The 72,089-nt window shown below is 42.1% G+C and overlaps 1 long non-coding RNA gene across 1 annotated transcript; it reads left to right on the forward strand.

Annotated features, from left to right (window-relative positions):
- The first annotated feature begins 26,461 nt into the window (after nucleotides 1-26,461).
- Nucleotides 26,462-42,919, forward strand: LOC149466046 (uncharacterized). Its single transcript, XR_016312174.1, has 2 exons — nucleotides 26,462-26,597; nucleotides 42,584-42,919. It is a non-coding gene; the product is annotated as an uncharacterized LOC149466046 (long non-coding RNA).
- Nucleotides 42,920-72,089: the final 29,170 nt, after the last annotated feature.

The raw sequence follows: 72,089 nt of genomic DNA on the forward strand, positions 1-72,089 counted from the left end.
GCACCATGCGTAGCTCTCACTTTTGATTGGATCATGATGAATAATGACAAGATCAATGACTGTCTATGAACTAAATTATTTAATAAAAGGGAGGAGAAGAGATCTGAGATACATTGTTAATATATCTTTTATACGTATGCTATGGCGTTCAATACTATCTTCCCCTCTAACAGCAAGAGGCCAATTTTTTTTGTTTTAATATCTCACTGTACATTTAATAGGATCTTTGAGCTGTTCATTTTTAGAATGTAGTCTTCAAATAAGTATTGTTAAAGGAATATGGAAAAAAAAATTAACAATAAATACAATATGAGGCCAAGTAACCCAAGTATAATTTTTTAACTGTTTTACAGCGATAAGGACTGTCGAGCAGCTCATCAATTTATATCCCGCTAAAGGTGATTGCAGCCAGAATAATTTACTATTAACTACTGCAACAAGAAAACCAAATACAACTAGAGGGTTTGACATCTCAAAGATCATGATTCTCTGGTCTTGCACTGCCAATGTACATGAGCATTAGATTCAAAAGCAAGCCAGATGCAGTATACTTTCAGGTGATTCTGAGTTGCTTTGATATTCTTTTGAGTTGCTTCAGTTGGCATTTGCATTGTTTTAGGTGTTTCTTTAAATTGTTAAAAGTTGCTTTTGTAATCAAACTGACTTGTAGAAAATAAAAAGGCAGTTCATACATGATATAATGTCTGTGTACATGCACCCTAAAGTCTAAGTAACACATACACATACTGCCATTGCATTGTTCTCTGTGATCTCTCCATTCTACAAGCCTCAAAGGTTTGAAAAAGGGTGTAGCAAAGAACACCTGTGCGCACTTCAAATATTCAATCATGGGCAGGATTATTTTCCATGTAATTGGTTGTTTCAAGGGAACACAGCTTCACTTTATGTCAGATCTATACATTCTATGGGTAAAGATGGAGCAGGATACCTCAGCCAAAGCTGTGCTAAGGTCAGGTCTTGGAAGATGCAGAAGATGGGAAGACCAGAGTAAGAGATGTGAGGGTTAATAAAGCACTCACATACAGTTAGGTCCATATATATTTGGACACACACACAATTTTCATACTTTTACAGATGACATTGTGTGCTTTGGATCATGATCTGTTCCAAGCCTTCTCCACACTTTTTTCTTCCCGTCATTCTTTTACAGATTAATCTTGGTTATATCTGTCTAAAGAATGCTTTTTCAGAACTGGTCTGGCTTTTTTAGATTTTTTTTGGCAAAGTCTAATCTGGCTTTTCTATTCTTCAGACTTATGAATGGTTTGCACTTTGTGGTGAACCCTCTGTTTTTGCTCTTGTGAAGTCTTCTCTTGATTGCAGACTTTGACAATGATTCACCCACCTCTTGGAGAGTGTCCTTCACTTGTCTGGATGTTGTGAATGGGTTTTTCTTTAACATAGAGAGGATCCTGCGATCATCCACCACTGTTGTTTCCCGTGAACATCCATGCCTTTTTATGTTGCTGAGCTCACCAGTGTGTTCTTCTTTCCTCAGAATGTACCAAACTGTTGATTTGGCCAATCCCAATGTTGCTGCTATCTCTCTGATGGATTTGTTTAATTTTTGAAGCCTTCAAACTTCACTTGCATGGACAGCTCCTTTGAACTCATGATGTAGGTTCACATCAATAGATTCCAAATGCAAATACCACACTTAGAATCAACTCCAGACCTTTTACCTGCTTAACCATGAAGAAATAATGAAGGAGTAGCCCACACCTGGCCATGAAACAGCTTTTGATTCAATCGTCCAGTTACATTTGGTCCCTTGAAAAAGGGGCGTTGGCTAATCTTAAGAACTGTAATTCCTAAACCCTTCCTCCAATTAGGATGTACATACCTTCAAATTAAACCTGAGAGTGTGCACTTTCAGTCATTATCCATTATATAACTATAGCTTGAGTATTTTTGGTACATACCTAAAAAAACTAAAATTGTGCCTGTGTCCAAATATATATGGACCTAACTGTATGTCCAGTATATACCTTGTATTTTTTTCCCTTAAAATTAAACAATATGTAAATCCAACTTTTCATATTCCTGATATGTACCTGCTGTACCATGTACTTGTATGAAAAAGCATCCTATTTTCTTTGTATTGCTTCCTTTGTGTGAACTCCCTGGTGATCCTGCCAGTCCCTCTGCTTTCCTATTAAAACTGACCACACTAGGCATGAGAGCACAGCATGCTCAGTTTTCTGGTTGTGCTGGAATTCAGCCTGCTCTCCTCCAATGATCAGACTTTTGCTGACACACTGCCCGCACAGCCATTCACAGGGAAGACCAGTGTAATAGGATCCATTTCTGTCTGTCTGCAGCCTGACCTATCTTTGCCTATCTCTACCACCGGATCTGGGAGAAATAAAGCTTTAGACACTGGAGTGTAAAAGCAGTAATTCTAAAAGTTTAATACAAAGCAAGAAATGATATACAGAACTCAACAGGCGTTGCTTAATTCAGGATAACCAATGAAACATTACACTCTTATCAGGATAGTTACGTGAGAAGCAGAAACTGCAATAGCAGAGGGGTATCATATAAGATGCATCCGTTTACAGAGACATTAAAGCAATTCCTGAGAAATGAAACTTAAGCTGTTATATCTCCTAATGGAGGCATTATACAAAATGGATGCCAGTTTAAAGATATATCTCCTTACACAGTGTGCTGCTGTTTCTCCTCCCCCAGCTCTCTGAGCTCCTTATGCAGCTGAGAACAGAGAATATGTGATCACTTATAAAAAAAGGGAAAAGGGTATTTAAAATGTGTTTTTTTTATATGTATACATAATTGTTTTGCCTTTCATTTCTATTGTGAACTGAATGGGGTTTTTTTTTTACAAGGTGAGGGTTTACAAATTCTTTAACACAACCCATATCTGATATATCATATTTTATTTTAAGGAGTATTAGGTGGAGTTTTAAAAAGATGCCCAAAAGTTAATTAATAATCTATTTTCGGGAACTCTGTTTTCTTGCATCCTTAATAAAGGCTTTAGCACGATGAAGCAGTAAAATAGTACCATGTACAGTATGTAGTCAGTACTTAATAACACATTTCTGCAGTTACCATGCATAGTAATTGATTCTGTCCTATTAGTGATTCTGGAAACTGTATGCATGTACTGTATGTATGTGTAGTGGACCTACCAGATTAGTCCTGCTATATTTGATCACAGGTTCTGATCCCTTAAAGTGTTGCTAAACCCAGGACCCTGCATTCACTATATCTGATCTCCCACAGTACATGGAAGTGCAATTATTTTAGCTAATATAAACTGCTAAATACCTTTTCTCATCAGCAGTTAAAGCAGTCTTGTGACTTCTATCGGTGTCCAACAGAGTACATATTAAAGCTTATAGGAGGAGCTTTCATTTTGCTCTAGGAGGATGCAGAACCCCTGACCTCTGTCTGGATAGTGCTGATGGGCCCTGTGCTGATCACATGCACTCTCCCAAGAAAAAAAAAACTCTTTAGCAATACACAGCAAACTGAGCACGTGCAGAGTGTCTCCACACAATATGTCTTATCAGGATGTAAGAAGGGGACACTGGAAGGAGGGAAGAATCAGAGAAGTCAGGATCAAACAACATTTTTACACAATGCATAGGATTAACCCCTTAGGTTCCACAGTGAGTATAACAAGCATGCTTTATTGCATATACAGACTGATTTTACTGTTGTGGGTTTAGTAACACTCTAAGTGTAACAAGTAGCCAGACACAAGGTATTTCCGTCTAGGGGTATCAAATCTCACTCAGCCTTCAGACAGTAACCAGGCAGGGGTTGTTCTTTTTGCTGTTTTATTTGTTTTAGTAGAACTGGGATAGGGGGAAAAGCTTTGGGATTTTTGGAACTAGGGAACTTGCTGAGGACACTATCTTGAAATTAATGAACAATAGAAGGCAAAGTTTTCCTCCACAAAAGGGTAGCAACAGCCTTTAGCATAGGGGGGCTTTCTCTATGGTGCAGCCCTGGCAGCTAGGTCTGGAATGGTCCTTCTATCCAGAAGGGGTGCACAAGCAACAGTCACTCTCAGGATTCTCTGCAGCCTGCTGTGATCTGTGTCCCAAGGTATCCCAGAAAGATCCACTCTGGACTGTCTCTGCAACGTCCAAAGGATGACTCTTCTGCTCCTTGATGAGCTAGAGACATCTGGGGTTTTCTTTAGGCCTCCCCTAAGCCTAGGAAGATTTGACAGCATTTCCAGGCTGGGTCAGGTAGGACTTTATTAATATGAACACATCATGCAACAGCATACAGCAAAACGTATAAAAGCTGAAAAATGTGATCATTAACATTTCCTTATAATAATCAAAGAATAATTGGTGAGTACAAGATAAAAAAGGAAAAAGTAAAGCAGCTAGCACAACGTGGCAAACCCTCTGTCTCCACCAAAACAAAACATTATAATATCAATGTGCAGCCCTAATAAAAATGTGTGTTATAATCAATGATAACCATGTGATCGTAAAAGAGAAAGGAAACATCATAAAAAAGAAATAGAGAATAGAAGAAGCAATGAAGAAACAAAATGGACGGTATAACAAATAAAATTAAATAAGTCCTCTAAATATCATAATAGTCCCAGAGTAGCCAAGTCTCCATCTCCAGCCCATGGTGAACCAAGGAAAGGGATTCCTGCTAGAGGGCAAGCTTATAAACCGAGCCCAGAGACAGTATCATATAGTGTAGTATGTTTTATTAAAAAGATAGCAACCACGTGGAGCATAAAATCATCAATGGATAAAAAGCACTTACAAAGATGGCCACCAGACCATCACGTGGACACGGCAGTGTGACATCAGTACGTAGGCTCCTCACTGACGCGTTTCGTGCGCATGCACGTTCTCAAATGGATCCACCTAGAACTTGCCCTCTAGGAGTAATCCCTTTCCTTGGTTCACTGGAGATGGAGACTTGGCTACTCTATTTTTGATTGTTCATTTGGTGTATCACTGACTTCTGGAGAGATCCCACCTTCAACTGGGTCACCGGCAGGAGGAACAAGCAGGAACACCCCTTAGTGTCATTCCGCTCTGGGCTTGCTTGCTACTTACTTCTGGTGAGTGCATTATGGTGGAGGTGCATTGCGGAAGTCATAGAAGTCACTACATTTTGTTGATTTGATCACATCACTATTTTTGGGACTATTATGATATTTAGAGGACTTATTTATTTTCATTTGTTATACCATCCATTTTGTTTCTTCATTGGAATATTCACTATTCTCTATTTCTTTTTTATGATGTTTCCTTTCTCTTTTACGATCACACTGGTCATCATTGATTATAACACACATTTTTATTAGCGCTGCACATTGATATTATAGTATTTCCTCATAATGATTTAACCAAAGGTAACTCTTACTCCTGCATTTTTTATCATTTGATCAGTTTGATTTGGCCATGTGTGTCAGGTTTACTTTAAATGAATTTCCATTTTGTAGATGAATGTTATCTACTAGCTTAAATAAGCCATCATGGGAAGATTAATACATATATCCCCTTCCTTTTAGATATACATTCATATTCAAGCAAGATCCCTTTATTTCTATTACTCCATGATACAGTGCAGTACTAAACATTCTCTGTGTGCAAGTCTGTTCTATCCATAGACCAGCTCTGCATTGTATCTCAGGGAAAAATAAATAAGCCTCTCGACGTGAGTGTAAAAACACGTTCAGACCAAAATTCACAGAAGGAGGGAAGAAAGAAAAAGAATCTTATTTATTAACAGTTGTATAAGCCAAGAACTGCAAGTCATTGTGAAGATGGAAACTCCTTAGCTGCACGCTCCGTGTTCCTGGGTTAGCTGTAATAGCTTCAGGCAGTAATCTTTGTATTCTTCCAAGCGTCTGTTCCAGCATGCTGAGCAGAGTTGTTCCTTTCTCTCTCCTTCTCACATCCTTAGCAACAGACTTGCCCCCATACTGTTTTGCACTTTCACTGACCATGGGGGATATTTACACTAATGCTAACAGAGAGAACGTAAAACTATACTGTTCAGAATGCCCCACAATGAAAGAAAATGCCATTTTAGTTAGTTAATAGAAAAAGACATTGCTGGTTCCAAATTACTTAGACATAGGAGCATTTCGTAGCTCATATCCTATTGTAATGTCAACACCTACTGCCATGCTATATGAGTTATGGCAGTAGGTGTCGTATGCTCACTCCGCTGTATGCTCACTCCTGAGCTCTGCTTTGTGAGTCCATAAGACACACAGATTGGGACTTGGCCCCGACCCTCACTCCCTCCTCACTGGCTCTGACTGACAGCAGCAGGAGCCAGTGGCTTCTACTGCTGTATCTGAGCCAATGGGGAGCAAGAGAGTGGAGAGAGCATTGGCTCTCATGCACATCACTGGATCAAGATAAGGTTCAGGTATGTATTTAGGGGGAATAGCCTGCAGTAAGGGAAAAAAACTTCTGGCTTTACAACCACTTTAGGCAACAGACTGCTTTTTGGATCGCTTAATCCTCAATATACTGCCAGTAAGAATCACAATGTTTACTGCAGTAAAGGCAACCTCTTTCTGGGGACTGTAGCCTTAAGTCCAGGAGCAGAGGAGGTAGTAGCTGCAGGATTCTGTGTATGTTTCTGGATTAAAGTCAAATATTACAAACTATATGACAGCTAATAAATCTTTCCTTTCTTATATATAAACATAAATGCTCAAATCCTCTTCATGTTCATCTTGATATCCATGGTAGGAAACCTCGTCCCCTCTGCTTTTACTTTGATGAGACAGTAGGCTGTTGGCTGAAGTGTTTGAAGCTGACCAATGCCCGTTACCTCTACTGAAACTTTCCTTAGGTAGTCCTGTTAGAAGCCAACTTTAATCATGTTTATGGTGGCCATATCCACCATAAACAGCACCAGTGGGGGACCCATAAAAAGGAGGCTCAAGGTTGCTCTGTGCAAAACCATTGCACAGAGCAGGTACTGTAAGTATAGACATGTTTGTTATTTAAATTAAAAAAAACCCAAAGCTTTACAACCACTTTAAATCAATGATGCAATGACAGACAATAGCAGTAGTACACACACGTTGGAAACCAAATCTGACCCTTTACCAAAAGTGGTCTCCAAGGATGTAGCTCTACCGCTAGAAACAGCATATTTTACGGCAGAATGACAGTGTCTGTGAATCACCCTCCCCCCTTCCTCCCAAACCACTGATAGACAGCAATCCACTTCCACCCTTTCACTGATCACAGCCGGTACCAAAATGCCAAGCTCCATGGTACTGTAGCCTAGATCAGTGATGTCATGTGGCTAGCAATTGGCCACTATGGGAGCAGGTCACATGCATGCCTGCATACCAGGAAGCACCGAGCATTCTGCACTGGCTAGGGCAAAGGAAGAAGTGGCAAGGGACTGCTGGAGAGGTAAGACACTGACACTTTGCCTTGAATGGTGACAGTCTCTATTTAAAGACTAAGTTCACCATTTTTATTCTAAATTCCAGCTGCCCTATGTACTGATATACTATTAATGTACCTTGGTTGCAGTAAAATAAAAAGTCTCTTTGTTTTTGAGAACAAGGACTTACCTTAGCTATTGCTGAATTTCTTAGAAAGCTTCATTATGGCTAGTATGTAGATTTAGGACAGAAAAACCAGTAAGACACAGGAAGGATTTCATCAGCTGACCTCAGAAGCACACACCTGTGGCTGCCTTCCCACCTTCCAGCAGATCCCTGCCACCCATTTCCACAGGTGCACAGTTTTACAATGCAATTAATCAGTGATCACCGTTCTGACTAAATACACAGGAATCATAACAGGAATCTTAATTTCATCTTGCATAGAGCGTTCATTTGGCAGAGTGTGCTGAGTGATCAGCTAACCGCCCTTGTGGATAGAGCTGTAGTACTGAAAACAGGAGAAGTGTGTCCTGGGTTCTGTAAAGCTTACCATACACTGTACAATCTGATTGTACAATCTCCTTTAGCTCTACCATCAACTATGTAGTGCAAGGACCCAACCGATTGGATACTGAGTGATTGAATAGATGCTGTGTTCTCCTATGATATAGTTTTGTTAAATCTAAAGGAGATCATACAGAGATTGTACAATCAGATTGTATAGTGTATGGCCACCTTTATACACCTAAAATTAACTGGTTGCTCTTACGGTGCCATTAATTGTTAACGGCACACCAAACACAGAAACAAGCACACATTTTGCAACATGAAAAAACGAGTGACAAATGCTGCAAAACACACAGTAAAAACATGAAATCCACATCATGCCAAAATGTCCCATGAACTACTTTGCCATGTGTAGCGCAGCCCATTGAAATCAATGGGCTGTCCTATGTGTGTCGCTATGAAAAAGATCCAAAAATGTGCGCTTACTACTCTCTGTGTGAATGGGGCCTTAAAGTGAAATTGGTGCGTTTACACAGAACAATGAGGCTCCATTCAAATCTGTGTTTTTCTGAATGCATGGCAATCTGCACAGAAAATGCACGCTTTGCCATGTGTTTCAGAAACACACTGCAATTGTGCATTGTGTTGTGTTGTCATTACATATAAAAGTTACCCCTAGTGAACCAAAAACTGTGGTAATGCACTGTGCTCCGCTACAAAAAAAAAACAGCTCCTGGAGTTTCTCTGGGGTGATTGATGCGTGTAGGGCAGCCCATTCAAGCAAAAGGGCTGCCCTATGCGTGACAAGTGAAAAAGCTCTGAAACACCCAAAAAAAACCCACATACAGGAATGTGCATTTTTACTACGCAAAGATGTGAACGGGGCCTGTCTCCGTCCACTCCCTCCTATGTACTTGTATAAAGATGGCCATACACTATGTAATCTGATTGTACAATCTCTGTACAATTTCGTTTAGATTCACCAGAACTATGGAATAGGAGGACACACCTGAAAAATCCATTCATTCTGTATCAAATCAGACAGGCCCTTGTACTACATGGTGATGATAGGAGATCTAAAGGAGCTTGTGCAATCAGATTGTATAGAAAGTGGATGAATAGTATTGTAATGGGGGAGGTGTGGTCCAGAGTGGTGAACTATTCCAGAACTATGGAATAGGAGGACACACCTGAAAAATTCATTTAATCTGTATCAAATCAGACAGGCCCTTATACTACATGGTGATGATGGGAGATCTAAAGGAGCTTGTGCAATCAGATTGTATAGAAAGTGGATGGATAGTATTGTAATGGGGGAGATGTGGTCCACAGTGGTGAACTATTCCAGAACTATGGAATAGGAGAACACACCTGAAAAATCCATTCAATCTGTATCAAATCAGACAGGCCCTTATACTACATGGTGATGATGGGAGATCTAAATGAGCTTGTGCAATCAGATTGTATAGAAAGTGGGTGGAGGATAATATTGTAATGGGGCAGGTGTGGTCCAGAGTGGTGAACACACCCTCTTCTGTGATGCAACAAGGAAGTGAAGGCTTCTGGGAGATGGACTGCTGGACGTGAATGGTGAGAGACGGGCGGACTGACCATTTGGAAACTCGGGCACTGCCAGAGGGCCTGGGGTCAGTAGGGGGCCCCATGAGATGCCCCTGGTACCTTTTTCATAGGTTTTTTGAGTTTGGGCAAGAACACAGGGGCACCATGATCCCCTATTGCCCGGGGGCCCCATGAGTTGTCAGTCCGCCCCTGGTGAGAGATGATCTACAGGAGGAGATGGAATCTGAAAATCATTTAAAAATTTCAGTTAAACTGGCAAGATTTTAAATCTCCTGTGGATGAGGTAAGTGAGAAAAAAGCACATTGGGATGGCTGGACCTGAATTGGCATTGGAAAATGCTTCTATTTATTATGAAAAGTGAAATTCTGCCTGGAAGAGTGAACATATCCTTTAAGAAACCCCTCCTGTTGTACCCCCTTGAGGCAGGTTGATAAGCCAGTGCCTGCCACAAAGCCTACAGCACATTGTCTCTGATAAAAGATCTGAGACCTAAATGTCACCACCACTCCAGTTCACACTTCTCAGCCCTTGAGAAGCAACACAGTGAGCCTTTAACTGTTTCCAGAGCAACCCCTACTATTCCAACAGAGCAAGCAACTGTCCTCACTTCTCTACCCCAAACAATAACTTCTCCACTCCTCTCCTAATTCTTCCTTATTCCCAGGGCCAGTGCTAGATTATTCTTCGCCCTAGGCAAGACAAGCTATTTGCACCCCCCTGGGTGGGGGGCAGTGGAACGGGGGGGGGGGGCAGAGGGACAAGCTATTTGCACCCCCCTGGGTGGGGGGCAGTGGAACAGGAGGGGGGCAGAGGGACAGGTGGGGGGGTCATTAGGACAGGAGGGGGGCAGTGGGACAGGAGAGGGGAAGTAGGACAATATGTGATAGGTGGTGGGCAGTAGGACAGGTGGGGGGCAATAAGACAGGAGGGGGTAATGGGACAGATGGGGGCAGTGGAACAGGTGAGGGGCAGTGGGACAGGAGACAGGAGGGGGGCAGAGAGACAGGTGGGGGACAGTAGGACAAGAGGGGGGCAGTGGGACAGAAGCAGGGAAGTAGGACAAGAGGGGGCAGTGTGATAGGTGATGGGCAGTAGGACAGGAGGGGGCCATGTGACAGGAGGGGGACAGTAGGACAGGAGGGGGCAGTGGGACAGATGGGGGGCAGTGGAAAAGGTGAGGGGCAGTGGGACAGGAGAGGGGAAGTAGGACAATGTGTGATAGGTGGTGGGCAGTAGGACAGGTGGGGGTAATAAGACAGGAGGGGGTAATGGGACAGATGGGGGCAGTGGAACAGGTGAGGGGCAGTGGGACAGGAGACAGGAGGGGGGCAGAGAGACAGGTGGGGGACAGTAGGACAAGAGGGGGGCAGTGGGGCAGAAGCGGGGAAGTAGGACAAGAGGGGGCAGTGTGATAGGTGGTGGGCAGTAGGACAGGAGGGGGCCATGTGACAGGAGGGGGAGAGTAGGACAGGAGGGGGCAGTGGGACAGATGGGGGGCAGTGGAACAGGTGACGGGCAGTGAAACAGGTGGGGGGCAGCCATACGGGCCATAAAGCAGAATAGCAGTGATGCAGAACTCAGTGAGTAAAGCATGAGCTATGGTAAAGATATCTTCCTATTCATACAAAAGAAAATAAAAAAAGGACTTAATATTGATATTTTTCCCAACCCAGCTGGCTTGCAGACCATAAAGGACAGCCAGATCTGAGAGCAGTGAGAGAGAGGAACACTGGAAGGGAGCAAGTGGCAGCTCAGCTGCTACACACTGGCCCCCAGACACCCGGACCCGGCGGTATCTTCCTCTGTCCTTCCCTTCTTCCTCTCCCTCTGCTGCCCCTCCTCTAAGCTCACATATTAGGGTGCCTGCCCTAGATGACTGCCACGTTTGCCTAGTGGAAGCACCGGCCCTGCTTATTTCTCTGACTCCCCCCCAAAGTAAGCCCCAAACTACAAGCACACCAATTTCAATCCTACAAATAGCACACAACCCAGAGGGAACATAACAAGCAGCCCTATACTTGCTACATGCCTAAACAGCCTGGAACACAAAAGATGGAAGCACTGTATAATACAGAGGTATTGTTAGGAATGGACTGGCCAGCAATGGTGGGACTCACCTGCCTTTTGATCTGCAGTACCAGGGCTGGCCAGCGGGTGCTCCCAGCAATCAGAGACTCAACCTTTCAGCCAGCTAACACCTGGAACTGATGATACTGGTGTATTTAAGGGATGGCCAGACTTGCAGACTCTGCCTTGGTGTTGTGTTTGTCCTGGGCCCTGTATCTGTCCTGCATCCTGTTTCTGTTCCTTTGCTACCTGTTCTGATCCCTGGCTTGTGACCCTGACCATCCCTCTGCCTGACCCTCTGTACTACGCTGCTTGCTACCTGCTGAACCTGGCCTGTGACCCCGACCATTCTCCGCTTGCTCCCCCTGTACCTACCTGCCCAATTGATATTGACTCGGCCTGCCTGACGACGCTTGCTTGTATATACTGTTATCTGTGGGTGGTTTGGTTGGGTTTGTTTGCACTGTATTATGTTTAGTATTGCACTGCGTTTATGTTTGTACTGTTAGTGTTAATAAATTATATTGTTTATAACATATCTGAGGTCTGCGTTTCCCTGCTTCAGTCACACACCTCTGGTCATACCTGGGAGCCCTGACATGGGTGGTTTGGTTGGGTTTGTTTGCACTGTATTATGTTTAGTATTGCACTGCGTTTATGTTTGTACTGTTAGTGTTAATAAATTATATTGTTTATAACATATCTGAGGTCTGCGTTTCCCTGCGTCAGTCACACATCTCTGGTCATACCTGGGAGCCCTGACAGGTATGGAGGAACCCATATGTGATATACAAGTATAAAGCATTGTAGAAACAGGAGGAGGACATTGATGGCACATTCAGAGCTTCTTTGTATACAATAGTAGGACCATGTTGTAAAATCTCTGAGCATTCAAACAGGAGAAAATGCAATATTCAGTGAATAATGCTTCACAGATCCAAGAAACAATTTACAAAAGCTTTGATTGCTCAGGAGTCCATATAATGACAGGCAGATGGTATAATGCAAAGGAGAGCTGTCTCTATGGCAGGTTTGCTCTCATGCACTGTAAAATGTTTCTAACCATTACAGACAGGTATCCCAACTGTCAATGTTCTGTGTTTTCCAGCTTTCAGCCATCGTAATGAAGGAGAAGGCTGGTGCATTGAAGTATGAAATCTTCCCATGGGCACTGTGATAAAAACTGGCCAAGGTTGTGCCAACATTTTCTAAAATCAAAGGACCAGCTGTGTGCCAAAATCTATTTTATTGCAGGAGTAAGCAGACATTTTTGTGAAGTATTTTGTTTTCCTTTGCAAAAGAAAAATGGAAAAATTGTACATTTGGCATTTATTGCTGTCTGTTGCCTTACCATTGCTGCCATGAGCTCATGTCCACAATTGGTCTTTAGCAAACCCATCTCTGGATGACTCAAAGACTGAAAGGAACAAAGGGCTTTCCAAGTAGAGCCAAAGTGCTATGGCCAGCTTTTACAGAGATAAATTAGCCTTCATTGAAACCTTTCATAAAAGAAAAATGGACACAGCCATTACTTGCTATATACTCAGCAAATGCTAGTACCCTGGCTGTCATGCTGACCCTCTGGATTCAATATTTTGAGTCAAAACAAGTATGCAATTAAGGACTTCTGACTTTGCCCTGACTGATCTGCATACTAGTTCCGGATCAATGATTTAAAGTGTTCAATGAATCAATATAAGAGACAGGCAACTAGCATTTTCAGAAGAAGTTCACCAAAGGTAGACCCCATATTCATTCTGGAAAAGGTTTCCTTTAATTTTAAAGCCTAAGTTTAGCCTAAATGGAAAACAGAAAAATGGCACAAGGGATATAACACACATTTAGAACAATGTATCCCTTGTGCTGATTCTTTGAGTTTTAAGCAAAATCTTCATCTTTCCTACCCCAGATGCCTTCTTCTGGTACGGCAGGGGTTAATACAGCTAGGGCTGTCAGGAGGTCTCATCAGGAGAGCTCAACTATGCTAGCACTTTCCTGTCTGATCCGGCATTCATAGAAGCCGTACTATAGCTTCTGTGAGTGACACAGGATCCCTAAATAGGGTTGAAGGATTATTATTATAATCTCCTCCATTCATAGATTCTGTGTCATTCCTTGAATCTATAATATGGCTTCTATGAATGGCAGATATGGCAGGAAAGGGCAAACATAGTTGTCCCCCTGAAGACCATTTATCTGTATTAACCCTGGCCGCACCAGAAGATTACAGTGGCAGGGGTAGGAAAGGTGAATATTTCTCCTAAAACTCAAAGAATCAGCACAAGGAACATTTACACTAACTGTGTGTTATGTCCCTTGTGTTGTTTTTTTCAGTTTTTAAGTTAGGCTAAACTTAGGTTTTAAATGAATAAGATAAAGATAAACAATATTAGGGGTATACAGTGTATGATTTTGTTGGGAAAATGTGTCTGTGAATCTATTATAACAATTTGCCCTTCTGACTACTGACTAGTGCCACATTCACTGGTAATTACTTGTTCAATCATATTTATTGACCATTTCAGAGAATTCAATAGAAGAAAAGTGAGGAAACAACCCCATGGCAAAATGTTACAGAATAAAGTTGGGTATAGAGGATCCACAGTGACCATATTTTCCGGAATCTCTCGTAGGTGTTCGAAAAAATGGCTGATAATTATTTATTAATCATGCACTGGTAATTTCAAGGTCACCTTCACCCTATTTATAATAATGTGAACCAGGTAAATGTGGCCAGCAGGTGATTTTGTTGTTAAAACTCTCCATAGTTCTGAAAATATTTTTACACAGTTTCAGCGCTATTAAAGTTAAATGTATTTTTAATTTTTTTTTTTAAATAAATGAAAGTTAAAACAAAATCAGAAACAGTGTGCCCCATTCTTTCATTTTTTTTAATGGTTGAACTGGATGGACTTTTGTCTTTTTTCAGCTAGATTAACTATGTAACTATATCTAACTATAACCAGCCTAGCACACCTGGTATGCCAGCTGCTTTGCTCATTGGAAAAGGGTAGTGATCTTGAATCCCCCTGCGATACTGATACCAGACTGCATTCCCTTTAACAGTAAGTGTGCATTGAGTAGGACTGTGCAAATATTAGGTTACTCTCCCAAAGCCCTGGTGCCCACCAGCATTGGATGCACAATGTTCAGAAGGGGATATTGGCAAGGGTGAGCTTGTGTGCTGCTTACCATACCATAGTGGCGAGAAGGCGATTGTCCCCTTACTGGTGAACTGGTTTTAGATGTCATTTGGATCTTAACCAGTTCCCTGTGTAAGCAAGTATGAAAGTCAAATATAAGTAATTACAAAAAAAAATTGTTGTTCATTTTTACTAATTAACTTCAATGTTTAAGTAATATCTGAAACAGCCCTTTGTGAGGTCTCCTCTAGCACTCTTTGAGAGGTTTCGGGGGTCCTGGAGCTTGGATGGGTTAAATTCTTCTGGAAACTCTGGGGAGGTGTCTCTCTGGAATTATCTGTAACATCAAAGTCCCTATTTTGTAATAGTTTAGATATGGGCAATTACATTAGAGCTAGGTCACCACCTTTCCCACAGCCAGTGGCTGACAATGAGGGCTCATCACCCTGCTCTCCACTCCTATAAAGTCCTGTTCCTACTTCTTGCAGCGTGCAAGAGAAGGCTGATATTAGGACAGAATTGGGTATTAATATTGATTTAATTTAAAAAATACACTTTTTTAAGAATTATTTTTAATTAGAGGTATTTCCTTTTACATTTCAGCTGTTCTTGGCTCTATGAGTGCCTTTCATGTTATACAGTTACTTTCAATATATTTCTGTTTGGTGCACACATTTGGTATAAATCTGATCCACAAAAGAGTAAAACATTGTCAGCGTTAGTCGTATTTATTCCCTACCCCCTGTGTCACTTATTTGGGGGATGAGCTGTTGCCTAGAAGATATATCAGTTCAGCTCTGCTGTCTGTCCCGAGGGGGGTTGGGGAGAGAGAGATGAAGGAGAGACAGAAATGAAAGAGGGGAAAGCCAAAAGGAATACAGAAAGAGACAAGGAAGAGGATGGGAATAGGATGAGTTGTTTCTTGAACTTAGTATTTCTCTAAAGATCACTGCGTTTTGTATGGTGAAAAATCATTTACATAATTTTCAGGACCACGTTGATGCTAAGCTAATGTGTTAAAGCATAGTACAGAAGGAAGGATGTGATGCATCTAGGAATGTGAACCCTGATTCCTTTTTTTTACGGATGATGGAAAATGAGCATTTCAACAACATGATGCTGATCTTTAAAGTCTTTAATCTGTCGCTCCAGGAAACAGAATTTTTTGCAAATAGCAAGGGTGTCACCTATGGATGGAGATGGTGGATCCTCCCTGCAGCCTCCACACTTAAAGTGGTTCTGAAGGCTGAAGGTTTTTTACCTTCATGCATTCTCTGAGTGTAGCTTCCCCTCCCCCTTATACACTGCTCATAAAAATTAAAGGAACACTGAAAACACATCAGATCTCAATGGGGAAAAAATAGCATGCTGGATATCTATACCGATATGGACTGGGTAATGTGCAGGGGCAGACTGACAACTCATGGGGCCCCCGAGCAATAGGGGATCATGGGGCCCCTATGTCCTTGCCCAAACTCAAAAAAGCCTATGAAAAAGGTACCAGGGGCATCTCATGGGGCCCCCTGCTTACCCCGGGCCCTTGGGCAGAACCCAGGGTTTCCAAATGGTCAGTCCGCCCCTGGTAATGTGTTAGGAATGTAAGGATGCCCCACCATTTGATAGAAATGAAAATTATCAACCTACAGAAAACTGAATTCAAAGACACCCTGAAAATCAAAGTGTAACAATGATGCACCAGGCTAGTCCATTTTGCTGAAATTTCAGTGCAGCAACTCAAAATGGTACTCAGTAGTTTGTATGGCCCCCATGTGCTTGTATGCATGTCTGACAATGTCGGGGCATGCTTTTAATAAGACGACGGATGGTGTCCTGGGGTATTTCCTCCCAGATCTGGACCAGGGCATCACTGAGCTCCTGGACAGTCTGAGGTGCAACCTGGCATCGTCGGATGGACCGAAATATGATATCCCAGAGGTGTTCTATTGGATTTAGGTCAGACGAGCATGGGGGTCATGCAATGGTGTCAATTCCTTCATCCTCCAGGAACTGCCTGCATACTCTCACCACATGAGGCTGGGCATTGTTGTGCATCAGGAGGAACTCAGGACCCACTGCACCAGCGTAAGATCTGACAATGGGTCCAAGGATTTCATCCCGATACCTAATGGCAGTCCGGGTGTCATTGTCTAGCCTGTAGAGGTCTGTGCGTCCCTCCATGGATATGCCTCCCCAGACCATCACTGATCCACTACCAAAATGGTCATGCTGAATGATGTTACAGGCAGCATAACATTCTTTACGGCTTCTCTAGACCCTTTCACGTCTGTCACATGTGCTCAGGGTGAACCTGCTCTCATCTGTGAAAAGCACAGGACGCCAGTGGTGGACCTGCCAATTCTGGTGTTCAATGGCAAATGCCAATCGAGCTCTATGGTGCCGAGCAGTGAGCACAGGGCCCACTAGAGGATATTTGGCTCTCAGACCACCCTCATGAAGTCTATTTCTGATTGTTTGGTCAGAGACATTCACACCAGTGGCCAGCTGAAGATTGTAGGGCTCTGGCAGTGCTCATCCTGTTCCTCCTTGCACAAAGGAGCAGATACTGGTTCTGCTGATGAGTTAAGGACATTCTATTGCTCTGCTCAGCTCTCCTAGAGTAACTGCCTGTCTCCTGGAATCTCCTCCATGCTCTTGAGACTGTGCTGGGATACACAGCAAACCTTCTGGCAATGGCACTTATTGATGTGCCATCCTGGAGGAGTTCAACTGCCTGTGCAACCTCTGTTGGATCGAGGTATCCCCTCATGCTACCAATAGTGACACTGACCCTAGCCAAATGCAAAACAAGTGAAAAACAGGCAGAAAAGATGAGTAGGGAAAAAAAAGTCAGTGGACTCCACCTGTAAAACCATTCCTGTTTTGGGGGTTATCTCATTGTTGCCCATCTGTTATTAATTTCATGAACATCAAAGCAGTTGAAACTGATTAACAATCCCCTCTTCTATTTAACTGACCAGATCAATATCCCAGGAGTTTAACTGACTTGATGCTATACTCTGATTAAAAAGTGTTTCTTACCTGAGCCCAATCTGGATCCAGCGCTATGTATGAGAGAAGCAGCTCTCTCCATGCTCCCCCTCCCCATAGGCTCAGACCCATTGGCTCCAACTGTTGTCAATCACAGCCAGTGAGGGGACAGGGCCAAGACATACCAAGCCGGCTTGGGAGCAAGCCCACATGATTGCCCCCATAGCAACCTTGATATGGTAGGCACTTGCGAGGGGCGCGAGATAAGGAGGATTTGGGCTTCTCCATGCAAAACCATTGCACAGAGCAGGTAAGTATGATATGTTTGTTATACGAAAATAAAACAATAAGGGCGGGGTGCTCAGAACACAGCTACAGGTACAGAAAGGCAGTCGAGAAAAGGATCTAGAAAAGTGCATAATGCTGGACTCACAGGGATGGCGGAAGTGTGGAGTTATTGTGTAGCACGGGGGTGCTGGACTCACAACGAGACAAAAGCGCAGAAATCTGGGGTGCTGAAATTCACTGGAACTCAAGGATGCTGCACACAATGGCCTTATTTTGGTACTGTGACTGAGCGATCAAGTTCTCATACAATGAATGGGTCTTGTAATTTACCCTCCCTTTCCTCTACCCTTGTCCATTCAAAAAAAACCTTGCATTCTGTTCACAGAATACAAGAAGTTCTGTGAATGAGTAAGGGAGATCCTGTTTACCCACTCCCTTCTCTCCACTTTTCCATTCAAAGAATTGCATTCTATGAAATAATACAATAATACAAATAATACAGAACTCTCAGCAGTAGCACTGGAAGAAGAGTGTGTAGCAATCGCCATTAAAAAAGCTATGATTTGTACAGTAATCAATGGCAATCCATACCTACCATCATTATGAGTAAGATCTTCGACCAGTGTCTAAAAGTATGTTTTTTCCTGGATTTCCACTTTAAAGCAACACTCTAGAAGATATTTTTCATAACCTAACTCTGCTTTAAACTTCTCCACAACTTTATCCCTGACCTGTCGGGTGTGTTCCCTGGCCTTCATGATGCTGTTTGTTCACTAATGTTCTCTAACAAACCTCTGAGGGATTCACAGAACAGCTGTTTTTATACTGAGATTAACCACTTGCCTATCGCCCTATTGCAGATATACTGCTACAGGGCAGCCGCTCTGTGCAAAAGCATATATATATATTTTGCAATGCTCTGCTATTGGTTGCAGCAGATGTCAATTGCTGGGTCCCAGCCGGCGAATCTTGGCGGTGATCGCTGCTAAAGCTGAGATGGGAGAGATCTGTGTGTAAACAAAACAGATCTCTCTCCTGTCAGCATGGACATGCTGCTTTCTCTCTCTCTCTCTGCTATACAGAGAGAAAGCAGCATGTCTTCCTAGCAAAACAGCACACAGTGTAAACACAACACAACACACATTTAACCTTTGATTGCACCAGATGTTAACCCCTTTCTGCCCAGTGTCATTAGTACAGTGTCAGTGCTTTAAATTAGCACTGATTTTTTCAAAATTGAAGGTCATTTTTTCATTAATAGTGCAAAAAATTAAAAAAATTAATAACACAGAGATGATCAAATACCACCGAAAGAAAGCTCTATTTGTGGGAAACAAACTACATCAATTTCAGTTATGTACAGCGTTGCATGACCGCGTACTTATCAGTTAAATTGATGCAGAGCCGTATCACAAGAATCAGCCTGGTCAGGAATGGGGGTAAATCCTCTTGAGGTTAAGTGGTCAAATTACACACAGGTGGACTCTATTTACTAACTAGGTGACTTGTGAAGACATTTGGTTCCACTAGACTTTAGTTAACCATTTCCCTCCCGGTCTATGGCCAGATGGCGGCCAGAAAAATCCTTCAGCGTTCTGGGTGGACGCCATATGGCGTCCTCCCAAGCATGCGCAGTTTGCGTGCCTGCAGAGCCACACAGCGGCACGATCTGTCACCGGCCGTGTACCTCGGACACGGCCGATAACAGATCTGTGTACCGGCCCCATTGCTGGTACCATGTGACCTGCTGTGACCAATCACAGCAGGTCACATGACAGTTGTATACAATGGATGGCTTCATTCATGCCATCCATTGTATACTAGTGTGCCTAGCTGTGAATGGTCACAGCGATCACATGCACAAGCTGGGCCAATCAGAGCCCAGCTGTGTCATGTGATTAGCCGTGGGCAAATCACAGCTAAGCACAAAAAAAAAAAGCCCTGAATGAATCGATGTAATTCAGGTAAATGCTTGGTTATAGCAAAGTAATTCTTCGCTATAAGCAAATGTGTAAAAAAAAAAAAAATACTGATCACTTCCCCAAGGTAGTACAATGTTACTATGGTAACATTTTACTACTTTGGTCATAGTGAAATATGAAAGAAAAACTTAAAAAAAGAAAAGAAATGTAATAAAAAATTAAAAATAAAAAAAATATTTAATTTTTTTTTCCATACTGTCACCAGTCAGTGTCCCTGGTCACCACCATGCCAGTTATATGATGACGCTGTACTGCACTGGTGACAGTATGTAAAAAAAAATAGTGAAAATAATTTTTTAAATTTTTTCATTTTCCAAAAAATTCTAACAAACAAAATACAACTTCAAAAAACTCGCCATTACTCTTATGAAGTACGTCGGACTGTCTACTTTGCAAAAAGGGGTCATTTGGGGGATATCTGTACTGTTCTGACATTCTTGGACCTCAAGAAATTAGATTGTCTTTCAGTACTTCAGGATTGATCAATTTTCAGATATATCCCATAGTTTGTGAACTCTATAACTTTCCTACAAACTAAAAAATACATCCTAATTTGGGTTATTTTCACCAAAGACATGTAGCAGAATACATCTCGGCCTAAATTTATGAAGAGCAATTATTTATTTGCAAACTTTCATAACAGAAACAAAGAAAAACGTGTTTTTTTTTCAAAATTTTCTTCCACTCACCCCTCCCTTCCTTCCACCCACCCTTCCTTCCTTCCACCCACCCCTTCCTTCTTTCCACACACCCCTTCCTTCCTTCCACCCACTCCTCCCTCCCTTCCATCCACCCTTCCTTCCTTCCAATCACTCTTCCCTTTCTTCTTTCCATCCACCCCTTCCTTTCACCCACCCCTCCCTTCCTTCCATCCACGTCTTCCTTCCTTCCACCCACTCCTTCCTTCCTTCCATCCACCCAGCCCTTCCCTCCTTTCCCCCAGCCCTTCCTTCCTTCCATCCACCCAGCTCTTCCTTCCATCCACCCCTTCCTTCCACCCACCCTTTCTTCCACCCACTCCTCCCTTTCTTCCTTCCTTCCATCCACCCCTTCCTTTCACAAACCCCTCCCTTCCTTCCTTCCATCCACTTCTTCCTTTCATCCACCCCTTCCTTCCTTCCATCCACCCACCCCTTCCTTCCTTTTACCCAGTCCTTCCTTCCTTCCTTCCTTCTTTCCTTCCTTCCTTCCTTCCTCCCCTTCCTTCCTCCTACCCTTCCTTCCTTCCACCCACCCCTCCCTTCCTTCCTTCCATCCACCCCTTCCTTCCTTCCACCTACCCTTCCTTCCTTTCACCCACCTTTCCTTTAACCCACTCCTTCCTTCCATCCACCCCTTCCTTCCTTCCACTCACCCCTTCCTTCCTAGCATGCATATATCAGAAATACAATGTTCTACAATGTAAATGAAAATGGTGAGAGACTTGAAAAGCAGCGCTATGGGGTAGATAGGGGGGTGACGCTGCCACTGTGCTGCCCCCCCTGAAAAGTGCCATCCTAGGCAAACGCCTTGTTTGCCTTGCGGCAAATACACCCCTGATAGCACCAATGAAACATCATAAACATTTTACATGTTCATATTTTAACATACATCCCATGTAAATGAACTTACAAAATCAATAAAAAAGTAGTGAATAAACCCTAGATCGACCAATAATATCCATACTTGTGAAAGTCTTAAGGTCACCCACTTATCTTTACATGTGACAAGAGAATGGAACACTTACATAGTAGAGCATTGTTTTAGCAGGGCTGAGATGGCCAAATCATGCAAATAATCGAGTTCCCAGTCCACACAGATTAATTCCAAAAACTTTAAAAATGAACACAAATACCAGGTACATGTACCATAATTCCCATAAATCATTACTCCAACAGCTAATGTATTATACTACCAAATGTTATAAAGGTGAATTTGCATTTTAATGACAATATCCTATAATTATTAAACAGCACAATTTAACAGTGAGAAATAGTATGTGAAGACCATTATTTCTGGTTATCAATATTGCTGTCTTCCTTGTTTAGCAGTGAGTCACTTACAAGTCATTTATCAGCCTAATGTATCTTGAGAGTATTGTTGACCAATGAGCCCATGCAGAGCCAGTCTGCTGTGAATTATGACTGTTGATTTTGATAAAGTTGGTTAATAAACACAACACAGTCGTGCACCTCCTGGAATAAACTTGTAGAGAACTGGGAAGTCTTGAATCATTAATTTTCATTCTATCAGTGAAAGAATATTCACAGATTTCATATAGAATACAACATAGCAATAGACTGTTAAAACAAACTGCTGCCAGAGCAGTACTAGTTACATCATATATATGGCAATGCAGGCACATGATGCCTATCATTTATATAAAAGAGCATTACACTGTATTTAGTTAAACAAATGTCAAATTAAAAGACGATTTGCTATTTTGGCCTCATTCACACAGGACATTTTTTTTAACTCTCCTACAAGCTTTCCTCCTGGCAGCAGCACTTGACGCTTGTAAAAGTGTCTAACACCTTCTAGGCACCTTCACAGGCATCAAATGCTTGGGTTTTAATTAATTTCATTGGTCAGAATAATAATTTATTCTGGCCATTGAAATTATTTAACTTTCAAGCGAGTTCATATGGGAACATTTGTTGCTCATTATTATTATATTATTTAGTGGCACAATATTTGTGGCATTAGTTGGCTAGTAGGGTTTTTTTTTATGTTTTTGTTTGTTTTTTGCAGCACATTGTGATATATTGTTGTGACACGGTTTATGTATTTGTGTTCACATAAATACAGTAAGTCCCAATTGGGGATTTGATCACATGAGTCATATATTGTTTATTTTGGTCACTTATCACATTTTGTAACACATTTATGTGGAAGGACTTTGTGTGGTCTGAAAATTTTGTTTTGAGTCAGGTTTTTATCCTGACAGTCTCACTGTATATTATTCACGCCAGTCAACGCACTGTTTCAGGCATATTTTATGCATTTTTCACTGTGTTTATTTGTGATTTATGTCACTTTTTTCCCTGTTTAGGGGATGCATGTACATTGTTTCACCATTTTCTCCAGTGTGTGATGTCTATTTCTCGTTTACACATTTATATATATTTTTTTGCATATTATCACATGATATTGTCCTTTTTTTGATGTGTATATTTCTTTTTGTTAGAATGTATTTGACATTTATATTTATGCACTAATTATGGTATATAAGTGTATTTAGGCACTGTGTAAGGAAGCGCAACACCGTTTTATTTTTTACGCATTTACAAGCATTTTTTCTACCTAAACTCTGTTGCTCTTGGACACACTAGCAGTGGGGTTTTTTTTCCTGCCTCCAAGCCCTGCCACTAAAAGCTGCTAAAAGTCTATGAGCGCATGGACACATAGGCTAACATGCAGGGGAGTTTAGAGACTGGAAAAAAAACACCAGGCACCCTTAGGAGCAGCAGAAAAAATGCCCAGTGTCCATGAGGCCTTAAAGTGAAACACTAACCACATTTTTTTTTACCTGAACTGAAAGTTTTAGAACCTCTGGCAAATATTTACTGCTGTCTGTCTCCCCATTGGGGAAATTTTCCCCACTCTCTGTTCTGATGATAGTTGTCTTTAGGACATAAACTGAAATGTAGTCACACTAATAAACAGGAGGTGAGGTAAATCTCCCAATAGCGACACACCGAGCCTGGCGACAGTGGACAAAGATTGGATTATTCCTTTTTTAAACAGATTTTTTTCTAACTCCTTGTCATGTCAACATTTATTTATTTCAGGTACTTATATAGCGCTGTTAATTTACGCAGCGCTTTGCATATATATTGTACATTCACATAAATTCCTAACCCTCAAGGAGCATATAATCTTATAAACATAAAAATTGCTGCGCTGCCTCTCCCAAAAACTACTGTAAATAAATAGGTAAATAAACAAATAAATAAATAAACTCCCTGCTATACAAATGTGCGAGTGCTATAATGCCCTGCGGGCTGGCAATTATATCCCTTCTCCCATTGACTATGTCTTACGTGAACCAATATGTAAAGCAAAGTGCTAAAAGGTCAATGGTGCTAAAAAAACATATATACAATGCCATAAACTGTGTATACAGTGAATGTGTATAGACAATACATATAATATATATTAAAGTCCCAATGTGGTGTAAACAAAAATTCCAAAAAATAGACAGTTCCAAAAACAAAAGAACCCTTATCCGTATCCAGTGTGAATATTAAGTGATACAATGGTAAATCATCTTATACATAGCAATTCGCTGTGCATAGCAATTAGTGCTCCCTCTCCAGAGCCCTACTCACCACAGATAATTGACCACCTGGAATGGTAGGTCAAATATCGCATAGGATGTTGCAGAGCTCTTCTGCAGGAAAGTTGGCCACCTATGTGGTCTATACACTGATGACAGACTCCATAATGAAACACCTCTAGATTATTGTTTGCGACAAAAGTCCTCCAGGACATCCACAGTACTCCTCCATCTCCGGGTGAAGCAATGGCACCAGGAAGCACTATAGAAAGAAGGCAAGCCCACATAGGCAGTGTGATGCTTTGGGCAATGTTCTTATGTCCCTAACTCACTTTCATACATACACATACTAAGCCAATTTAGACAGGAGCCAATTAACTTACAGTACCAGCATGTCTTTGGAGTGTTAGAGGAAACTGGAGTACTTGGAAGGAAACCCATGCAAGTGTTCACATGTTGTGGTTGGGATCTGAACCAACGACCCTAGTGCAATATGACCTGAAATAGGATCATGCAAGCTATCATATTCTTTACTTTACATACTCCAACTGATGTAATTTGACAGTTACCTGAAATTTATGTGATATTTTGTCGTGAACAAACAAAAAAAAATTAAGGGGGTGCTGGTATACCGATGCTTTTTGCAGCCTTAGCTTCTTCAGAAGTTCATGGGGTGCAACTGAATATGGCTGCTGAAAGGAAAAATGACATATAATAATATACATGTCAATGCATTACATGTAATTGGCAGGTATTTAAAAAAATATAATTACTTACAAATGTAATCACAAAACACCACCCTTATGAGGTATGACTTGATCTAGTGAAACCCACACAGTGTACAACTACAAGGGTGAAAGGCACAAGATGGAAAGCAAATGAAAATTATAACCTTACAGTATATCTGGCCTGGGAACCAGGAAGGCAATGCATTGGGTGGAAAGAATGCACATCAATCCCAGAGGGCTAAAGACCTATATAAGAAGGACATTGAGGCCCCAGGAGAACCCCACACTCTATATACACAAAAATACCCCTGATGAAGTCTTGCGGTTTGTAACGATATGCATGGGGAAGAGCAAGGTGACAGGAGGGCCGAGGTACTGGAGACACCATGGGGCTCTCAACACAGAGTACTTGATACCACAGTGTTTTATTTTTTAGCAGATTTACATAGCTGCACACGTGAGTGTCATTTTAATAAAATGATCTGGCTTTTGCAATATATTACACTATGGTGGCTTCCTTCCTGCCTTGAGCTCCATCCTGCAGATCTTTAGCATTGGGATTCTATTACCATTTACAGGCAGTGGAGAGAGTAATGCCTGGGAACTTATGGAGATATTCACATAGACCCCCAGGGAAAGTGAAGAGTGCATTTTGACCTGTTATCCCAATAGGTGGTGGTGCACATCAAGTGATTATTCACAGCACCGGGGAAGCAGGTTTGCTCACCAACAGAAAGATCACAATTCTGAGTTCAGTTATTGTTCATTGGAAGATTTACTTTGCACTTTCAGACTATGATAGGCATGTTTCACAGACTGTATAAATATGGACTCACGTGTGATTAGATTTGCACTAATGGATTTCATATATGTACGGTAATATTGTTTTCACTACACATGAGTGAGTAGTATTAACAGCAGCGCAATACAATTTTATTTGATATAAAAATAAACTATCGCATCGTGTGCAACTTATCATGGCTAACAAACAGTGAACATGTAGACTAACTATCTGAATAGGGAGAGGCATCCAAGAAAGGGAAGCACTGTACACAGCTCCTCAAGCAAACACATCATCTATAGTAGAAAAACATACAATATGTCTATGGAAGCCAATAATTCTACTATGGATGGTGTGTTCGCTTGAGGAGCTCCACTTTCATAAGATACAAACTGTTGGTATTTTATTTTGATTTTGATGCATTCATTGTGCCACAATGTAAAGCAACGCATTTTCAAACTATCTGAATTTGGTGCACAAGCTGCTGTCGGAATCAAATGTGTCACAGATGCTTCATGAATTTGGCACGATACAGTAACAAAATTTCACAGAAAAGTAAAGCAGCAGCTTTATTGAATTCCAAGAAAAAGAGAGGAAGGTGCCTCTAAGTGCAGTATTAACAATTTATTAGTAGACAATGGAAAATTTGCACTTACAAGATGAGGTCTGAAGAAGGAGCCTATTGAGCATGCTCTGAAATGCATTACCGCCCCTTTCACTTGCTACATCTGACTCTGCTCTCCAAGCTTCATTTTTGATGCACAGGCACATCCTGGACTCTACTTCCTGATCCTCTAGGCATAGCTTGCTGCTGGACGGCTGGATGTCCCACCTGGATCCAATTACCACACGATGAGTCTTTTTAACCATTTATCTTGTAAGTGCAAATTAATACTGCACTTAGAGGCGTCTTCCTCTCTTTTTCTTGTTACTGCATTACTTGCTTCCACTCTAAGAAGAGCTGCCTCAGTGTTACTGTTTCCATCCATCACTGATATCCATCTGGCACCTTTATCTTACAGCTACAGAGGTTGGGTTCCAACAAGAGCGCCCTATATAATATACATTTTCTGCTTTATTGAATTCCCCCAATTGTGTTGGAGTGACATTATGCTATAATTCATTGAAAAGCATTTTGGACTGGACATTCCTTTATTTTGTGTATTAGGTCTTAGGCCAGGAAGGTTAGAAATTGGGCCAAGCCATATAACACAATATGATGGAGCATCTGCAAACACCAGGTAGGTGACTATCCCATCCAAGAATAAGAGGAGTCAGAGACAGCATGGTGGGAGTGGCCAACCATTGAGCGGGACACTTATGCATACACTTTAAAGGAAGAACAACTGTTAATTTTTTTTAAATCTCATTTAACTCCCCAGGGGACCAAGTGCCTAAACATTAGCACTTGGTCCTTTCTGATTTGTGTCCCCATTGTCCCTAAAACACACCTCTTAATGCTGGCTGTTGCCCAACCCCCATTTCATGTCTAAATTATGAACTTTCCTGTTGGGGGACGTACAGCCAGCACAGAGCCCCACCAACCTCTTTAAGATAAGTCATCTTTCACTATTATAAATGAGCAATCAGGGCTGCTTGCTCATTTATAACAGTAAAGGGGCTGTGTAAAGTATTATCCAATGCCCCGTATGAAGTAAAAGCAGTCACAGATAGATCACACAGAACCACAGCTCTGAATGGTCTTTAATCTTTTACTAATTGTTTTACCTGCTCAAAATTAAGACTACAGCTCACTCACTATCATACTAGATAGGCAAAGACCAAGTCTTTTGGGGTAAAATATAAAAAAAGTACATTTATTGATATTTAATATTCCCTATTACAGGTTATAGCTAATCATATATAGAATAAATCATAAAGAGTAAGCTTCAATACATCACCGGATATTGTAGCATCACTCGTCGCCTCGATTGGGGGACTTCCAGCAATCAGCAAGGAAGAAACCGGGAAAACACCGCAGGACACGTCTGTGGCACCAAGATTGAGTCCCGGTTTTCTCCCCACAAATCCCCCCTTGTTATAAGATAAAATTGTTATTTCACGTGTGTATATGCGCAGTGTATAAATTCCGGCACGTGAACACAGCGTGTATTCATGCTCAGTTGCCTGTTCTCACGGTGTGCCCTATCTCATGACAATGAGTCTTAATTCCAGATAAAACCAGTTTCATCCACTTCTGCACAAACAAGTCTGAACTGTAATAACTTGTTATACCTGTAACAGTGCAAAACCAAGACCTAGGTTCCTGCTGCTGTCAATCAAATCCTATGAAAAGAAAATGGGGGCAGGGGAAAGCCCTGTTGTCTGTGTCAATGGACTGGGAGCAAGCCTACATGAGTATCTTCCTTAGCAAGTGGCCTGCTAATGGGGGTACTCATAAGGGGGGGGAGGAGCATTGGCAGGGGCTGCTGTGTGCAAAACCATTGCACAGAGCCAGTAAGTATGACATGTTTGTTATTTTTTAAAACATTATAGGTTTAATGTCACTTAAATTCCTAATGAAAACTAATCTTTAAAGTATGTCATGGGTAACTCAACAAAATAACGCTTCTGGTCTCATTATTGTTATGACATTTCCAATCAACATGAGTGCTAGGAGTGCAATAATGTGGCAGGGACAAAAATGCTGAATAAAGGAGATGTGCTTACCAAATCCAACTTTAACACAAAACAACCTCGGGCTTTGCCATGGTAATGGGAAAAGCACAGAAGCACATTAAACTAAAGTAAGCCTTTTAACATGACACTTTCGTAACACATTTATTTTATCACCATAAGCAGTGGCGGACTGACCATTTGGAAACTCGGTCAGTAGGGGGCCTCATGAGATGCCCCTGATACCTTTTTCATAGGCTTTTTTGAGTTTGGGCAAGGACACAGGGGCCCCATGATCCCCTATTGCCCGGGGGCCCCATGAGTTGTCAGTCCACCCCTGACTGTAAGCATGACGCACAGTACCTACCTTTACTGTTCTGCTGCTTTACAGCCTTGCACTACAGATGCTCTATAAAGGATTGACAGTGAACACTATACACTGTCTTATCAGCACCTCATTTGTAAGAGAAATTCACCTCTCTGCACATCTAAACCCTATAGAATACTCTATACCTACTAATTTCTAAACGTTGGTATTTTCCAATCTGGGGTTGGAGAAAGGCCATCCACAAAGGCAATCAGTACTCCACTATGGCACAAAGGTGCGTCTTTTCACCCTATGCCAGATGTTTGTACTCTGGCAGTACAAGTTAGTTTCTAACAATAGATTTACTGTATGGTTTAGTTGTTCAGGGTACCAGTTACCCAGCACTGTATTCATCTTCAGTTCTTCATTGTCAGTATAGGTTTATTTGAACTCCAGATAAAAATCTAAATATAATGTTGAAACACATATATGTTTGCGTTTCTCCCTGCTAAAGGATTTGTAATTCTGATTGACCAATTTTGTAAGTTGTTTTACAATTACTATGTTGAATGGCTGAGTAGGTGATAATCTTATTTCCTGAATCAACAATACAGCCTCCTATAGTCATCTATCTGGCTACAGACTGCTCATTGGACAAGAATTAATCATATTCACCTGTGCCAATTTGCAGTGTCCAGGAAGCAGAAATGTGAACCAGGGTTATACCCAACTAATATAACCACATTAAAAAAGCTTAAACAGAAAGTAGTATAGTGCTCTTCCTGACTGTACGTGATATATATTTATATGCGGTAATGTGAAAAATTAAGTACACTCAATATATTTTAAAAGGCAAACATTATATCTTGATTCAAATACAGATAAAAGTGATATACTTGAACAAATGACACGTGCAATGGATATGGTATTTTCATTTTCATGATGTAAATTAACAAAAATGCAGATTTGTCATGTATAAAAAGTAAGTACACACCTACATTTACCACCAACTCAAATCCTTGGATTGAGAATCTCATGTTCCAGATTAGGTGTTGAAGAACCCTTCTTAGGGAGCATAGAGGTGAAGCCTGAATCTTATTCAGACCTCAGATTTCTAGGGTCTGGTGCTCTCTTTGCTATTGACTCATGTGAATTGTATTGTGCCAGGATCAATAGAGCTCTCTAAGGCCCTAATAAAGAAGATTGTGGATGCCTATGAGTCTGACAAGGGATTTAAAAAGATTGCCAAATGCTTTTAAATTAATCATTCAACTGTAAGAAAAAGAAAACAGGTATAGATTCCAAACAATTGCCAATTTGTCCAGGGCTGGCCAGCCCAGCCCAGCCCAGCAAATTCAACCTGAGTTCTGATCATTTAATGCTAAAAGAAGTCTCCAAGAACCACAACATTTTTATTGCAAGGTGTTCAGATAAATTTTTTGACACAGGGTAAAAGTATATGCATGTAATTGCACCGGTTTACCTGCATGCTGTCCAAAAAAAGAACAAGAAATCAAGATTACTGTGTGCCATTGAACATATAGGCAAAACCAGGCCTTCTGGAATAATGTGCCGAAGACTGATCAATCAAAGCTGATTGTTCACAGTGTCAATAGCCATGTTTGCCGCAAACTGGAGATAGCATTTCAGGAAAAGAATGTTATAAAAACTGAGGCATTCTGGTGGACGTGTTATGGCTTGGGGCTGCTTTGATGTTTCAAGGCCTGGGTAGCTCACAGTCAACAATGGATTCTGCCTCAGATCAAGTGTGGTTGATGAGAATGTGAGGCCATCTGCCCAAAAGTTGAAGCTGAATGGAAATGTGACTTTGAACATGATAATGATTAGAGATGAGCGAATTATTAAAAAATTCGATTCGGCTGATTTGGCGAATTCGCGGAATAAATTCGATTCGAGTCGAATATATTCGCTGCGAATTTAACTTATAAAAAGGGTGTTTCTAGGCTTCAGAGAGCCTTTATTTTAGTGCAGAACACTGTACCTTTAATTTAAATGCCCTTGGAGTCTGCTGGGGAAGAGAAATAATACTGTCAGTCAGTATGACATGCAGATGAGTGCCGTCGATCTTAGAATCACCGCACACTTCACTCATTTGGGCAGTCACGGGGCCAAAACCAGAGTGTGGAGCCACAGTGTGGCGGTGGAGGCAGCAGCAATGGGAGGCCATACAGCACCCTATGACAAAATGGAACCCACCAGCAGTGTGAGGAGACCTGAAAGTGGCACATGGCAGAGTGTGGCGATGGAGACAGCAGCAATGGGAGGCCGTACAGGGACCCATGACACACTCTGGACCTGGCAGCAGCATGAGGAGGCGGTACAGGGGCCCATGACAGATTACGGGCCTGGCAGCAGCATGAGGAGTCGGTACGGGGGCCCATGGCAGATTACGGGCCTGGCAGCAGCAATGGGAGGCCGTACAGGGACCCATGACACACTCTGGACCTGGCAGCAGCATGAGGAGGCGGTACAGGGGCCCATGACAGATTACGGGCCTGGCAGCAGCATGAGGAGTCGGTACGGGGGCCCATGGCAGATTACGGGCCTGGCAGCAGCAATGGGAGGCCCGTAATCTGCCAGCACCCTATGACAAAATGGAACCCACCAGCAGTGTGAGGAGACCTGAAAGTGGCACATGGCAGAGTGTGGCGATGGAGACAGCAGCAATGGGAGGCCGTACAGGGACCCATGACACACTCTGGACCTGGCAGCAGCATGAGGAGGCGGTACAGGGGCCCATGACAGATTACGGGCCTGGCAGCAGCATGAGGAGTCGGTACGGTGGCCCATGGCAGATTACGGGCCTGGCAGCAGCAATGGGAGGCCGTACAGGGACCCATGACACACTCTGGACCTGGCAGCAGCATGAGGAGGCGGTACAGGGGCCCATGACAGATTACGGGCCTGGCAGCAGCATGAGGAGTCGGTACGGGGGCCCATGGCAGATTACGGGCCTGGCAGCAGCAATGGGAGGCCCGTAATCTGCCAGCACCCTATGACAAAATGGAACCCACCAGCAGTGTGAGGAGACCTGAAAGTGGCACATGGCAGAGTGTGGCAATGGAGACAGCAGCAATGGGAGGCCGTACAGGGACCCATGACACACTCTGGACCTGGCAGCAGCATGAGGAGGCGGTACAGGGGCCCATGACAGATTACGGGCCTGGCAGCAGCATGAGGAGTTGGTACGGGGGCCCATGGCAGATTACGGGCCTGGCAGCAGCAATGGGAGGCCCGTAATCTGCCAGCACCCTATGACAAAATGGAACCCACCAGCAGTGTGAGGAGACCTGAAAGTGGCACATGGCAGAGTGTGGCGATGGAGACAGTAGCAATGGGAGGCCGTACAGGGGCCCATGACAGATTACGGGCCTGGCAGCAGCATGAGGAGTCGGTACGGGGGCCCATGGCAGATTACGGGCCTGGCAGATGACGACGAGGCTGCCAAGTGCGATCAGCCTCATCATCATCAATTAGGGTCTCCGCCTCACTACTAGCCCCCTCGGCTGCGTGTGGGTCAGGAGACAGACCTGTCTCTAGACCGGCTACCGAGCCACTCTCCTCGCCAGTACTTCTTCGCCTGGCTGCTGAAGAGGCGGATGTCTCCCCCCGTTCCTGACCGCCCTCTGTTAGCTCTTCCTCACTGTACAGTGGGGCTGAGCCCACAGCATGCGATACTTCGCTTGGTGAGGGAACACCAAAGGACAGGGGCAGGTAGAGGACACGTGATTTCAGTGGGCTTGCTCCCGGGCCATGCCAACTAACGGTTGTGTCTGACGTACCCACCGACCGTTGGCTGTAGGTGTCAGAGGTGACCTGGGAAGAGGAAGACGACCGAGCCAACCAATCGATGATGGCAGGGTTGTCGGTGGAGACACGACCGCTGGATGACACCGGGAGCACTGGCCTCTGGCTGCGACTAGTGCTGCCTCGACCCCTTCCTCTGCTGCCACGTCTGCTCGCTCCTGAAACATTGCCTCCTCTGCCACTCCTCTGCGTGTTGTCTGACATACTCTTTAATTCAACGATTCTGTGTCCCTGAGTAACGATTCTGTGTCCCTGAGTAACAATTCTGTGTCCCTGAGTAAAAATTCTGTGTCCCTGAGTAACAATTCTGTGTCCCTGAGTAACAATTCGGTTTCCCTCAGTAACGATTCTGTGTCCCTCAGTAACAATTCTGTGTCCCTGAGTAACAATTCTGTGTCCCTCAGTAACAATTCTGTGTCCCTCAGTAACGATTCTGTGTCCCTCAGTAACGATTCTGTGTCCCTGAGTAAAAATTCTGTGTCCCTGAGTAACAATTCTGTGTCCCTGAGTAACGATTCTGTGTCCCTGAGTAACGATTCTGTGTCCTTGAGTAACGATTCTGTGTCCCTTAGTAACGATTCTGTGTCCCTTAGTAACGATTCTGTGTCCCTCAGTAACGATTCTGTGTCCCTGAGTAACAATTCTGTATGGGCATCTGCTATCTGGGTGTATGGTATGTGTTAGCCGCTTCTGATCGCCCTATAGCAGAAATGCTGCTACAGGGCGGCACGGGTGCACAAAAATATGTATATATATGTATATATATATATATATATATATATACACTGTATATATATATATATATACACTGTATATATATATATATATATATATATATATATATATATATACAGTTGTGTTCAAAATAATAGCAGTGTGTTGAAAAAAGTGAATAAAGCTCAAAATCCTTCTGATAGCTTTTATTTCCATACACACAAATGCATTGGGAACACTACACGTTCTATTCCAAATCAAAACATGAAGAAAAATATATCAAATTTGATATACGATTCTGTGTCCCTGAGTAACGATTCTGTGTCCCTGAGTAACGATTCTGTGCCCCTCAGTAACAATTCTGTGTCCCTGAGTAACAATTCTGTGTCCCTGAGTAACAATTCTGTGTCTGTCCCTGAGTAACAATTCTGTGTCCCTGAGTAACAATTCTGTGTCCCTGAGTAACGATTCTGTGTCCCTCAGTAACAATTCTGTGTCCCTGAGTAACAATTCTGTGTCCCTGAGTAACAATTCTGTGTCTGTCCCTGAGTAACAATTCTGTGTCTGTCCCTGAGTAACAATTCTGTGTCCCTGAGTAACAATTCTGTGTCCCTCAGTAACGATTCTGTGTCCCTCAGTAACAATTCTGTATCTGTCCCTGAGTAACAATTCTGTGTCCCTGAGTAACAATTCTGTGTCCCTGAGTAACGATTCTGTGTCCCTCAGTAACAATTCTGTGTCCCTGAGTAACAATTCTGTGTCCCTGAGTAACAATTCTGTGTCCCTCAGTAACGATTCTGTGTCCCTCAGTAACAATTCTGTGTCTGTCCCTGAGTAACAATTCTGTGTCCCTGAGTAACAATTCTGTGTCCCTCAGTAACAATTCTGTGTCCCTCAGTAACAATTCTGTGTCCCTGAGTAACAATTCTGTGTCCCTGAGTAACAATTCTGTGTCCCTGAGTAACAATTCTGTGTCCCTGAGTAACGATTCTGTGTCCCTCAGTAACAATTCTGTGTCCCTGAGTAACAATTCTGTGTCTGTCCCTGAGTAACAATTCTGTGTCCCTGAGTAACAATTCTGTGTCCCTGAGTAACAATTCTGTGTCCCTGAGTAACGATTCTGTGTCCCTGAGTAACAATTCTGTGTCCCTCAGTAACAATTCTGTGTCCCTGAGTAACAATTCTGTGTCTGTCCCTGAGTAACGATTGTGTCCCTGAGTAACAATTCTGTGTCCCTGAGTAACAATTCTGTGTCCCTGAGTAACGATTCTGTGTCCCTAAGTAACGATTCTGTGTCCCTAAGTAACGATTCTGTGGCCCTAAAGTCTCTGTGGCCCTAACTCTGTCCCTAATACACAGAGGTCTGTCTCTCTTGAATGACCGGAGGCTAATGGAGAATTCTAAGATGGCCGCGATTTATAGCTCCACCATTACACAGTGCTGGCTGGCTGGCTGCTGATTGGCTAATGCGATCACATGTCATGAATGAATGCATTATGGGTCAGCGCGCCTTGTCTGCGCGCCTTCCCAGAGATCCCCGCTCCGTCGCCACACATGTCGCCTCCATTTTTGGGAAAATTCGATTCGTGCATCCGAAGTTTGCTAATTTTTGGATTCGGCGCAAATCGAATTTTTCCTAATCTTCGAAACGAATTCCACTTCGCCATGTTTGATTCGCTCATCTCTAATAATGATCAAAAGCACACTAACAAATCAATCATGGAATGGCTAAAAAAAGAAGGGGTTTTCAAAGCTTACTCAAAGCCTTGATTTAATTCCTGTTAAATTTTGTAGCGGAATTTTGAAACCGACAATTCATGCAGAGAAACTCACATATACAGTATCTTGCAAATTGCATAATTTTGCATGCTGAAGTAGTCAACAATTCTAGTAAGTGTTGTCAGAGACTAGTGGACAGTTATACAAAATGCCTACAATAAGTTATTTTTGCTACAGGGGACAATACCAGCTGTAAAGGGTGTGCTTACCTTTTACACAGTATACAATTACCTCTATTAATATTTTTGTTGAATGGATGATTGAAAAGGCACATTTCAATCATCAATGTTAAAATTAATTAAAAAAATGTTAAAATTAAAATAAATATATTTATATATATATATATATATATATACACACACGCATAGGAATTGCACCGATAACTATATCAGTGCAAATACTAAGCATTTTCACAAAAATCGGTACTTGTGCAAATGATGCCCTGATACCAAAAACCGATACCGGAAATGCTGTCAGCTGACAGCTCCAGGCTCTGTACAATGAAGGCTTGGCTGGTCTATAGGCGGCGATGTAGTGACGGCACTATTGCTGAGTGTCTGGAAAGGAAAGGAGCCCCAGGATTATACTGCACTGGCTCCTCCCCACCTCTCTCCAGAGCACCGTCCTGAGAATGATGGACGTAAAGTCATATCCGGCTGTGGAAATCATGGAGGAAGAGCCGGTTTACTTCTTTATCAGTGTTTTGGGTTGTGGTGTTCCCCTCCGCGGAGTCTGCACTCCTTCCTCCGCTTATTGGTTACTGGAGGAAGGAGAACAGAGGAGACAGTAAGTCTTCCCTGTCTGTTGACATCTCTCAGCCTGCTATGTGTCTGTATGAGCATTTTCTTACTAGGTGTCTGCGAACATCTGTTATCTGGGTTTAAGATGAGTATAGACATTTGCTATCTGGCTGTACAGTGTTGTATGGGCATCTGCTATCTGGGTGTATGGTATGTGTTAGCTGCTTCTGAACTGCCCTATAGCAGAAATGCTGCTACAGGGTGGCACGGGTGCACAAAAATATGTATATATATGTATATATATATATATATATATATATACACTGTATATATATATATATATATATATATATATATATATATACAGTTGCGTTCAAAATAATAGCAGTGTGTTGAAAAAAGTGAATAAAGCTCAAAATCCTTCTGATAGCTTTTATTTCCATACACACAAATGCATTGGGAACACTACACATTCTATTCCAAATCAAAACATGAAGAAAAATATATCAAATTTGTGGTGTTCCTCTGAAAAATTGAAGAAAAGTGAATATTAGACTGTTCAAAAAAATAGCAATGTTTGTATTCTTCTTTACAAACTCAAACATTCACTATATAAACTGAAAAATGTTTGAAGATTTTTGCTTTCCTTTGAATCACTTAATGAATATTTAGTTGTATAAGCACTGTTTCTGAGAACTGCTGTACATCTGTGTTGCATGGAGTCAGCCAACTTCTGGCACCTGTGAACAGGTATTCCAGCCCAGGATGATTGGACTACATTCCACAGTTATTATTATTATACAGTATTTATATAGCGCCAAAAGGTTTGCTCAGCGCTGTACAATAGCAAGGGGGACAGAACATGAGACAAAACAGTAACAATACAATACACGAAGGGTTCGAGGGCCCTGCTCTTTCGAGCTTACAATCTAGGAGGTGCACAGTTCTTCTCTATTTCTTGGTTTTGCCTCAGAAACTGCATTTTTGATGCCACCCCACAAGTTTTCTATTGGATTGAGCTGGCCACTCCATAATGTCAATCTTGTTGGTCTGGAACCAAGATGTTGCACGTTTACTGGTGTGTTTGGGGTCGTTGTCTTGTTGGAACACCGATTTCAAGAGCATTTCCTCTTCAGCATAAGGCAGTATGACCTCTTCAAGTATTCTGATGTATTCAAACTGATCCATGATCCCTGGTATGCGATCAATAGGCCCAACACCGTAGTATGAGAAACATCCCCATATCATGATGCTTGTGCAACCATGCTTCACTGTCTTCACAGTGTACTGTGGCTTGAATTCAGTGTTTGGGGGTCGTCTGACAAACTGTCTCCGGCCACTAGACCCAAAAAGAACAATCTTACTTTCATCAGTTCACAAAATGTTGTGCCATTTCTCTTTAGGCCAGTCAATGTGCTCTTTGGCAAATTGTAACCTCTTCAGCACATGTCTTTTTTTCGACAGTGGGACTTTGTGGGGGCTTCTTGCAGATAGCTTGGCTTTACATAGGCGTCTTCTAATTGTAACAGTACTCACAGGTAACATTAGACCTGGAGCTGATTGTTGGCTGAGTCCTTGCCATTTTGGCTATTCTTCTATCCATTTGAATGGTAGTTTTTCTTCCACGTCTTTCAGGTTTTGGTTACCATTTTAAAGCATTTGCGATCATTTTAGCTGAGCAGCCTATCATTTTCTGCACTTCTTTATATGTTTTCCCCTCTCCAATCAACTTTTTAATCAAGGTACGCTGTTCTTCTGAACAATGTCTGGAAAGACCCATTTTCCTCAGAATTTCAGAGAGAAATGCACTGTAACCAGCATGTACAACATTTGCTGCCTTCCTTCCTTCCTTAAATAAGGGCAATAATTGCCACCTGTTTTTCAAAGAATGACTGACCTCACTAATAGAACTCCACAATGCTATTATTTTGAACATGCCCCTTTCAATTAGTGATTCAATTACACAGAATCAGCAGCATGCATGTCATGACTGTTGGGTCTGTTGGATTTCTATTACTCTACTACACCTGCTAGTAAATTATTTGCCATGTAGAAATGTCATTTCTACCAAAAACTGTGATTGATCAGGTTAGTGATGTCTGACTGCTATTATTTTGAACACAACTGTATATATGTGTGTGTGTGATTTTGCAGTTCCGGGTAGGGGGACCACCATTCACGGATTCAGCTGTCAATCACTGGGTCCTGCCGGTGATTACCCGCCAGCACCTGGCGATCTACAAAGATTTCTGACAGGGAGAGACCTGTATGTAAGCAATACAGATCTCTCCCCTGTCAGCTCCTGCACACTGCTTTGTATGGCTCTGCATAGCACTGCTTACAGTATAACACACACACAGTCCACATAGTAAAACAGCACAGAGTTAACCCTTTGATCGCCCACATGTTAACCCCTTCCTGCCCAGTGCCATTAGTACAGTGTCAGTGCTTTTTATTAGCACTGATCACTGTATTGGTGACACAGGGGATGTCAGTGACACCAAGTGATTTCCCCCCAGTGTCAGAATGCCCACCACAGTCCCTCTATAAGTCGCTGATCACCGCCATTACTAGTAAAAAAAATAAAATAAACAATTCCAGTATATATACCATTTGCATAACTTTCACTTAAACCAATTAATTTACCAATTCATTTAAACTTTTTTTTAGCAAAGACATGTAGCAGAATATATTTTGGCCTAAATTTATGATGAAATTTGATTTTTTACATTTTTTTATTGGACATGTTTAATAGCAAAAAGTCAAAAATATAGTTTATTTTTAAAATTGTTGGTCGTTTTTTGTTAATAGCACAAAAATAAAAAAACACACAGGCAATCAAATACCACTGAAAGAAAGCTCTATTTGTGAGAAAAAAGGGACATAAATTTAATTTGGGTGCTGCATTGCATGACCACACAATTGTCAGTTAACACATCGCTGTATCGCAAAAAATGGCCTGGTCAGGAAATCCTCTGGAGGGCAAGTGGTTATAGTTGCACCAATACCGCTGACAGCTGAAATGTAAATAAAAGACTACCAGCTATTCTACAAATAGGTATTAGTAATTGGTATCAGCAAAAACTTGAGAAAAAGTATCGGTACTCATACTCGGTCTTAAAAAACTGATATCGGTGCATCCCTAACATACAGTGCTCAGCATAAATGAGTGCACCCCAACAGATTTGTCAGAAAACATTTACTTTCCTTTCAGATTCAACATTTTCTATGGGACACTATACTCCAAAATACTCCCACAAATGCGGGCCATAGATTTGTTATCCACTTGCCCTCCTGAGGATTTACCCCCTTCCTGACCAGGCCATTTTCTGCGTTACGGTGGTGTGTTATTTTAACTGACATTTGCGTGGTCATGCAATGCTGCACCCAAATGAAATTTGCATTCCATTTTTTCCCACAAATTGAGCTTTCTTTTGGTGGTATTTGATCGCCTGTGCGTTTTTTATTTTTTGCGCTATAAAAAATAAAGACATCCCCAGTGACACCAATACAGTGATCAATGCTAAAAAAAAGCACTGACACTGTACTAATGGCACTGGGCAGGAAGGGGTTAACATGAGGGGTTAACATGAGTGTGCTTCACTGTAAGCACACTACTTTGGATGGCTGTGGTGTGCTATTTCTGCTATAGGGCAGACGGGAGGTGGTTAATATGCACACAAAAAAAAGTATTTTTCCTAACAAATTCATTCAAGAACACGTTGCAAAAACAAATACACCCCAATGGAAGTCTTAGGAGCAAAGCTAAATTTTAGACAACAACATCATAATTAACAAGAATTCAACTACAGATCAGTCTAATTATACATTAAACAAGTGTCCAGCAGACAGTTGATTATAAAAGGCCATTACTTAACAAAGAAAACCCCTTCCCATTTCAAGCTGTCACCAATGGCATCACATGGAAGAGAAAACGTCACAAGAACTGAGACACAAAATAATTTCTTTACTTGGAAAGGTAAAGGCTATAAGAAGATCAGAAAAGCTTTATTTATCAGTCAGAATACTGTAGCGAAAGTGATACAAAAATTTAACAAAGATGGAACTGCAACCATCTCACAGGGACATGCAGGCTGTCCACGGAAAGTTATACCTCGGCAGGAGCGTCTTCTGATGAGAAGGGTTGAAGAAAATCGCCATGCAAGTTCACTGCAGTTATCTAAAGAAGTAGAAAGCCAAACTGGGGAGATTGTTTCCTGTGACACAATACAGCATACACTGCAGAAGAATGGTAGGCATGGGTGTCATCCACAAAGGAAGTCTCTTCTAAAGCCCATGCAAAAAAAGCCCACTTAGAATTTTCCTGGGACGATGCTGAAAAAGAAGACTACTGGGACTCTGTACACTGGAGTGATGAGACCAAGATAAATGTTTTTGGAAGTGATGGCTGCAAAACTGTATGATGTTACAAAGGTGATGAGAATAAGGAAAAATGCATGGTGCCTACAGTGAAACATGGTGATGGCAGTGCCTTTCTGCAGGGCTGGGAACAGCAACTCAGCCACGAAGTGGTGGGCCACATAAAATGACAGAATGCTGAACTGCACAGTGTGTGGAAGTCGCTGACTGTCTGCAGAGTCAATAGCTAAAAACCTCCAAACTTTGTGTGGCCTTCAGATTAGCACAAAAACAGTGTATAGAGAGCTTCATGAAATGGGTTTCCATGGCTGAGCAGCTGCATCCAAGCCTTACATCACCAAGTGCAATGCAAAGCGGTGGATGCAGTGGTGTAAAGCACGCCACCACTGGACTCTAGAGCAGTGGAGACGTGTTCTCTGGAGTGATGAATCATGCTTTTCTGTCTGGCAAGCTGATGGACATGTCTGGGTTTGGCGGTTGCCAGAAGAACGGTACTTGCCTGACTGCATTGTGCCAAGTGTAAAGTTTGGTGGAGGGGGGATTATGGTGTGGGGCTGCTTTTCAGGGGTTGGGTTTGGCCCCTTACTTCCAGTGAAGGGAACTCTTAAGGCGTCAGCATATCATAACAATTTTGGACAATTTCATGCTCCCAACTTTGTGGGAACAGTTTGGGGATGGCCCTTTCCTGTTCCAACATGACTGCGCACCAGTGCACAAAGCAAGGTCCATAAAGACATGGATGAGTGAGTTTGGGGTGGAGGAACTTGACTGGCCTGCACAGAGCCCTGACCTCAACCCGATAGAACACCTTTGGGATGAATTAGAGCGGAGACTGCGAGCCAGAACTTCTCATCCGACATCAGTGCCTGACCTCACAAACGCACATCTAGAAAAATGATCAAACATTCCCATAGACACACTCCTAAACCTTGTGGACAGCCTTCCCAGAAGAGTTGAAGCTATTATAGCTGCAAAGGGTGGGCCAACTCAATATTGAACCCTACGGACTAAGACTGGAATGCCATTAAAGGTGTCCCAATACATTTGGAAATGTAGTGTGTATGTATATATATATATATATGTATATCTCACACACACAAACAACAAAGTGCTGGCCCTTTCTCTCCTGTCTGGGGAGTCTGCTATCAAGAGAGATGTAATTATGCTATTTAATATAAAACAATACACATATTATTTTTAATTGCTTCTAACTGGATTACATGGTATACCTTCCTAGAGTTTGATGTTACAATTCTCAGTCATGCTTCTCACATTTTTGATCACCACTTTCTGGATGTGAAAATTGGTCCCCCAAAAAACTTTGAAAATATTTTTTACATTATCTAATAAGCCGAGATAAGAAACATGGATCCAGAGATCTAAAATGTTTCTTTTCCAAATGTGTTTGACTTCTTTAAAACTGTATAGAAAGGATTCGCCATGAAAAATCAATCATAAGCCACAACATAGCCTACAGGTAATGACCGTCTCTCTTCTTGAAAAACAGTTGAGAGAGATCATGGCTGATGGATCTACTGACAGAAATTAAGAAAAATGGCAAAATAGTTTATGGGGAAAAGGATGGCCATTGTGAATGGTTGTCATCAATCAACAATATTGCAGACAAGCCTTTTCACTTAAAAAAACTGCCTTTTATGCTATCCTAATTGCAGGAATATGCAAGCTATGCAAAGTCTAATTCGGTCATTGCTTACAGTGACTGAGGGATGACATATCCCAATGCTAAATATTACAAGAGCATTAATCCAATCTCTGCCCTGAACATCATACCTTCGATTTCTTGGTATCTTGGAAAACACTGATCATACTGCCATCTAGTGGAACATACAGTATTACTCTCATTACTTGTATCTCTGTCAATGCACTAGTAGGGTGTCATTGTATCTGCACTTTTGTCCTCTGCTTTGGTTGATTTAATTCAAAATAATATAATTTTAAGAAACACAGTATTTACAGAACCCATGGCCATATTTGAGCAATTCAGATTATTAACAATGCATTAATGCAGAATCAATGTACAGAAACTCTTATCCAATATATCCCCAAGACCATATTAGTCCTCAATTGGTGCCACCATCTTTACTCTTGCGCAGCAGAAGAGGTCATACCATCCTGCCAATCACAACCTGCACCTCCAAGACACCTTTCTTCTTTCTGTGACTGATGTTTCTCTGCTCTCTGCATATGTCAACAGCCAAGATGAGGGCTTAGCTGCTGACTTCTGGCAAAAAGTCTAAATCTGCATATCAGTAACAGAACTGTTTAGTTTTCTTAGGTTGTTTATCTCAGGTTGTTTGTTTTAGGGAATGAGTCGGGTGTGTGTGTGACAGCTTATAGAGGTACCACTATGTTTACATGCACACATAATAGAAAGGGTCACTTTAAAATATAATTTAAATTACTAATTCAGATATCAATAAAATAGTTGCTATAAAGTTTGCTTGCAATCCTTCACAAATGTTTAATTCTATTTTTTAGTGTGCCTGCAGCAAGAGACCAACCACATGGACATCCAGATGTCTAAGAGACAAAGCTGCTAATAAAAAGGAGCAAGTCCAAGCTGTACGAGCAGCTCAGGTGATGTCACAGTCCTGATAGCAATGACTATGGAAAACTTAAACACTAACTTTACAAAGAAAATGATATGGCACAAAAATAATATTAGAGCTGCAACTTTCAAAATTTACTGGACAATTTGTGAACATTTATAGTGTTCAAAAATACAAATCATAATTATTCATGTTTTTTTCTCTATCGGTATGTACTTTTAATGTAATTTTAATTTAGAATAAAAGAAAAAGAATTGTGTTTTTATTGCATGCATTCTTTCTTCCTCATACATAAATTCCAGCCCTACCCAATTAGAGCCTCTTTGAACAGCTTTTGTTGGCATCAGACAGGTTTTGCATTCCCATGCAAAGCTATGGGGATGCAAATCCTTCTTAAAGCAGGCCAAAAGGAAGCCAACTGCAGGTCAATTTAACATGTCAACTAATTTTCAATGACTTCAGAAGCGTCTCAATTTGATGTTGCCATCACAAGCCCAAAGCCCATTGACAAACTGTTGCTGCTATACAAATCCTGTAAAATAATAACTGTTGGCACTCTATAAATCCTAAATAATAATAATTGACATAGGCCCTAAAACACTAACTGTATGGCTGTCTATACTGTCAGTGCCCAGTACAAATGTGAAGTGTCAGATCAGGAGCTCAAAGAAAGTAATACCTTTGTTAGGGTCCTATGGAAAAGGCTGTGACTGAGCCTGGAACCTACAAAGACAAAAAATAATTAATAGGAGTTACAAATTTAGCTGGCCCTTAAAAGGAAGCTGTCAGAATAGAAATATGGGAACTGCCATAGCTGACTTGTCTTTTATGGAACATATTCCAGAGCTGTCTGTCCTCTCTTGCCTGACAAATTGGTGAATCTCTACCCTATAACATGCATAGCAGGCAGGGCTGGATTTCTAGTCAGCATAGGCTGTGGCTATCAGTGGAAGCACACAGCCACTGGCATATCATATTGATGACTGTAACACATTTCTCTGAATATTAACAAACTCCTTTATTGTTATTGTTGCTGCACAGTTTACACATTTATATAGGTGGAGTGTACTGTGAACTTACAGTTTGCCCATTCTGAGCCTGTATGCCTAAAACTGAACTTCCAGAAGACCATGGCAACTTGCCCTACTTGCTCTAAATGCTCAATTTGTATTACTCAGACATCCATTGGTCCAAAATATACATAGTAAGCAAACTGTATTTTTCAGCCTCTTTTAGTCTCAGCATGTCTTGTATGGTTCTAATATCCAATCTTGTTATGACTAAGGACAGTCAGTCTATTGTAGGGAAAAGGGGGCAGAAGTTGGCCTAGGTGGGGCAGGAAGTAAAATTCTAGCAGGTGTAATGACATCCAAAATATACATGCTTTTTCCAGGTTAGTGACTGTTAAGGACCTGCCGGTGGTAGCCTCTAGCGTTCCACAGACCAGAATTCCCCAATGCGCAGAATCTAAGCCCCGACCTGCTTGTTCACCAGGGCCCCTGATGGTGGGGATGGACTTGGAGCAGGCCGAAACCAGGTCGTGGCCCCTGTGTGCACCCAGCTGTGGTAGAAGCACTACTGGAGGTGTATAGAAGGTGAGAGCCTGATGTAAGGAGGTAGAGAGAGCGGAGTCGGGCAGGCCGGGTCGGTAGCGGTGGAGGCAGCACGGTACAAAACAGTAGACAGAAGGATAAACTGGTCACAAGCAGGGTTCGGTAACAGGAGATCAAAACGTGCAGGATTAGACGGGAGAATGGTCAGACAAGCCAGGGATCAGAGCAGGAGACAGTCAGCAAATCAAGGTCAGGCAGGGACGGCAACAAGGCAATCTAATTCAGGAAACACAGGATACAGGTAAGACCATACGGCAACTAGAGCATAGACCTGACCTGTTTAAATAGGGCGCCCTGCGCCCTCATTGGTACCAGGCGTGCGTCAGCGTTCGCGAGTGCGCATGCACGACCGCCGCTACCGTCGCGGGTGCCCAGGTCCTAATGCTCGCACGGTAGTGCGGCCCGGCATACCGCGCATGCGCAGACCCGTGCGCCGCGGAAAGATCTGGGGTCCCTGACAGTGACTCACTACATAATTAAAGAAGGATAAGGGTGAAAGACCATGAGCTTACATCTTAAAATACAGGTTCCCTTTGAAGCAGTGGAAATAGTTTTGAAAAGATAGATGTACTCTTGCTGCAGATTCTTCCCCTACTCTCATCCTTTATGAAAAACTAAACTGACCCAGTACTTACTGTAGCAGCCTCCTAGATAGCTAAGGGGAGCTAGTGCTCAGTTGTTAGAGGCTGAGTAGCAGACTGTGGCCATAGTCAGAGGGAGGTCAGATTTTGGTCAGGGCTGAGAGGCTCTGCAGAGCAGTTCCCTGACACCTCCACCTGTTCTAGACTTGGAGGAGTCTCTAGAACTCAGTGGGTGGGGGTGAGGAGGAGCTGGTCTGCACTCTTGAGGAATCCTGACCAATCCCCAATAGGAGGCTTGGCATGGGGTCAGGACAGCCCTTAAGAGTGACTGAGCCTGCTCAACAGCAGGAGAGTTCGGTTGGAAGATGGAGAGGAAGTGAGAGGCTGAAGAGCAGGGGCCTGAGAGAGATCACAGATGGGAAGGGGCTCACCAACAGGCAGGGAAGCTTGAAAGCAGGAAACCTCAGGACCTCATCGGCCCTCAGTGCTAGGACCATCTATGCAGCAGGGAATTAGCGGCCCAGCAGAAGGCCTGGGAGCAACCACCGATCCATCAGCTCAGAGGACTGAGTGAGTAGACCTACACCCCCTGGGCCAGAAAGGGGAAGGAGCACTCTAGAGGGAAACTGAATTAGCTTTCTACCCGGGACTGTCTTCTATTTAAAGTGACAGGCACTGGATACCCTGCCCAGGGGTTCACCCAGTACAGCTGGATAAAGGAGTATCTGGAGTCTGGGATGGTACAACAGGAGATGCTGTCTAGCTCTCCAGAAGATAATTTTTGCTGTAAAGAGACTTGTACATAGTTCCAGGGAGATAGTCCTCAGTTGCCACTCCCTTTGGGCATCCCATACATCCCTTACCCCATCCAAGTTCAATTCCCCTAATAAAATCCAAAAAACAAGCTCAAAGACTGGATACTGTCTCCTGGATGCAGGTCTGTATGGAAAAAAGCACCTGGCTATGCAGGACTATAGGGGAACCTACAACTTAGCAACTTCTATGGGGGTAGTGCTACATTACCTTGTGCCAGAATATTATGTAGCTCTTGGGAGATGGTCTCTTTATTCAGATGAATACTAAAGTGTCCCAGGTTAGTGATACCTCTTGTATTTGGACAATATTTGTTTAGCCCTAAGTTCATCTTTTAAGTTTAACTATACTCTCCTCTGCTCACTCCCTTACAAGCTTTGCTTTTTGTTTTTCTGAGTTCAAGATCTTCAGCCATCTTGATTGGCTGGGCTGGAATACTGTAATTCCCAGGCACGTGCCCAGGAGTTCATTTATTCTGGTATAAATGTATGCCGATATTCTTAATAATACTGCAAACAGGTGGTTTGTTTGTTTCATTGCAGAAGATACATAGCATGACTTTTCTGCAAATAACAACATACTGTATCCCTCCCTTTTCTACTGATACCTGAGGCCTTTGAGTAAGCAAGAGTATCTGACATCCTCCCAGAATGCAGTGCTTGTCCCTCAGCAATCAATCACCAGTCCCAAACGTTTACATGAGAAGATGGAGGAGAAAGACTGTGACCCCATGTAATCTCCAGCATCTTCTGAAACAAGGCTTACACAGGGTTAGGACCCCTGGCTCTCATAAAGGTATAGAGGAGCAGCAGAGCATGGGGAAGGTAAGTGGACAGTGGACAGGGGTCAATACTCAAAATATGGTGTTTGCACAGAAGTGTTTAGGGGATCCTGATAACTGCCTATGATTCAGTAACACTAGCTACTCTAGGACAGCCTTTTTCAACTAGGGTGCCCAGGCACCCTGGGTTGCCTTGAGGTTTGTTTAACGGTGCCTTGGCAAAATGTCTAAGAATTGCTCAAAACTTGTATACAAGCCAGCGGGTGGAACACAAAGTCACACGTTTTCATTGTACACCATTACGACCTTCTAGATGCTGGCATCCTGACAACCACTTACATTATCAGTTGATAAGGTGGATGTTGGTTTCCTGCACAGCATCCTTGTTTGACGCTCCCCTGGCACTCTCCGTCAGTGCTGGGGTCCCATTAGCTCAGTGATGGAGAAAAACTGAGGAAAAAGAGGAACACTGGAATACTAGTCAGTACCAGTGTGCAAAAGTGAATTTACTTTGGAAGAATAAATCACCTCTAATGTTGGGTGTCCTACGTGTATGGATGTTGCTGTGCTATATAAAACTATTAGAATAGTTCTTTACATTTTAGAATGGGGTGCCTCAAGACTTTCCATCATTTTAAAGGGTGCCTCGGGACTGTCCATAGTTTTAGATGGTGCCTTGAAATTGTCCATAATTTTAAAGGGTGCCTTAACTAAAAAATTAAAAAAGGTTGAGAAACACTGCTCTAGACAGCACTTAAATGTAACATATACAGTGAATCTGAATTATATGTTTAAATCCAACAATAGATACAATTAGAATTTAAAAAAAAATTAGACTGTATCAACTAATAATATTAATATTCTTATTATAGATCTCTATCAGCCCAGGTTAGATCCAAAATAATACTACTTGTCTTGCTGTCAGGAGTAAAGTACCAGTAGTCCATTAGTGAATGATACAAAGAGAGGCATAGCATAGTGACATAGTGTAATGATCATTTTAAAGCTTAAGTGCAGCCAAAATAAAAAACAGAAAAATCAGCACAAGGCACCTACTTTGAAATCAGTAGGATGAGTCCCTTGTGCTGAATACTCTTATTTTAGGTGACTAAGGGGCTGTCACAGGCTGTCATCAAGAAAGCCCAACTATGCCCACCCTTTCCACCTAACTGGCCCACCAATAGAATGAAATGTGATCTATAAATGGAGGACAAGTTGTTCATGGAAAAGTCTGCCCCCCTCCATTCATAAACCGTGTTTCATTTACACTGCTCAAAAAAATTAAAGGAACACTTTGAAAACACATCAGATCTCCATGAGGAAAAATATCGTGCTGGATATCTATACTGATATGGACTGGGTAGTTATCAACCTACAGAGGACTGAATTCAAAGACACCCTGAAAATCAAAGTGAAAAAATGATGTAGCAGGGCTAATGCATTTTGCTGAAATGTAATTGCAGCAACTCAAAATGGTACTCAGTAGTTTGTTTGGCCCCATGTGCTTGTATGCATGCCTGACAACATCGGGGCATGCTCCCAATGAGATGGTGTCATGGGGTAATTCCTCCCAGACCTGGACAAGGGCATCATTGAGCTCCTGGACAGTCTGGGATGCAACCTGATGGCGTCGGATGGACCAAACATGATATCTCAAAGGCAATCTATTGGATTTAGGTCAGGTGAGCATGGGGGCCATTCATGCACCAGGAAGAACCCAGGACCCACTGCACCAGCATAGGGTTTGACAATGGGGCCAAGGATTTCATCCTGATACCTAATGGCAGTCAGGGTGCCATTGTCTAGCCTGTAGAGGTCTGTGCATCCCTCCATGGATATGCCTCCCCAGACCATCACTGACCCACCACCAAAATGGTCTTGCTGAACGATGTTACAGGCAGGATAATGTTCTCCACAGCTTCTCCAGACCCTTTCACATCTGTCAATTGTGACATTCACACCAGTGGCCTGCTGGAGGTAATTTTGTAGGGCTCTGGCAGTGCTCATCCTGTTCCTCGTTGCACAAAGAAGCAGAAACCGGTCCTGCTGATGGGTTAAGGACCTTCTACGTCCCTGCCCAGCTCTCCTAGAGTAACTGCCTGTCACCTGGAATCTCCTCCATGCTTTTGAGACTGTGCTGGGAGACACAGCAAGCCTTCTGGCAATGGCACATATTAATGTGCCATCCTGGAGGAGTTGGACTGTTTGTGCAACTTCTGTAGGGTATAGATATGGCCTCATGCTACCAGTAGTGACACTGACCCTAGCCAAATGCAAAACTAGTGAAAAACAGTCAGAAAAGATGAGTAGGGAAAAAAAGTCAATGGCCTCCACCTGTAAAACCATTCCTGCTTTGGGGGGGTATCTCATTGTTGCCCATCTAGTGCATCTGTTATTAATTTCATTAACACCAAAGCAGCTGAAACTGTTTAACAACCCCCTCTGCTACTTAACTGACCACATCAATATCCCAGGAGTTTAATTGACTTGATGGGTGGGCATAGTCAGGCTCTCTTGATGGGAAATCCCTGGGGTAATTGTTCTGTTTTTTATTGTGGTTGCACTTAGGCTTTAGTGATAGCACATAAAATGCACTGAGCTCATCTGTAGATTAGGGAGTTCGGAGGGAAAGCAGCTCATGGCCAGTGGCATATACTCTGCAAATCAGCAATGGTAACCAGGACACTGTCTGTGTCCTCATTCTCTGTCTGTCTATAGCTCTGCCTACTTCCTGCATGCGTCAAAGGGGTCTGCTGCTAGGGGCACATTTTAGGGATGTTCTCCTTCCTCAGTCAGCAACTTCATGGGCTTTCAAGATTTTTATAGCTTGCCACTGTAATGTCTACCCTAAACTATGCATACCATACCTAAAAGAGGGGCATTTAAAAAAGGAATTAAGGGGTTTGATTCAAAAAGAGGGTCAGTCCCTCCAAATGGTAGGCGGCTGGGGGCAATGTAGTTATAACAATAATGCTATTAGATGAAATATAGCTATTAAATAGAACTAGTTTGCTGGATATCTGTTCTCTGCAGCAAGGTACTAGACATCTTGCAGTATGTGATAAATATTCCTATTTAAACCAAACTAAAAGGATTGCATTGTAGTCGGAATGACCCAACAAGGATGAAAAATCAATAGTAGTTCATAAAACAAAGGCCAGCGGATTTATCTGCAGGGCAAGGGAAATTGAAATGCACTCATGTGTCTGCCTCTTGTGTGGGTTATTGCGCTACAGAGCTTCATATCAGCAGAGTTACTCCCCAATGCCCCTCTAATAAATTAATCGATTTTCTCATGGACTGCTAGTTATTTTGATATTGCCTACAATAAGCCTGGGGTTTTTTAAAAAAGACAAAGGACCGTGAGAGGGGAACCTTGGATGAAAAAAATGGGTATTGTCAGCAATTATACTAATAGGATAAGCACAAATATTGACCAGTTTACTTATTTTAGATAGTTCTGTCCATATTTCTTGGAGCAGATGTTTCCAAAGGCTTATCTTTTAAATTAGATGCATCCTGTTAAGATGGATTTAATCAATATTTCAAAGGTATACATATATAAGAAAGAAACCCACAGATGAGTTAAAATTATCTTAACGCTGAACTCCAAGCAGATTTAAAAATACCAATTAAATCTAGTACTGAGGGTCAGATATATTTTTCATGATAAGACTCCATACAAACAGCCCATACACACCTGAAATACACATATGTGAGCTGATTTATTTGCCAAATAATTTGTAATTGTGTTCAGCCAGGCTTCTAAACCAGGCACCCCTGCTAGTTAGTAGAGCAAGGCCCTAAGACTTGCCTGCACACTACAGAACAGTTTAAGCAATAAAGGCTGATCCAGGACCCATCACAATAAAGGAGCAGCAGAACACAGATGAGGTTGTCCCTCTGCTCTCATGTCCTATAAGCTTGTTCTCTGACAGCACTGTAGTCATCACACTGCTGCCCCTCCCTCTCTCAGTATTTGTGCTGCTATGCAGAGGACTGCAAGAATCTGCGTACACAGGTACATAGTTAGTCTGGTTGAAAAAAGACAAAAGTCCATCCACTTCAACCATTAAAAAAAAAGTTATAATTCTACAACCACAGTTGATCCAGAGGAAGGCAAAATACCCAGCAAAGCATGATGCAATTTGTTCCTGCAGGGGAAAACCCCTAGAGGCAATCTGATATTCCCTGGATCAACTTTACCTATAAATGTTAGTATCCAGTTATATTCTGTGTATCCAAGAAAGAATCCAGGCCTATTTTAAAGCAATCCACAGAGCTGGCCAGAACAAACTCTTGAGGGAGTCTATTCCACAGTTCACAGCTCTTACTGTGAAGAAATGTTTCCGTATTTGGAGATTCAATTTTTTTTCCTCCAGATGTAAAGAGTGCCCCCTTGTCCTCTGTGATGACCTCAGGGTGAATAACTCTACACCGAGTTCACTATATGAACCACTGATGTATTGATACATGTTGATCATATCCCCCCTTAATCTCTTCTTCTCAAGAGAGAATAAATTCAGTTCCTCTAATCTTTCCTCATAGCTGAGCTCCTCCATGCCTCTTATCAGTTTAGTTGCCCTTCTCTGTACTTTCTCCAGTTCCCCAATGTTCTTTTTGTGAATTGGTGCCCAAAACTGAAATGCATATTCCAGATGAGGTCTTGCTAATGATTTGTACAGGGGTAAAATGATATCTCTCTCTGGAGCCTATACCTATGGGATTTTGCTTGCTTTAGAAACCGCAGCTTGGCATTGCATGCCATTATTAAGCTTATGATCTACCAAACCCCCCAGATCCTTCTTCACCATTGATTCCCCCAGTTGTACCCCCCCTAGTATGTATGATGCATGCATATTCTTAGCCCCAAAGTGCATACCCATACATTTATCAACATTAAACCTCATTTGCCACATAGATGCCCAATTAAACAGTGCATTGAGGTTGGCTTGTAAGTTGGAGACATCCTGTAAAGAAGTTATTCCACTGCACAGCTTGGTGCAGGGGTGGACTGACAACTCATGGGGCCCCCGGGCAATAGGGGATCACGGGGCCCCTGTGTCCTTGCCCAAACTCAAAAAAGCCTATGAAAAAGGTGCCAAGGGCATTTCATGGGGCCTCCTACTGACCCCGGGCTCTCGGGCAGTGCCCGAGTTTCCAAATGGTCAGTCCGCCCCTGGCTTGGTGTCATCTGCAAAGGCTGAAACAGTATTTTGAATCCCAGACCCTATATCATTTATAAATATGTTAACCACTTCCATACAGGGCACTATTACCCCCTTCCTGCCCAGGCCAATTTTCAGGTTTCAGCGCTCTCACACTTTGAATGACAATTGCGCGTTCATACAACATTGTACCCAAACTAAAATTTTATAATTTTCTTCATATAACTAGAGCTTTCTTTTGGTGGTATTTAATCACCACTGGGGTTTTTATCCTTTGCTAAATTAACAAATAAAGACTGAAAATTTTGAAACAAAAAACATGTTTTTCTTTGTTTCTGTTATAAAAGTTTGCAAATAAATAATTGTTCTTCATAAATTTAGGCCAATATGTATTCGGCTACATTTCTTTGTTGAAAATAACCCAAATCAGTATTTATTATTTAGTCCGTAGGAAAGTTATAGAGTTCACAAACTATGGTATAGATCTGAAAATTGATCTGTCCTGAAGTACTGACAGCCAATCTAATTTCTTGAGGCCCAAAAATGTCAGAACAGTACAGATATTCCCCAAATGACCCCTTTTTTCAAAGTAGACAGTCCAACGTATTTCATAACAGGCATGGCGAGTTTTTTGAAGTTGAAATTTTTTTGTCATAATTTACCGGAAAATGAAGAAATTAAAAAAATGATTTTCACTATTTTTTTTTTTTACATACTGTCAACAGTGCAGTACAGTGTCTTCATATAACTGGCATGGTGGTGATCAGGGACACTGGTGGCAGTACGAAAAAAAAAATTATAATTTGTTTTCAATATACCATAGTAACATTGTACTACTTTGGGGAAGTGATCAGTATTTTTTTTTTTTTTTACACAATTTGCTTATAGCAAATAATTAGTTTGCTATAAGCAAGCATTTACCTGAATGGAATCAAATTATTCAGGGTTTTTTTTGTGATTAGTTGTAATTTGGCCACCACTAATCACATGACACAGCTGGGCTGTGATTAGCCCAGCTTGTGCATGTGATCGCTGTGACCATTCACAGCTAGACACACTTGTATATAATGGATGGCATGAAAGGAAGCCATCCATTGTATACAACTGTCATGTGACTTGCTGTGATTGGTCACAGCAGGTCACATGGTATTGGCAACAGAGCCGGTACACAGATCTATCATCGGTCGTGTCCGAGGTACATGGTCGGTGACAGATATCGCTACTGCGCAGCCCTGCAGGCATGCGCAATGTGCGTTCGGGAAAGGACACCATATGGCGCCCACCCGGAGTGACGAGCTGTTCGCTTGGCTGCCATCTGGCTATAGGCTGGGCAGCAACTGGTTAAAAAGTAAGGGCCCCAACACTGAACCATGGGGTACATCACTAACAACCCTAGACCATTCAGAGTATGAATCATTAACCTTTGCTCTCTGAATATGATCTTTTAGCCAGTTTTCTATCCATTTACATACCAATTTTCCAAGCCTGTAGACTTTACTAGAGATGAGCGAATTTCTCAAAAATTCGATTCGGCTGATTCGGCGAATTCCAGTGTGAAATTCGATTCGATGCGAATTTCTTCGCTACGAAGATGACTTATAAAAAGGGTTTCTAGGCTTCAGAGAGCCTTTAAATTAGTGCAGAACACTGTACCTTTAATTTAAATGCCCTTGGAGATGAGGAAAGAGAAGGAGAAGGAGAAGGAGAAGGATGAGAAGAAGGAGAAGGATGAGAAGAAGGAGAAGGAGAAGGATGAGAAGAAGGAGAAGGAGAAGGATGAGAAGAAGGAGAAGGAGAAGGATGAGGAGAAGGAGAAGGATGAGAAGAAGGAGAAGGATGAGAAGAAGGAGAAGGAGAAGGATGAGAAGAAGGAGAAGGATGAGAAGAAGGAGAAGGAGAAGGATGAGAAGATGGAGAAGGAGAAGGATGAGAAGAAGGAGAAGGAGAAGGATGAGAAGAAGGAGAAGGAGAAGGATGAGAAGAAGGAGAAGGATGAGGAGAAGGAGAAGGATGAGAAGAAGGAGAAGGATGAGAAGAAGGAGAAGGAGAAGGATGAGAAGAAGGAGAAGGATGAGAAGAAGGAGAAGGATGAGAAGAAGGAGAAGGAGAAGGAGAAGGAAAAGCAGAAGGAGAAGGATGAGAAGAAGGAAAAGGAGAAGGATGAGAAGATGGAGAAGGAGAAGGATGAGAAGAAGGAGAAGGAGAAGGATGAGAAGAAGGAGAAGGATGAGAAGATGGAGAAGGAGAAGGATGAGAAGAAGGAGAAGGAGAAGGATGAGAAGAAGGAGAAGGAGAAGGATGAGAAGAAGGAGAAGGAGAAGGATGAGAAGAAGGAGAAGGAGAAGGATGAGAAGAAGGAGAAGGAGAAGGATGAGAAGAAGGAGAAGGAGAAGGATGAGAAGAAGGAGAAGGATGAGAAGAAGGAGAAGGAGAAGGATGAGAAGAAGGAGAAGGAGAAGGATGAGAAGAAGGAGAAGGATGAGAAGAAGGAGAAGGATGAGAAGAAGGATGAGAAGAAGGATGAGAAGAAGGAGAAGGATGAGAAGAAGGACAGTTCTGTGACAGTTTCTGTCTATTTCTGACAGTTCTGGGACATTCACTCCATACAGCTGTTTCAACCGCTGTATGGAGGGAATGTCATGGAACTGTCAGAAATAGACTATTAATGACAGTTCTGGGACTGTCCTTCCATGCAGCGGTTGAAACATTGTATGTATTTGTTTCCATAAATGGATCCATTTATGGAAACAAATACATACAATGTTTCAACCGCTGTATGGAAGGACAGTCCCAGAACTGTCATTAATAGTCTATTTCTGACAGTTCTATGACATTCCCTCCATACAGCGGTTGAAACAGCTGTATGGAGTGAATGTCCCAGAACTGTCGGAAATAGACTATTTATGACAGTTCTGGGACTGTCCTTCCATACAGCGGTTGAAACATTGTATCTATTTTTTTCCATAAATGACATTCTGCAAATACACTTAGAGGAGCGCTGCAGATACACTTTTTGCCGGCTTGGAATTAATCTTATTTTCATCCTACTTCTTCTTCTTCATCCTCATCCTCATAAGAAGAAAAAGAAGAAGTAGGATGAAAATAAGAATAATTCCAAGCCGGCAAAAAGTGTATCTGCAGCGCTCCTCTAAGTGTATCTGCAGAATGTCATTTATGGAAAAAAATAGATACAATGTTTCAACCGCTGTATGGAGTGAATGTCCCAGAACTGTCATAAATAGTCTATTTCCGACAGTTCTGGGACATTCACTCCATACAGCTGTTTCAACCGCTGTATGGAGGGAATGTCATAGAACTGTCAGAAATAGACTATTAATGACAGTTCTGGGACTGTCCTTCCATAGAGCGGTTGAAACATTGTATCTATTTGTTTCCATAAATGGATCCATTTATGGAAACAAATAGATACAATGTTTCAACCGCTCTATGGAAGGACAGTCCCAGAACTGTCATTAATAGTCTATTTCTGACAGTTCTATGACATTCCCTCCATACAGCGGTTGAAACAGCTGTATGGAGTGAATGTCCCAGAACTGTCAGAAATAGACTATTTCTGACAGTTCTGGGACTGTCCTTCCATACAGCGGTTGAAACATTGTATGTATTTGTTTCCATAAATGGATCCATTTATGGAAACAAATACATACAATGTTTCAACCGCTGTATGGAAGGACAGTCCCAGAACTGTCATTAATAGTCTATTTCTGACAGTTCCATGACATTCCCTCCATACAGCGGTTGAAACAGCTGTATGGAGTGATTGTCCCAGAACTGTCAGAAATAGTCTATTTCTGACAGTTCTGGGACATTCACTCCATACAGCTGTTTCAACCGCTGTATGGAGGGAATGTCATGGAACTGTCAGAAATAGACTATTAATGACAGTTCTGGGACTGTCCTTCCATACAGCGGTTGAAACATTGTATGTATTTGTTTCCATAAATGGATCCATTTATGGAAACAAATACATACAATGTTTCAACCGCTGTATGGAAGGACAGTCCCAGAACTGTCATTAATAGTCTATTTCTGACAGTTCTATGACATTCCCTCCATACAGCGGTTGAAACAGCTGTATGGAGTGAATGTCCCAGAACTGTCGGAAATAGACTATTTATGACAGTTCTGGGACTGTCCTTCCATACAGCGGTTGAAACATTGTATCTATTTTTTTCCATAAATGACATTCTGCAAATACACTTAGAGGAGCGCTGCAGATACACTTTTTGCCGGCTTGGAATTAATCTTATTTTCATCCTACTTCTTCTTCTTCATCCTCATAAGAAGAAAAAGAAGAAGTAGGATGAAAATAAGAATAATTCCAAGCCGGCAAAAAGTGTATCTGCAGCGCTCCTCTAAGTGTATCTGCAGAATGTCATTTATGGAAAAAAATAGATACAATGTTTCAACCGCTGTATGGAGTGAATGTCCCAGAACTGTCATAAATAGTCTATTTCTGACAGTTCTGGGACATTCACTCCATACAGCTGTTTCAACCGCTGTATGGAGGGAATGTCATAGAACTGTCAGAAATAGACTATTTATGACAGTTCTGGGACTGTCCTTCCATACAGCGGTTGAAACATTGTATGTATTTGTTTCCATAAATGGATCCATTTATGGAAACAAATACATACAATGTTTCAACCGCTGTATGGAAGGACAGTCCCAGAACTGTCATTAATAGTCTATTTCTGACAGTTCCATGACATTCCCTCCATACAGCGGTTTCCGGCAAAAAGTGTATGTGCAGAGTTCCTCTATTCTGCAGATACACTTAGAGGAGCTCTGCAGATACACTTAGAGGAGCTCTGCACATACACTTTTTGCCGGCTTGGAATTATTCTTATTTTCATCCTACTTCTTCTTCTTCTTCTTCTTCTTCATCCTCATCCTCATCCTCTTCTTCTTCTTCTGAGGATGAGGATGAGGATGAAGAAGAAGAAGAAGAAGAAGAAGTAGGATGAAAATAAGATTAATTCCAAGCCGGCAAAAAGTGTATGTGCAGAGCTCCTCTAAGTGTATCTGCAGAATAGAGGAACTCTGCACATACACTTTTTGCCGGCTTGCAATTATTCTTATTTTCATCCTACTTCTTCTTCTTCTTCTTCATCCTCTTCTTCTTCTTCTGAGGATGAGGATAAAGAAGAAGAAGAAGAAGAAGAAGTAGGATGAAAATAAGATTAATTCCAAACAGGCAAAAAGTGTATGTGCAGAGCTCCTCTAAGTGTATCTGCAGAATAGAGGAACTCTGCACATACACTTTTTGCCGGCTTGGAATTATTCTTATTTTCATCCTACTGCTTCTTCTTCTTCTTCATCCTCATCCTCATCCTCAGAAGAAGAGGATGAGGATGAGGATGAAGAAGAAGAAGAAGAAGTAGGATGAAAAGAAGAATAATTCCAAGCCGGCAAAAAGTGTATGTGCAGAGTTCCTCTATTTCTGACAGTTCTCTCACAGCTTCTTCACATGTACAGCGGTTGAAACATCTGTATCCTAAATGGAAACTAATAGATACAAATTAGTTTACTAATTGTATCTATTAGTTTCCATTTAGGATACAGATGTTTCAACCGCTGTACATGTGAAGAAGCTGTGAGAGAACTGTCAGAAATAGAGGAACTCTGCACATACACTTTTTGCCGGCTTGGAATTATTCTTCTTTTCATCCTACTTCTTCTTCTTCTTCTTCATCCTCATCCTCATCCTCTTCTTCTGAGGATGAAGATGAAGAAGAAGAAGAAGTAGGATGAAAAGAAGAATAATTCCAAGCCGGCAAAAAGTGTATGTGTAGAGTTCCTCTATTTCTGACAGTTCTCTCACAGCTTCTTCACATGAACAGTGGTTCAAACATCTGTATCCTAAATGTAAACTAATAGATACAATGTTTCAACCGCTAAACATGTGTTCCTTCTGTCAGAGAACTGTCAGAAATAGCGGAGCTCACTGCAGGGACACTTTTGCCGGCTGATCGGGAAATGTTCGATTCGCGCACCCGAAGTAGGCAAAATTTCGGTTTCGCCGCGAATCGAATATTTCCTGAAATTCGACTCGAATTCCGGTTCGCCTGGTTCGATTCGCTCATCTCTAGACTTTACCTTACACATTAGATAGATTCATGCACAGGCTAATTCTAGTTCAGTAGATAATTCCATTAGGGACTTTCATCACATATATTCTATTTCAAATGCAACTTTGTGTATTGACGCACTTCCTTAGACCAAGTCCATCTGAAGAGGATAGCCAACTGACTTGGCACCATTTACAGACATATAATCTCTTTATTAAATGCAAAAATTGAATCCATTTTCTTCAGGTAATTGCAGCACAGAGGATGCTTTTCAGTCTTTTGAAGTGTAAGAAGACAATGATTTTTCCAAGCCTTGTCTCTACGAAGAAATAATACTGACTGAGGGAACATGGAAGAAACAGGATGGGTCTAGCTAGGACTGAACGAACAAGTACTAAATGGGGGTGGGGGTTAGTAGTAGTAATTGTGATCCTTAACTGTCACAAAATGTCAGCATACTACAAATAATATGTCTTGATAATTGAAACAGTCCTTAAATACATCAAGCCACTTCTACACTTCTCCAAGCAGCATACATCATGACAGCTCATCCTGGTCGTCCATGACGATACACTTTCACAAAATATTTTTTAGCACTGGTTTTCCCTGAAAACGATTTTTAGATCATCTCTACCATGTGAGATTAATGTCTTTGTCTACTTTGTGGATGTGAACAGTCTCAAGTCTCTTAGCACAGTTCTACAACTGAGTTTCCAACCATCTGATCAGCAGACCAAGTTCATGCATAGATGGCATGCTAAGGTCTTCAGCTACTGACTGAAACATTGATTTCCAGCTTCAATAGTTCTTTTGGTGATTGTTGGACTTCATAAGGCCTGTATTAATAAGTTCTCCCTGGCTTATGTATTTAGCAAGGTTCATACAGTTTGTCAGGAATCTAGGAATGACCAGAAAGGTGTGGACTGACACAGGGAAACGCAGGTTTCAGGTATAGTATAATAATGCAGTTTATTATTAGCCACCCAGATATATATATATATATATATATATATATAAACGCACAACAAACCAACCTTCCACTAATCTTAGTAGGTGCAGGAACACAGGCGCAGTCAAGGCTGGAGAGGTGGAACGGTCAGGCCAGCCGTAGGGTTCTGTAATGACCGTTTGGTGGTACCTCTAGTGGTCCCCAGGACAGGATTTCCCAGGGCGCGGAGTCTAAGTTCCAGCCTGCTTATTCACCAGGGCCCCTGATGGTGGGGATGGACTTGGAGCAGACAGGAACCAGGTCGCGGCCCCTGAGTACACCTGCTAGTGGTAGAGGGATCCACCAGAGGTATGTGCAGGTACAGCTGGATCCATGCAGGATGGATGGATGGCAGAGTAGTTAGCGTGGTCAGACGGGCCAAGTCAGCAACGTGCGGGCAGCAAGGTACCAAAGGAGCAGGCAGAGAATAGTCAAGGTCACAAGCCGGGTTCGTTCAGTAACTCACAGGCAGCGCGGTACAGGGGATCAGACAGAAGGATGGTCAGGCAAGCCAGGGGTTCAACAGGAGACGGTCAGCAGAGGTCAGGATCAAGCCGAGTCAGCAACGAAGCAGGAACACAGGATACCAGGTACAGAGGCTCATGGGAAAACATACACCAAGGCCCAGAGCACAGGCCTGGTCATGCCTTAAATACACCTTTCTGCAATCAGCGCCAGGTTTGGCTGATTGCACGTGTGAGCTTCTGGCTGCTGAGAGCACCCGCTGGTCAGCTCTGGTACTGCAGCCCACACGGCAGGTGAGTCCCACCACCAGTGCTGAGTCCATTCCTGACACAGTTCTTTCAGGCCTTGTTGTGACAGGTGTTTCATTACTGTTGCTGGAGATAGTGGTATCTAAAACCTGATGTTTATATGTCGGAGTAGAGAATGTACTAGCAAATGGGGTCAGTCCAGGAGAAGGTTTGGAATCTGGAAGTCTCATGGTGTGGGTCTTGAAAACCATTTGACCAGTCTCTGAAGATTATGAGGTGATCTGGTAAACTGGACTCAGTAGTATCTGTAATGGGGGGTAAGTTTCTGCATAGGATGTTAATAAATTGGGAGATGCAGAAGTGGTTCATGCACCATATTGACCAGTATTGTTGATTGCTGTAGCTTCTCCTGCAGGTGAATGTACTGTAGGTTGATGTACAGGATTTGAAGCATCCTGTGCAAATGTGTTGATATTGTTCAGGCTTAGGATAAGATGTAAGCTCCATCTTGTGAGTCATCAGAGACTGTCAAAATGTGACACTGGACTTAATCCTCTATGCATGAGCTTGGGCAGCTTTGATGGTTACTTCCCTCTTAAAGTGGTTGTAAACCCGTACAGATACCCAGTAAAGTGACTGTCCCCAAGTGATACACAGAGATGAAACAAATATTCCTACATACGTTGTACCTGTTTATGTGCATGCTTCTCTTCTCTACAGTAGTTCAAATTCCAGAATTTATACAGCTTGTCTGAGCTATTCAGAAAACAGGGAACAGAGAGCTAAATTTTCACACTGCAGAGCTCAGTGAGGAGAGCTCTGAAAGCTGATTGGAGGGAAGGGAAGGGTCACCTCCCCTCCTTCACACAACATACAGGAACAGACCAGGGGCTGTCAATCACAAGTTGTGTGGTGGAGATCTCTCCCTGTCACCTATTTTCTCTTGGTGCCAGGTAAACTTGTCAGAAGTGATTCATGTGGATAACAGAAATGACACTAAGTGCCCTTAGTACACACTATAGAAGGATATGCTTTGTTCATATTTCATGTCTGAGGATACGAACCACCTTAAAACAGCAAGTGTGTGCCTTTGCTGGCTCTACTTTCGCATGTCCCAATATTAGTGGGTCACTCTGCTGCTACTTATCTGCTGTGAGTGGGATTGTTGCGATGATCACTGTGAGTGGGACTCGATCCTATGGAGTGATTGGAGGACATAAAGTGGCAGAATGTAGTTTCAGTTGTGAGATCTTGTTACTGTATCTACCCATGACTTCCAAGAATGGTACTTATCTTTCTTTGTTAAGAAAAGTATAGTTAATTAACTCTCGCAAAGACTCTTCTATGTTGATATTTAATAAAAGAGAATATTTTTCAGACAGTCTCTTAAAGCTTTCAAAAGTTCTTTCTAGTTTTGCATGCGCAGTGCCTAGCTGCTCTATATGAATGCATGCTTCATCAGTGACAGTTTTGCATTGCACAGTCTAAATAAGACAAATTCTCATACATTTCTGCCCTTTTTCTTTCATAATTCTTCTTAAAGTGATACTAAAGGTTCAACTTTTTTTTTTTAAATAACAACCATGTCATACTTACCTGTTCTGTGCAATGGTTTTGCACAGAGCAGCTCCAAATCTCTTCTTCTCAGGTCCCCCGCCAGTGCTCTTGGCTCCTCCCCCCTGCTGAGTGCGGACAGAGCAAGCTGCTTGCTCTGGGGGCACTCATGCATGCTCACTCCCCAGCAACCCCTATGTGACCATAAGACACACAGAGCATGGCTCAGGCCAGCTCCCCGCTCCCTCTGCAACAGCAGAAATAATATTAGAAAGAGGACTTGTACTTCCACAGGTTAAAGACACAGAAAAGTCCAATCCATGCACTGTTTTCCAAACAGTAGAAAGATTTGCTTCTAATGAGTGAGATCAGACACAAAAGATTAATGAAGGAGACTGCAATCTGATCCTCAGCTGCTTCTAAGCAGATCTAAGATTCTGCAATGAAGAATGTGCTTGGTGCAGACAAAGTGTATATTAAGACACAGTGAAACTTCACAACAACAATTTAGGCTTCCTACTGTTCTGTATCAAATGCAGCATTATGCATTGACATATACTACTGTGCAAACGTTTTAGTCAGGTGTGCACAAATGCTGTAAATTATGAATGATTTCAGAAATATACAGTTAGGTTCATATATATTTGGACACAGGCACAATTTTCATACTTTTGGCTCTGTATGCCACCAGTCTAAATTAAAATAAAACAATCTAAATTAATTTGAAGTGCAGACTTTCAGCTTTAATTCAAGGGGTTGAACATAAATATCAAGTACACATTTTAGGAACTGCAACCATTTTTATATATAGTCCCTCCATTTTCAGGAGCTCAAATGTAATTGGACAAATTAATATAATCATAAAAAAAATGTTCATTTTTAATATTTTGCTGAGAATCCTTTACTGGCAATGACTGCCTAAAGTCTGAAACCCAGGGACATTACCCAAGACTGGGTTTCCTCCTTTCTGATGGTTTGCCAGGCTCTATTTTCAGCTGTTTTCAGTTGTTCTTTGTTTGTGGGTCTTTCTGCCTTTAGTTTTACCTTCAGCAAGTGAAATGCATGCTCAATTGGGTTGTGATCAGGTGATTATCTTGGCCATTGCAGAATATTCCACTTTCCTTCAAAAGCTCCTGGGTTCCTTTTGCAGTGTGTTTTGGATCATTGTCCATGTGTACTGTGAAGCGCCGTCCAATCAACTTTGCTGCATTTGGCTGAATCTGGGATGACAGTATATCTCTAAACACATCCGTCCAAAAAATGCTTTTACAGAACTGGTCTGGACTTTTTAGATGTTTTTTGGCAAAGTCTAATCTGGCTTTTCTATTCTTAAGGCTTATGAATGGTTTGCCCCTTGTGGTGAACCCTCTGTATTTGCTCTTGTGAAGTCTTCTCATGATTGTAGACTTTGACAATGATACGTCCACCTCCTGGAGAGTGTCCTTCACTTGTCTGGATGTTGTGAATGGGTTTTTATTTACCATAGAGAGGATCCTGCGATCATCCACCACTGTTGTCTTCCGTAGACGTCCATGTCTGTCAGGGCTCCCGGGTGTGACCAGAGGTGTGTGACTGACGCAGGGAAACGCAGACTTCAGATATTTTATAAACAATGTAATTTATTAACACTAACAATACAAACATAAACGCAGTGCAATACTAAAACATAACACAGTGCAAACAAACCAAACCAACCACCCACAGATGACAGTACATACAATACAAGCGTCGTCAGGCAGGCCGGGTCAATATCAATCGGGCAGGTAGGTACAGGGGGAGCAAGCGGAGAATGGTCGGGGTCACAAGCCAGGTTCAGCAGGTAGCGGGCAGCGTGGTGCAGAGGGTCAGGCAGTGGAGAATGGTCAGACAAGCCAGGGATCAGGAGCAGGAGAATGGTCAGACAAGCCAGGGATCAGAGCAGGGTCAGCAGAGAATCAGACAGGAACAGGAACAGGAAACAGGGCCCAGGAGAAACACAACACCAAGGCAGAGTCTGCAGGTCTGAATGTCCCTTAAATACACCAGTATAATTAGTTCCAGGTGTTTGACTGGCTGCAAGGTTGAGTCTCTGATTGCTGGGAGCACCCGCTGGCCAGCCCTGGTACTGCAGCTCATAAGGCAGGTGAGTGCCACTATTGCTGGCCAGTCCATTCCTGACAAAGTCTTTTTACGTTGCTGAGCTTACCAGTGCGTTCTTTCCTCAGAATGTACCAAACTGTTGAGTTGACCACTCCTAATGTTGCTGTTATCTCTCTGATGGATTTGGTTTGTTTTTAAGCCTTACAATGGCCTGTGTCACTTGCATGGACAGCTCCTTTGAACGCATGATGTAGGTTCACAGCAATAGATTACAAATGCAAACACCACACTTAGAATCAACTCCAGCCATTTTACCTGCTTAACTGATGAAGAAATAATGAAGGAGTAGCCCACACCTGACCATGAAACAACTTTTGATTCAATTGTCCAAATGTTCCTCCAATTTGGATGTACATACCCTCAAATGAAACCTGAGTGTGCACTTTCAGCCCATATCCATTATATAACTATAGTTTGAATATGTTTTGGTAAATGCCTGAAAAAAAACTAAAATTGTGCCTGTGTCCAAATATATATGAACCTAACTTTAAGTGTTAATTGTTTATTTTTAACAATTAACAACATGGAAAGTAAATGAACAGAAGAGAAATAAAAATCAAATCAATATTTGGTGGGACCACCCTTTGCCTTCAAAACAGCATCATTTTTTCGAGGTACACTTACCCCCAGTTTTTGAACGAAATAGGAAGGTAGGTTGTTACAAACAACTTGGAGAACTAACCGCAGATCTTCTGTGTATGTAGGCTACCTCAGATCCTTGTGGCTCTTCATGTAATCCCAGAGAGACTCAATGATGTTCAGATCAGGGCTCTGTGGGGGCCATTTCCAGGACTCCTTGTTCTTCTTTACACTGAAGATTGTTCTTAATGACATTGGCTGTATGTTTGGGGTCATTGTCCTGCTGCAGAATAAGTTTAGGACCAATCATACACCTCCCTGAATGTATGGCATGATGGATAAGTATGTGCCTGTGTTTCTTAGATTTGAGGTCACCAATGATTCTGACCATATCTCCAACTCCATTTGCAGAAATGCAGCCCCTAACTTGCAAGACACTCATTAGTGTACCAAATTGCCTCCTGCTACAGCCAAATATTTGAAAACCTGACTCATAAATCTGGCGCACCTGTATGCATTTTATTGCACCCCAGTTCCTATGTTTTCCTGCATAGTTGAGTCACTTAGCCTTGTTTCCATGTCAGAAGTATAGCTTTTTGCCACAATTCTTCTATAAGGACAACTTCTGGCCAGATTTCTCCGGATGGTAGATGGGTGTACCTGGGTCCCACTGGTTTCCGCCAGTTCTGTGCTGATGGCACTGCTGGGCATGTTCTGATGTCAAAGGGAAGTAAGCATGATGTGTCTTCCATCTGGGGCAGTGGCATCCCGGGGTGACACCGGACCCTCTCCACGAGCTCCACGAAAAGGAAAGTTTTAAAACAAGCCAACGATCCCCGCAAGATGGATCGAATCTGCAGATTGAGCATAATGGAGTCCGATGCATTATGCTCCCCAATCCGCAGATCCGATCCATTTTGCGGGGATCATTGGCTTGCAACCTATACGCGGTTAACTGATCTAGGTAAGGCTGTGCAAGATCCAGGACTTGTCTGTAACCAGGAAATTCAGCCGCTGACATCACTTATCGAGCATGTGCAGACCGGACCTGTGTCAGTTAACCTCGTATAGGATGCAAGCCGACGATCCCCGCAAGATGGATCGGATTTGTGGATTGGGGAGCATAATGGATCTCTGATCCATTATGCTCAATCAGCAGATCCGATCCATTCTGCGGAGATCGTCGGAGGGTGACACCAAGTGTTACCGCACCAGGTGACACAAACCCTTGGGACGCCCCTGATTTGCGGCATGAAGTTTCCTTGACTGACCACTGCTTCTGTGGTCCTCAATATTGCCCATTTCTTTGTGCTAGAGCTTGAAAAGTACATCCTGAAATCCTAGTCTGCTTTGAAATCTTTGCATGGGAAACACCTTGCTGATACAGTATAACTACTTTGTATCTTTTTGCTGTGCTCAGTCTTGCCATGGTATATGACCTGTGACATGAAACTGTCTTCCGCCTCACCTTAGTAGCAGAGTTTGGCTGTTCCTCACCCATTTTTAAACCTCATACACAGCTGTTTCTGTTTCAGTTAATATTTGTTTTAACCTACATATGAAACTGATGATCATTAGCACCCGCATGGTATAACTGACATATATCTAAATGTAATTCTACAAAATCCATGATTTTATGCAAGTGAACAAAGTATGCAAGTGTAAGAATTGATGCAGGTTTGAAGCCAAAGGGTAGTCACACCAAATATTGATTTGAGTTAACATATTATTTTGTTTGCTCACTTTACAGTTTGTAAATTGATAAAAATAAACTATCTAAAAATATATTTTCAAAATCATTCTTACTTTACAGCATTTCTTCATATCTGCCTAAATTGTTTGTACAGTACTGTACCTTCTTAGACCCAGTTTGTCTGGCCAACTGCTGACCTGGCACCATCTATAGACAACATAACTTTTCAGTAAGACATAGAAGTTGAATTGACTTTAGATAATGGCAGTGCAGGGTTGTTTTTCCAGCCTTCTGTAGTGTAGGAAGACATAAACTTTCTCAAGTGCTGTCTCTCTCAAGAACTAACACTGGCTAAGGGAACATGGAAGAAACAGAGAGGGTCTGGCTAGGGCTGAACTAACTTGAACGAAAGAGTAGGGGAGGACAGAGGTAGAAACCAAATCAAGGAAATTAGTTGAAGTTAACCTAAACCACCATTGGATTTCAGCAGACTACAAACAGTAGTAACACAGATATTTATTATATCTCAGAGAGATTTTACCAAGTAAACTGGACGAATGGAGTGGTCCAAGAATCATGTCCCAGTTATATTTAGGTAGGACTTTTCTGTTGCCTTGGGTGTCCTCCTTCCATATCCTGTCCCTTTGGTTTCTCTGCAGCAGGAATTTAAGGGTTTGCCCCTTTTTCTGTTTTAGCAGTATGACTGCCCCTTCTCCTTCTAAACTTGGAGTTATTTTGCTGTAATTCCACACCGGTGCCTAAGCCACTGTTTACAACAGCAATTTCAGTGCACATGCGTTAGGTCCACTGTCCCACCATATTGATGTTACACCCTCCCCAGTTGTGGCAGTCTGTGGTGTTATGATGACAGATACAAAACGGGTGCCAGCACAGTCTCCTCTTGGCTACATGGAGTGTCTGTCTCTCCCATATTCAAAGGAAAGACTTCTAGACAGGCATAATTTGTCCATGAGAGATGGTGAGCCACTTCTGAATGGCACTGAAGTCATTGCTTTTGTGGAATATTATTATTTTTCAAAGCTGGTTAACACTCTTTTTTTCTCTCCTTTTTTTGTATATTAGCCTTTTTAACTGTATCTTAGAACAAGTTCTCTGCACATATCTGATGACCTCAGTGATTGTGAATATATTTTTTTCTGATCTTTTCATAATACTCCATTCAGATGCAGATAGGACTAAAACTTTGTAATCCATCTACCATATTCCTTACAATCATACTTCAGGTATTTATTTCAAAGACAGATGGTTAAGTTAACAGACTCCGGTTATATATTTTGATCACTATACCAGGTGGTTTCTGTAATATATTTGGTCCTTTTTTAGTGTCCAACTTTTTCTCACCTTTAGAAGTTTGATTGTAATTATTTACAAGCTCAGTGGAACTCTGCTGAGATGTGACACATGCAATAAGAAGCGTAGATGCGTAACAGTATACTCAAAATAATTCAAACCAATTATTATTGACAGCTTCACATCAATCTATGCCCGCTTTTGTCTTTTTTTTTATTGTGTATTGTATGCACATTTTCATATTTTTTTTAGAATCAATACACATAAAACTAAACATGCTTAATTTTTACCAATGCAGCGCAAAGCATTTTATAGATGTGAACAACCTTATTGGATTCAATATATTTTTATGACATAAGCTTTTTAGTGCTTCTTGACTAGTATTCAAGAAGAATTTTTTTAATGAAAAAAGATAATATGTTGTATTTGGGTGGGCAGTCCTTTCTTGATTGAGTAGTGCTCACATAATGACAGGGTGGCAGGGGTGCGCAAAATCAAGTGATTTTGCATTCCCTGATAGGGGGCGCATGCAAGCCCTACCGTGCTGCAATTCGTGGCCTCAGCTGTCCATCACCGGAACCCGGTGATTGCAGAGCATTACCGACGGAGGGAGAGAACTGAATGTAAACAATATAGTGCTCTCCCCTGTCAGCTCCTGCACACTGCTTTGCATAGCCCTGCATAACTCACATAATGACATGAGCCCCCAGGAGCATTTGAGTCAATGCTGTATGATGCCTACAAAAAGACTGTGGTATCTACAGGTGGAGAATAAGTACTGTAGGGTCAGTATTACAGCAAAATGTGTTTTTTTAATTAAAAATGTTTGGCAGTAGGCTAAAAAAAATTGAGAATGAGTTCTGCTTAACAATTCTCAAGGGTATCCATGGACTGTGTGCCTTAGCTGTGCAATCTCATTACTATAAGCTTTAACCACTTGCCCTCCAGAGGATTTACCCCCCTTCCTAACCAGGCCATTGTATGCATTACGGTGCTGCGTTACTTTAACTGACAACAAGAAAAAAAAAAGACTAAAAATTTTGAGAAAAAAAAAACAATATTATTGACTTTTTGCTATTAAACTTGTCCAGTAAACAAATTTAAAAAATCAAATTTCATCATAAATGTAGCCCAAAATGTATTCTGCTACATGTCTTTGCTAAAAAAAAATCCCAATACGTGTAAATTAATTGGTTTATGTGAAAGTTATAGCGTATACAAATGGTGGTATATATACTGGGATTTTTTATTTTTACTAGTAATGGTGGCGATTAGCGACTTATAGCAGGACTGCGGCTGGCATTCTGACACTGGAGGGAACTGACTTGGTGTCACTGACATCCCAAGTGAAACCAATACAGTGATCAGTGCTAATAAAAAGCACTGACACTGTACTAATGGCACTGGGCAGGAAGGGGTTAACATGTGGGGTGAACAAAGGGTTAACTGTGTGCTGTTTTACTGTGGGCTGTGTCTGTGCTTTCAACTGTAAGCACACTGCTTTGGCCTAAATTTATGACAAAATTAGATTTTTTAAATTTTTTTACTGGACAATTTTAATAGCAAAAAGTCAATAATATTGTTTTTTTTTTCTCAAAATTGTTAGTCTTTTTTTTTCTTGTTGTCAGTTAATGTAACACAGCACCATAACGCATAAAATGGCCTGGTCAGGAAGGGGGGTAAATCCTCTGGAGGGCAAGTGGTTAAAGCTTATAGTAATTGCACAGCTAAGGAACACAGTCCATGGATGCCCTTGAGATTTGTTAAGCAGAACTCATTCTCAATTTTTTTAATCTGCTGCCCAACATTTTTAATTAAAAAAAACACATTTTGCTCCAATACTGACCCTGCAGTACTTATTCTCCACCAGTAGATACCACAGTCTTCTTGTAGGCATCATACAGCATTGACTCAAATGCTCCTGGGGGCTCATGTCATTATGTGCGTTATGTAGAGCCATGCAAAGCAGTGTGCAGGAGCTGACAGGGGAGAGAACTATATTGTTTACATTCAGTTCTCTCCCTCCGTCGGTAATGCTCTGCAATCACCGGGTGCCGGCGAGTAATCACTGGCCGTGACTCGGTGATGGACAGCTGAGGCCACGAATTGCAGCACGGTAGGGCTTGCATGCGCCCCCTATCAGGGAATGCAAAATCACTTGATTTTGCGCACCCCTGCCACCCTGTAGCAGTATATCTGCTATAGGGAAGCAAGAAAGCGGTTAATAGAAAGCGGTTTCTGTATCAATGTTTTCTTAAGACAGTTATCCAAAGGTTATTTCCTGTATTAGATATTTTGGGGTTGATTTATTAAAACTGAAGAGTGCAAAATCTGATGTAACTTTTTGTCAAAGCTTAAATGAACAAGCTGATTGGCTGCCATGCACAGCTGCCCCAGATTTTGCACTCCCCAGTTTTAGTAAATCAACCCTTTTATGTCTTTCCCTTTTAGCATTAAACTCTAGTGTCAAAAGGCAATTGTTGGTGTTGTTCTTTATCTAGGAGAGTGCATTCCCTGGTGACAGGCATATGGAAAATATATTGAGCATAGATTGGGATGACATAAATCAGTCCATGTTCACTTGAAAGATGCTAACATTAGAAACAGTATACAAATGGAAACACTTACTAGGGAATACCAGATCAATAGTATTTAAAGCTACAATTTAGGTGTGGATTTTTTAAGTTTTTTATGTTGGTGGAAGAAAGTGTTTAGATTATGTTGTCAGTGTTACTGGTATGGTATTATTATAGCTTTCTTTTATAGGGAGCCAATGCTCTGTCCCTATCTCCCAACTGTATGTCTGCATCTCACCTTGTCACAAGGGCTACATATAAAGACTCTTAGCCTGGGTTCACAATGATGAGGTGCGGAATTTCTGTGCAAATTCCACACCGCATCAGAATCGCACCCCGTTCATGCGAACTGTTGTGGGTGTGTATGTTACGATAACAACACCCCAAAATTGGTCTGAAAAACGTGGTGCGAAGTGCAGAATCGGATCGCATAGGTGTGAATACCCATGTGATCCAATTCTAGTGCGGATCCAAAAAAGGGGTCCTGCACCTTTTTGGTGTGGGTGTGGTGCGATTTGAGCCATACATAATGTATCGGATCAAATTGCACCTCACATAATTGTAATTTGCACAGGAATGCGGTGCGATTCCTGTACGAATCACATGCGATGTACTGCACCGCATGAGTGTGAACCTAGCCTTAGTAGCCATTTCAGCAAACTGCAGGCATAATCCTCTACTGTCACCACCAGGAAGCTCTGCCTATGTGGAGCCAAGCACACATCACTGGGGTGCATACAAGTTAACCTGAAGTGGTTGCAAAGAGGCTGAAGGAGATCATCAGCAGGGAGCTGCAACAAAAGAGAAAAAAATGGCAATTTTTGTATGATACAGTACTTCAGCAAACTAAATGTGATTGAGCTGGGCTTTACATCCACTTTATTGTTAGAGTTAGATGCACTTTATAGAAGAATTAGGCTCCATGCACACTGAGAATTTTAATAATGCTGGTAGCATTAGCTGTGTAAAGTCATGTTAAAAATGCACATTTTTCAGCATTTTTGCATTAGCAGTTAGCTGTGTTTTGCTGCATTAATCCAAGTTTACGATTTATATGTTTTTTAGCATCTTTTTAAGAAAAAATTTATTTTTTTGCTCAAAAAAGGCCAAAAACGCTGGTTTGCCAAGTTTTGCTGCATTTTACCGCAATTTTCAGCATTAGAGCGTTTTTACAGCTAAAAAACTCCTCTAGAAACCCACTAGTTCTGGGGGTTTTTTTCAGCCAAAAAACGCCCCTGCCAAAAACCGCTGGTTACAGCCGATGCGTGCATGGACACATAGGATAACATGCTGGGGAGTTTACTGGCTATAGAAAAAAATGGCAAAAGTCAAAAACAGCCGCTGTAAAAACATCCAGTGTGCATGAGGACTCAAATTTACCTTTGCTTCAGCAGTCCCATTCCTTTTCTGCCATATGCTGGTCTTTGGCCATCTTCATTGGCTAGCACTGGATGACATCACTCCTGTGCATGTGCAAGAGTCAGCCATCCTGGAACACAGTTGCGCATGCAGGCAGGTAGATAGGTGCATCTTATTGTAGAAGAGACATCGCCTGTCTCCTCTGCAATAAAGTCTGCCTGCTCATTGCTTGTGACAGCTGAACTTTAGTTCCACTTTAAGCCATTGATTTAGAGCTTGTTGTAGGGGAGAGTAACGATTTCTGACAGTTTTTAGGGTTTTTTTTGCTATCTGTTTCTCATTGGGGAGATTAGTATACGTCTTCTCACTGGAAGATCTACTCTTTATTCCTGCTCTGGTGACAACTCTGATTTTTGAATTTACTCCTACTTTCATTCCTGGTGACATTTCATTAAAGAGTGTGAGTCTTCCTAGCGGGGACGCAGCAATTAAAAAGTGGATTTATAACCCTCACTGGCTTTAGTCATGCTTTAAATTTAAACCAGCTAAATTAATTCTTTCTAAAGTAGCCAAATTCTAAGTAGAAAAGCCAGTCCCCTGCCAACATTTTGTAGAGTGGGATCCTTGCTCTCTGTGTGGAAGCAGTGGTCTCTCTGCAGAGGTCTGACGTGTTTCCTACTAAGTCATGCCTATACCTTTGCAATCATCACAGCTCTTGCTCCAGGCTCATTTGAGAGTTCTGGCTCTTACTAAGCAGGGGGGTGTCCAACCTCTTCAGAGCAATCACTGCTTTCCCACTCTGCAGATAGCTGGAAGGGGACAGACTTCTCTGTGGCTGATTGGTAAAGAAAACTACCTGTAATTGTTTTGCTTGCTGTAACTTTTACAAAGTGGAGTTAAAAAATGGAGTTTAAAACAGGAGATTATAACTCTATATCCAATATAATTATAGGAATCTTCTAACCTGCAAGTAACATCTGAAATTACCTGTTAGTATTCAAAGAGGACCTTGACAACAGGTAGTGGGCTGTCCACAGTGCAGAGGCGTAGCTAGGTGGGGGCAGGTGGATACATATGTACCCGGGCGCCAAGGTACAGGGGCGCCAAAATGAGGTCACAAGATCGCTGCAGCGGCTGCAGCAGACGTGTCATCTGATACGTCTGCCATCCACAGTGAGTAATGAGAGGAGAGAGGAGCCGGCCAGGAGAGGAGCGGAGAGGAGTGCAGTGAGCCGGGCATGTGCCGGAGGGGATGAGGGGAGAGCCGAGCCGGGTGAGTAGTGCCATGGATGAAGGGGGGGCAATGTGATCGGGATGGGGGGTGTCTACAGGGACCATATGAAGCGGGGGGGTGTCACGAGGTGGCCGTTCGTCCCCCGGCGCAAAATATCCTAGCTACACCTCTGCCACAGTGTGTCCGTAAGTGGCTGGTAAGGCCTATATGGGCACGAAATGTTTTGCCACATGTCGGGCAG

Source organism: Staurois parvus, unplaced genomic scaffold, assembly GCF_062004578.1.
Source record: "Staurois parvus isolate SC_StPar_1 unplaced genomic scaffold, SC_StPar_1.0 ptg000133l, whole genome shotgun sequence".
NCBI lineage: Eukaryota > Metazoa > Chordata > Amphibia > Anura > Ranidae > Staurois > Staurois parvus.